This window comes from Gorilla gorilla, chromosome 5 (genome assembly GCF_029281585.2).
Source record: "Gorilla gorilla gorilla isolate KB3781 chromosome 5, NHGRI_mGorGor1-v2.1_pri, whole genome shotgun sequence".
NCBI lineage: Eukaryota > Metazoa > Chordata > Mammalia > Primates > Hominidae > Gorilla > Gorilla gorilla.
Genome location: NC_073229.2, coordinates 33,998,427 through 34,070,128, shown reverse-complemented (window position 1 = coordinate 34,070,128; position 71,702 = coordinate 33,998,427). Strand labels below are relative to the sequence as shown.

General features: G+C 45.3%; 2 protein-coding genes across 2 annotated transcripts; both read left to right on the top strand.

Annotated features, from left to right (window-relative positions):
* The first annotated feature begins 41,885 nt into the window (after nucleotides 1-41,885).
* On the top strand, nucleotides 41,886-71,153 carry ATXN1 (ataxin 1). The gene is made up of 2 exons (XM_019029697.4): nucleotides 41,886-43,938; nucleotides 63,403-71,153. Exons 1-2 carry the CDS (start codon nucleotides 42,046-42,048, stop codon nucleotides 63,931-63,933), a joined length of 2,424 nt encoding a protein of 807 aa, XP_018885242.1. The 5' UTR covers nucleotides 41,886-42,045; the 3' UTR covers nucleotides 63,934-71,153.
* LOC129534244 (uncharacterized) lies at nucleotides 41,925-42,014 on the top strand. Its single transcript, XM_055390674.1, has one exon. It carries the CDS (start codon nucleotides 41,925-41,927, stop codon nucleotides 42,012-42,014), a length of 90 nt encoding a protein of 29 aa, XP_055246649.1.
* Nucleotides 71,154-71,702: the final 549 nt, after the last annotated feature.

Below are 71,702 nucleotides of genomic sequence, written 5' to 3'. Positions count from 1 at the left end.
AAAACAGTTGCATTTTTGAAATATGTCTGGCAGGGGTTGATGTGGAAAGAACAATTCCTCTCAACTCCAGGGTCAAAGCAGCAGCCCTGCAGGCTCTGTCGGGGTCGCCTGGAGAACATCACTTAACTTGCTACATCAGTTCCTGCTTCTGGACATTATAACATTCATGATATCCACCTCATGCAGGATTCCTGGGAGGAGCAGATCAGATCATAATGTGTGTGAAGGGGCTTTGAACGACAGTCACCACATTATTACCACCATAAGCATTATTTCCAGTTCAAAAACGGTAGAGGAGGGAAGATGCAGATGTTCTCTTTATGTTGGCTCGGCACCAGGCACGTCCAGGTTGTGCTGCTTTACCCTCCAGCATGAAGAGTTAGAAGGTAAATATCGATATTGCTTTTCATAACTAATAGCTTCATAGTTCATGTCAGGTGATTTCTTGGCTTCCGTTAGCATTTCAGAGACCATTATACACAGCAGCCATCCTCTGCAGAGCTGGAGAAAACTCATTTTTCAAGGCAAGTAGTCCCAAGTCAGGGTTCAGTCCTGGTGGAATGAAATAAAGAAGGAGAGTTTATCTTTAAGGTAAGCTAGCATTTAAGTAGATGTTGGATATTATCAGAGATGCTTGTGAGGGGCAGAGAGCATTGAAGACTTATACCCTTTGCACATCTTTAAATGCCTGTAAGTGCTTACCAGGAGCCAAGAGCGAACGGGTGGATGCGTGCAAATGCTAGAGGTTAACCCCTGTCCATGGGCATTCACCGCATGAGTAAAAATTTATTGCAGAGTTCAGGACTGTGATTCTGCTTCTCATTTCTGTAGCGTATTTCTTTATCTGAAAGGATGCCCATTGTCCTTTCTAGCTTTTTGGGCCATAACTGTGAGGGAAGGCCCAAAGGAAGAACCTCTGCTGGAGATCAGGTTTATTCATCCATGTGGGTGGAGGTACGAAGGAGGGAAGAACCTCTGTTGGATATCAGGTTTCTTTGTCTGTGTGGGTTGGAGACTAGTAGAATAGGGGAAACCACATACTGCTCATTCCTCCAGGATCATTTTCCATTTGGATATTTAGAAAGCAACAAGAGAGGAGTTTTAGAAGACAAGGTAGATGATTTCAAGTTACTTTAACATAGAGGAAGAAAGTTTCCTTCTATTTTTAATGGCTAGTGCATGATTTGTGGGAGTGAAGATTGGGAGGGGGCACGGACGAACACCAGGAAGAGGCGGTTAATTTATTGGTCCCCATTAATTGAATTTAATAAGTGAGTTTTGTCAGTTTAGCAATATCCATTAGTTTCAGAGAGTGTTTCAGTATTATTCTGTAAAAGCATCCAGGGAGATATTTTACGGCTACAGCATAGATTATCTTGCACACATATTGAAGTAAAGATACCTTTCAGCATTCCAGATACTGACTTTTCACCCAAATTTGAAAATCTCCATTTAGCACTTTCTAAAATACCAGTGCAAATTAATATAGTTTTGTAGATTTATGTACTAAGATGCAGATTAAGACATGTGGAATCTAATGAACATAGCAGGAAAAGAAAATTTTCTGAAGTCTGTTCATTACTATTCCTCTTCACATTTTTTATTATTTAATAGCTTATTCCTTGAATATGTGTGACTTGGGATTAGATGTGCCAGTTGGAAGACCTCAGAGGTTCAGAAATTCACAGACATGTAAAATATAAAACCGTATTCATTTAGCAGATACTGATAGGCATATAAAATAGAACCTTCATCATCTATCTTTAGAAAAAGAAGATTAAACAGAAGTGTAATTAATTTGCCAACTCTGCTTCCCGATTGAGACATTTATCAAAGTTGATCTTTAATCATTAGTTTCCTTATCTGTAAAATGAAGTCTATTATGACCTCTAAGGTCTATTTGTAACAGTTAGGATTAGGTTCAGTTCCATATCACCAAAACAAAAAAAAAAAAAAAAAAAAAAAAGAAGAAGAAGAAGAAGTCAAGCCAAAGAAATAGACATTTATTTTTCTCTAACATAAAAGTGGTTTTGAGAGGTAAGCAGTCCAGGGTGATTATGGTCACACTGCACAGGCTGAGGAACATTGTCACCTTTCTATTCTGCCATGCTGTAGTATATTTCTTTTCTTTTCTTTTTTTTTTTTTTGTGAGACAGATTCTTGCTCTGTCTCCCAGGCTGGAGTGCAGTGGCATGATTTCAGCTCACTGCAACCTCTTCCTCTTGGGTTCGAGCAATTGTCCTGCCTCAGGCTCCCGAGTAACTGGGACTACAGGTGCGCACCAACATGTCTGGCTAATTTTTATGTATTTTTTAGTAGAGACAGGGTTTCACATGTTGGCCAAGCTGGTCTCGAACTCCTGACCTCAGGTGATCCACCCGCCTCAGCCTATGTCTCACATACAAGATGGCTGCATAGCTCTAGCCTTTAACATTACCATTCCAGAAAGCAGAAAGGAGGAAAAGACGAAGGACCTACCCCCTTTCCAAAGACACTTGCCAGAGGAACCATACCACGTTTTTGTTTACTTCATGTCAACAAGAATTTAGTCTAGGCATACCTAGCTGCAAGGCAAGAAGAAGATCAGCTCATTCAGTTGGGCAGCAATGTGTCTACCTCAAAACCAAGGTTTCTACTTCTAAGGAAAAGAAGGAAAGTGGGATATTGGGATAAGCAACAATTATCCACAGGTTTTGAGCTCAAAAAGCCGTGATCGCATGTTTCTGGGAAAATTTGACCTATACAATCAAGTCTGAATGTGTGCTGGGTGTGTACAAATCAGACAACTTCAACTGTGAGCCTTCATTAGCTCTCCCCTTTATCTAGACTTAGGATTGTATTTCCAGGCATAGGTCAGAATCTTTACACTGACTGTGTGTGTGTCTGTATGTGTGTGTGTGTGTGTTTGTGTGAGAGAGAGAGAAAGAGAAACAGAATCTTTGCTGCAAGATGTGCTGAATGTAAACACAATAACTTAGCAATTTATAACTGCCCCTTTCCCATCTCTGCCCCCTCCCCAGTATCAGCATATGCAATGTTACCCCCACACTATCAATATGTGAATGATTAATAGCAACTGGCAAATGTGTGCTTTCCATGAGACTTGTATGCAAGGTTACTTGGGTTCACAGAGGCTGCTAATAACAGCAGCACTATTGAATTATGCTATGTGTCTGTGTCTGTTAAGACAGGTCGGAGGACAGGGGAGGAAAGTTCCCCCAGGGTAATTGAGAGAGAAAGTCACTAAAAGCTACAGATCTCCAGTTTGGGCTCTATGCATGAGATTGTTCTTAAAAGTCAAAGAAAAAAGGAAATTGCACATTTGTAATTTTTTTAAGTCCCCCATTTCATAGCTCATTAAAACCAGGACTTTAATATTCTGGGTCAGAACCCCCATTGGATATTTTTGTGAACATGTAACATGTGGGTTGATTAGAGGTTTTGGCCTGTTTTTTTCTTTTTCTTTTTTCTTTTCTTTTTTTTTTTTTGAGACAGAGTCTCACTCTGTTACCCAGGCTGGAGTGTAGTGGTGCAGTCTCGGCTCACTGCAACCTCCACCTCCCGGGTTCAAGTGATTCTCCTGTCTCAGCCTCCCGAGTAGCTGGGATTACAGGTGCCCGTCATCATGCCTGGCTAATTTTTGTATTTTTAATAGAGAAGGGGTTTCAATATGTTGGCTAGTCTGGTCTCCAACACCTGAACTCAAGTGATCCACCTGCCGCGGCCTCCCAAAGTGCTGGGATTACAGGCATGAGCCACCGTGCCCAGCCTGGTCTATTTTATTTCATGCATATATAGTTTAAGTGTCTCTGAGATTCTTGATCAACTAACAAAATCCAAGAGGCCCTTTTGTTATATTCTAAATTCATTCCTGCTTCTGATTGTTGCAAAGGGGTCAGCGGACAGGGTGCCAGAGCCAGAAGTTAGCTAGGTGGCAGGTTCTGAATTAATGTGGTATTCTGGGTAATATAATGTCATTTCCTAGGGAACTGCCAGCATCTAGCTGACCTCCAAGAGGACAAGTGGTCAGGAGGGTGGAGATAGTATTAGAACTGTTATTATTGTTGTTGTTTTTAACAAGCAGACCTGTCATGAAACTTGCCATAGAGGTCCCCTTTTCCATATATCACCAAGGCCTCACAGGTAATAAAAGGTAGACATCCGAGATTGTTTCTTTAAAGATTGCTGTTGGGCAGACCAAGATTTAGCCACAAAAATAAACATAATCTCTGATGCTGAGAAGAGATCAGAATGAGTTGAAACACAGGGGAAAAAAGAAGTAAGCAGAAAAAAATTTTACAATAGTAGATATGGGGATTAGATAGATAGACAGCTATATGGATATATAGGACTCTGAATAGACCCATTACAGGCAGGCATGTAAGTGGAAATGATTAATATATAGATGTAGACACAGGTAATTCTATATAAGTGTGGAAGAGCAGCAGGAAGTTTCTACAGCTGGGAAGGAAAAGGTAATTTTTTTAAAATGAGGTCATTACAGGTTGTTTGGGTCCAGGCAGATTCCCATTGTCCTCCCTAAACACTGCTTATAAACAGTTTTGGGACTGAATGCACCCTTTGACTGTAGTCTATGCTTTACATTGACTAGAACTGACAAACAGATGAAAAGTAAAATAATGTTTCTAGAGATTTTCTATTTGGTTATGTCATTTTTTTCCATGGACACATCTGGCTAAAGCCAAGGGGTGTTAAGCCCCCAAATGTCATTTGAATGTTCTTACAGTATGAAGAAGAGGAAGAAGAAACACTTTGAAAACCAATAATTCGGCCAGGCGCAGTGGCTCAATGCCTGTAATCCCAGCACTTTGGGAGGCCAACGTGGGTGGATCACCTGAGGTCAGGAGTTCGAGACCAGCCTGGCCAACATGGTGAAACTCCATCTCTACTAAAAATACAAAAAGTTAGGCAGGCGTGGTGATGCGTGCCTGCAGTCCCAGCTACTCAGGAGGCTGAGGCAGAAGAATCACTTGAACTTGGGAGGCAGAGGTTGCAGTAAGCCAAGGTTGCACCACTGCACTCCAGCCTGGGCAACAGAGTGAGACTTTGTCTCAATAAGAAAAAAAAGAAAACCGGTAATTCTGTTTTGGAACTCCTTGCTCTGCTGTGGCACACGTATACATATGTAACAAACCTGCACATTGTGCATATGTACCCTAGAACTTAAAGTATAATAAAATAAATAAATAAATAAATAAATAAATATATATATATATGAAAAAAGAAAAAACAACAGTGCTGATTGAGGTGACACACTTTTGCTGGTTGTCTCTCCTGGGTATACCTCTAGCTTGTCACCGCCATTCTGGGAAGACAGGAGCAACTGCCTTTTAGCTGTAGTCACCACTCATTTCCCCGTTAGCCCCTTGTGGACTGGAAGCTCCTTGAAGGAGACAAGGCACCAAGTCACATTTTACTTCATATCCCACCACCATGATATGCCTGGCACGTAAAATGTTGAATAATCTGAACGAGTGGATCCCTGAACAGTTTAATAAAATGGAGTTTAAGGAGACTGTGACATTCATGAATAGCATCACATCCAGGCTTATTTCTATGGCTTTCTATTGGGCTCAACACCTGGGTCCCTGGCACATGAGAAACAAGTATCCTTGAGCAGTAGGGGAACCATACCTTATTCTTACCACCTCAAAATATCTAGAACTGGCTGGGTGTGGTGGCTCATGCTGTAATCCCAGCACTTTGGGAGGCTGAGGCGGGCAGATCACGAGGTCAGGAGATCGAGACCATCCTGGCTAACACAGTGAAACCCCATCTCTACTAAAAATACAAAAAATTAGCCAGGCGTGGTGGTGAGTGCCTGTAGTCCCAGCTACTTGGGAGGCTGAGGCAGGAGAATGGTGTGAACGTGGAGGCGGAGCTTGCAGTGAGCTGAGATTGCGCCACTGCACTCCAGCCTGGTGACGGAGCAAGCCTCCATCTCAAAAAAAAAAAATCTAGAACCTCAGCATGAAGCCACTTTTAAAATGGTGCCCTGTACTTAGTCAAATTCAGGCAATTCAGTCTGGGGAATTATTTTCTGTAAATGAGGTGCTCTGAATCAGAGTTCTGACTCCAGCTTTACTGGCTGCCTAAGTGCCATGGTTTAGTGTAATGAAAATACAGTGGGGGGTCCTTAAGACATCATTCAGGGTCTACCTTTAATCGACTCCAGCTCTTGAACTTAATGAACTGGACACTTTCAAGTTCTGAACATGGTAAATAAAAGCCAGCACCTCCTGCCAAAATACCTTGTCTCATAATCAAAATCATTTCTAGAGCCAGCGGAACATGGATTCCCTGAGAAATTCCCACTGACTCAGCAATTTTAGGTTGGGATTGTATTTCAGAGTCACTTAACGAAAAGATTTCACCTAGTGGCAGGGCCCCAGTATTTATCAGGTAACTCTGGCCCCATCTCGGCAGACTGACTGATTCAATCATCTTACCCTTTACTGGGGATGAAATGAAATGCTTACTAACTCACTCCTGACCCCACCTGCCACTCCCAAGTCATTCCAGCAAACAAATCCGTAATAGTTTGCTGAGAGGGGGAAGATAGGTGAAATTGGAGAATACACTAAAAATCAACTAGTTTTAAACGGTACGGGTGGGAGCCATGCCCCGTCTGTATTGGTCCACTTTATAAATCCCAGAGGGAACTCATTCTATGCTTGAAGGAAAACTTTGCCTTGTTCTTTGGTTAGATTGTGCTGAACAGATCAATTCATGTCAAAGAGCATCAACTTTTCTTATTTATACCATGGCTTCCATACCACATCACACTTTATTTACTCTTAGTGGAACCTTGAATCAATGATCAATTTTGTTTTGTCCTTCAGTGGAGTATCAGACACCAGGACAACCTGGTCAGCAAATATTCTGAAGTCCTCAGCAGTTATTACTAGACAGGATATTAGCATATGGCACATCATGGAATTAATTTATGTAACACATACTTAGCATGCACCTATCAAATATGTATCAGGCACAGTGCCACGGCCTTAGGGTGGAGAAGAAAAAACATAGTTCTTGCTCTCAGAGAGCTTAGATCTAGAAGTTGATAGATGCTGTTTTCCAAGTTTCTCCACTTGTATTTCTGAAACTGTGAACAGCCAACTGACATGTAGTAAGCAATCATTTTTCCAGAAAAAGTCTGTTGGGGTGAAATAACATGGTAAGGGATCTGAGAAAAGTAGGCAGGGTAGGGATGGCAATGGGGAAGATTCCGTTATAAAGGAACAGCATACATATAGATTATATCGCTGTATATTTGTTTCTGTGAAGCACCTCATTTAATTAGATGGTATCATGGCAACTAGAAGAGTGCTTACTTAAATGAGCGGCTCCGTGCAAAGCCCTAGCAGACTGAAAGTGCTTTGTAGGTATTAGCTGTTATTATTCCTACTACTCATCACTAATATGTAGTAGGCACTCCATAAAGGTTTGTGGCACGAGTGGGTGGGAGATTTAGTGCTGAAATGTAAACCCATACATAAACTGAATATCACATCTATATGAATAGAGAACCTTCTACAGTACAAGCAAGAGCAAGATGTTCACATTATGTTCTGCAAAGAATGATCTGAACACTTAAACTTACAGACTCCGAAAGTGTCTCTCTGCCCAACATCCCTGTCCATTTAAATAGAAATGGCAGTAGCAGCTTCCTGGTGCTGCTGGTGGGAAGAGCCGTGGTAAGGTGTCTCCTTTCTTTCACTCCGGAGCGGGGGTGATGACAGGAGAGGGACCGGGCGGGAGCGAAGTGATGATGGTGATAATGGGGGTACCTGCTGAGAGCGGGAGGGTGGGGGCCAGGAACAGGAGGATTGTGAGCGTGAGAAGACAGTGCTCAGAAGCCGACACCCAGGTGACTTCTCTGGAATCTCCCTGCTCTGAAATGGGTAACGTGGCTCCTTTCTCTGAAGCTCCAACACTTAAAGAAGCTTCTTGTTTTAGTTAAGCTCCAGGTTTTTACAAGCATCTCTTCAGAGCCTGGTCTCCAAAGCCATCCACCCAGTCAGATCAAGAGCTACTTGCCCTGTTTCTCCATAGTCACGAACTGGTTAATGTGGGGGGAAGGCAAGAATGGTCTCCATCGACACGGGTTTCTGCCTTGGTTTGAAGCAAGCTCCAGCAGTTACGTGAACACCAGTTACGGAATGTCTACAGTTATGACAAGACACAGCAGGGCTGACCCGGCTCACCCAGCAAGGGAACAAAGGCCATCCACACGTCAGACCCAGCAATTCAGGTGAAGGAACACACAGAACCTCCTAGTTGGCTGGATGAGGAGTCCCCCAATTTCACCAGATAATCACACAGCGTGTTTTCATATGGCCACATGCCCACAGCCTCAAGAAGGTGAAGCATTTTCAGAGAATGATTCCTGAAACTACAGAAACATTGAGCATTTAGAATCAGAAGACCCTCAGTCAAGGCTGGCCTCACAGGAAAATCAAATGTAATGATTCCCATAATGAGTTCAAGCCAGACAACTGAATTATGGGTCTGACATTAAAACAACTGGGGGATTGTAGGAGGAGGAGAAGTTTGGGAAGAGAGAGGACAGTGTAATCTTCTGGGAGTAAAATTTATTACTGAACATTAAAAAAAGATCTGCAAGTTAAGTTGAGAGTCATTTTGTTTATACTCGAAATGCTACAATGTCCTTTGATTTGTTTATGCAAGTTTTAGGGGACAAGTTACGTTTTTTAGCATATAATCGACATTTATTCCCAAAACACTGCTCCTGAGACAATCCATCAGATATTTCCTCAAGGCTGTGGAAAAGGGGATAAAAGGCATATTTTTAAAGGTGGGCGTGTATGTGCAAAACATGTTTGTTTTAAAGAGATCTGAATGCTGTAGAAATAATTAGCCATGTGCGTGAACGAAAATAATGAATACCAAATGGTACAATGTCCTGCTTGAATCCTGTTTCAGAAACAGAATGTGAAGGAAACATTACGTTCTCTCATCCCTCTCTTTTCTCTTTCACCCTTGTTACCCCTGATTTTGTAATAATCACTATTACCCTTTTGGCTATGAATTTAATGTCTCTATATATAGAGCCACACCCCTAATACAGATTCTTCTTGCCTCTCAGAGACAGTTAAATGTCTTTGGGTATTGCACTACTTATTTTCCATAGGGGCTCAGACATGTTCACTATTGAGCATTTTCGTTAGCTAAAATAAATTAAATGTATGTCGTAAATGTGCAGCAACACTGAAGAAGCTGCGAGCTACATCTTACCTTGTCCTTGGGAGTCATTTACTTAGAATAAGTAAAGACTTTCTCACTTGCTAGTTTCAGGCGTCTTACCTTGTGTTATTCCTTACAAATGGACAGGGCTGTTCTAGAACCCACTTCCTGAATACAGGGAAAGACCCCAGTGGTGTATTGAGATAATGGAGACAGACAGGTCTGAATGTGAGCTGTGGACGTGGGCTTGTGTGTGTGTTTTCTCCACTGGATTTCTTCAAACCTAAAGTTGCTGGATCACATTTCTAACAACAATTTGCCTGACCTTATAGGATCTCCTTTCTCACTGAATATGTTACGATTAGAGGAACTAAGATTGGCTAAAGGACTTTTGGAATGAGCCCTGGACTTAAAAACCCATTGAAGAGGGAGCAAACAAGAGGAACAGTGTTTTCCAAGAGGCTTACTTCTCTTAAATTGAAATATAGTCATGTTCCCTGGCTCTGAGGGCACTTGCTCAGAGCCCATATGTTTATTCAAGCATTTGCTTTGTGATGTGGGAGGCTCAGCCAGTGTAATCCCAGGCATGAGATGTTCAAATGCAGAATATGTTATTCAAGCACATTATTTCCCATTGACATATGTAAATTTAAAAATAAAATAATAATGCAAATTTACATATTGAATCTTGGGAATGGAAAACACATTTCCGATGTCACTGGGTATATCTGTTCCCCTACTTTAAAATAGGACTGTAGAGCTGCTCCCTTTGAAGTCATCTCTGACCATACAGTTTAATCCAGTGGGCATTAATTCAGATTCTGGGTTAGTGTCTTGTAGAAGCTCTCCGGTGCTTCTAATATTCAGCAGATATTGAGAACCCGTGGTCTAATCCAATGGCCATTCTTAGTCTTTCTGTTTCTCTGCTGCATTTAATATAATTGATGTCTTAGTTTTCTTCTTTTTTATTTTTATTTTTTACGTCCATAGGTTTTGGGGGAACAGGTGGTGTTTGGTTACATGAATAAGTTCTTCAGTGGTGATTTCTGAGATTTTCGGTGCAGCCATCACCCGAGCACTATACACTGTACCCGTTTTGTAGTCATTTATCCCTCATCCCCCTCCCACCCTTTCTCCCAAGTCCCCAAAGTCCACTGTATCATTGTTAGGCCTTTGCATCCTCATAGCTTGGCTCCCACTTATGCGTGAGAACATACTGTTATAGGATCTCTGGGGTGTCAATTTTTCTGATGGGAAACTTCTGTGGCCGCAACGCCTTTTAAGCCCAAGTTTTTGTCCTGCGTCCAGAAAGAATGAGGTACACAGACATGTGAAGGGTGAAAAAGAAGAGTTTTATTTAGTGTTAGAACAACTCGGAGGAGTGGGGAGCTCCTCTCTGTAAGCAGATCGTCCCATTGAGTGTTCAGCTCTCAGCAGAGAGGAGGCCCTGGAAAGGGTGGCTCCTCTCTGCAGGCAAGTCATTCTGCAGGTCTCTGAAGCACTCCTCTTAGCAGAGAGGGTAGCTCCTCTCTGCCAGCAGGTCATCTCTGCAGCTGGTCGTCCCATCGTCTCCAACTATCAGCAGAGAGGGTACTCCTCTCTGCAACTGGTCATCCAGTCCCATTCTCTCTCTGCCCCCTTTGTCCTCTGGCCATCCTCCTGCCTGCTGTGGCTAAGCCCAGGGCTTTTATGGACCTCAGAGGGGAGGAAGTATGTGCCAATTGGTCCATGGGCGGCCATGGGTGGACGGAAGAGGCACCACGAGTCCCCACTCTGGTCGGCAGGACTGGCAACCCGGCCCCCAGCCTTCAGGCCCTCCCTCGCCTGAAGGTGGGGCCTAATTGGGGACTCCCCTCTTTTCTGCCCCGGACTCTGTCTTCCTCCTGCTGCCATTCATGGCCCCGGGGCTTGGCCCCAACCCAGCTCTAAGATCTGAGTGGGTGCCTGGAACGGGAGAGGCCAGGCAGTGGGCACAGACACATCTGAGCATGCAGAGATGGGGGGGTCCTTCCTGGGGCGCCCAAGGGTGCAGGCTGCAGAGACGCCCCGGTCCTGTGCCTGGGAGGGTTGGCCACAGCTGCACCCGGGAGCTCCCGTCCTGACAACTCGGAAGGGGCAGGGCTCCCGCTTGTTCCCGGCTCCTGCCTGCTTCCTGGAATGGGAGGCCCAGGTCTGCAGCTGTGGGTGCAGCAGCTGCAGCTGCACCTGGGAAGGCAGTCCTGCCTGTTCCAGGCTGCCCCAAGAGTACAGGGAGACTCGGATCTACAGCTGCAGTTTGGGTGGCTGTAGCTCCAAGAGGGCGGGGCTCCTGCTTGCTCTGTGGAGCAGGAGGCCTGGGTCTGCAGCTGCAGTTCAGGTGGCTGCAGTGGCACGCGGAGCTCCCATCCCAACTCGGAATGAACAGGGCTCCCACCAGCTCCATGGAGTGTGCAGCACCAGCCGCACAGCCAGCTTGATGGCAGCAGCCACTGCCATCATTACGGTGTTCAGTTTTCCATTCCTGAGTTACTTCACTTAGAATAATGGTATCCAGTTCCAAACAGGTTGCTGTGAATGCTATTATTTTGTTCCTTTTTATGGCTGAGTAGTATTCTGTGATATATACATATAATAATTTATCCACTCATTGATTGATGGGCATTTGGGCTGGTTCCATATTTTTGCAATTGCGAATTGTGCTGCTGTAAACATGCATGTGCAAGTATCTTTTTCATATGACGTCTCCTCTGGGTAGATACCCAGTAGTGGGATTGCTGGATCAAATGGTAGTTCTACTTTAAGTTCTTTAAGGAATCTCCACACTGTTTTCCATAGTGGTTGTATTAGTCTACATTCCCACTAGCAATGTAAAAGTGTTCCCGTTTCACCACATCCCCATCAATATCTATCATTTTTTTTTATTATGGCCATTTTTGCATCTTCGCCCTTCTTGACTACTTTTCCTCTCTCTAACCAAAATTATGGTAGGTGTTTGCTCTTCTTGCCTTTTGATTGCCTTTCTTGGATATTTCTCCCAGTGTCAGCTTCCCTCCTGGGTACTGGTGCTGCTTCTGTCACCCCATTCCCTTACCTACTCTTGGTCCTTTCAGGAGAGTTGCTGTATGTTTATCTTAGAGCCACGTAAAGCTAAATGGGTCTTACTATCTTTATTAACGAGCTTTATTATCTGCCCCTCCTCTAGCTTAGCACTCTGTCCATTCTGGGTATCTTATTGCAGTTGTACCTTTCCTATTCCCACCTGAGAGCTCCCACTCCTTTGGTTCAACCCAGCTTCCATCAATCATTCCTCGAGCCTTGCCAATTTTTTGTCTCTCTTCCATGTTTATTGTCGCTACCTGAGTCTAGACCCTCTGGGAACTGAGCTGATTGGATTGCAGTCTTCTGCACGGGGAGCCATGGTGTAGAGTGGAAAGTGTAATGAATGTGGAGTTAGAACGATCAAATTCTGGACTCGGTTAAGCATTTAATTAAAATGTCTTGGCCAGGCATGGTGGCTTACACCTGTAATCCCAGCACTTTGGGAGGCTGATGTGGGTGGATCATTTGAGGTCAGGAGTTTGAGACCAGCCTGACCAACATGGTGAAATCCCGCCTCTACCAAAAATACAAAAATTAGCCGGGCATGGTGGCGAGCACCTGTAGTCCCAGCTACTCAGGAGGCTGAGGCAGAAATACCGCTTGAACCCGGGAGGCAGAGGTTGCAGTGAGCTGGGATCACGCCACTGCACTCCAGCCTGGGTGACAGAGTGAGACTCCGTCTCAAAAAGCAAAGAAAAATAAATAAATAAAATAAAATAAAATAAAATAAAGTAAAATAAAATAAAATAAAAGTCTCAAACCCATAGGACCTTAGTAGTGCATATTTCTCTCTAGGCCTGTTTCACCACCTATAAAATAAGCTGCATTTTATAAATGGAATAACTATAAATGAATATAAATCGATGTGGAATTTGCATAAATTCCATATAGATTTGGGTTTCTTGGCCTTATGCTGAAACCAGCATTTGAGACTGTTGGTGAAAAGAATATAAAGAGGTGGTGTGGTGTACATATTACTGTCCGTATTATGGTCTGATTGTCACCACAGTCCTCCATATTAGCTTTTTATATGACCCCTGCTTTCCCAATCTAGATCTCCAGAATTTTTTTGGTGTTTTTTGAATATAATCAAAAGTTTGTTTTGCTCAAGATTCATCTTCCTAAAAATGTTTGACAAATGCCTAATTTGCAAATTAGTTTGCTGTCTTCAAGCTTCTCTTAGGAAAGAAATGTGGTCCAAAAGAAGTTTGTCTAGTATGCAGGGATTTTTAAAAACTGGATAACCCAGGGTGGTCTGCATAAGTTATATGCTTTTCCCCCAAAGAATTTCAAACGGCTTTCCTGGTATCATTTGTCCTTATGTTTCTTTAGTTCCAGGACAGTTCATACTGTTCTTGGCAGCTTACAAAATGAGAAACTGAGGTATTGTAATTCAGTCTACTTCCCTTCCAAGGAAAATTGAAAAACACTGTGGGGAAAATACTAACAATTATGTGAGCCTCAACTTTAGATTCTGAAAAATTTATTCATGGAAAGCAAAAATTCATTACTATTCCCAGAACATTGCCAACAGCAAAGAGATTATATTCAGAATTAAATACGGCCCTGTTCCATTTCTTCTTTGCTTTGAAACTCAGTGTGAGACAGCAGTGGAACCTTTTCTGACTTAAGGCCAAATTAGGTCAAAAACCTTTGCGTTGAACCTTCTGAGTCATAGAATAAGCAGGGAGGAGGAAGAAAATCCGTGACCTGTGCCATGATTTTTTACTGAGGTTTTGTGCAAAGAGTGCCGTGGGCAGGAAATATAGGAAGAAGAGAGGACATCACTTCTTCAGTGTTTCCCTGTATGTCCAGAGATAGGAAATTCAGACATTTGCTTTATTTGCTAAACTTCACAGATGTGAGCAAGAGGAATATTCGAGGCAATGTGTCTAAATTACTTACTTCGATGTAATGACTTCAGAGCTCTCAGGAGGAGAATGGTCCCGGGGAAGGAACGAGCCCAACCAATGGCATGCCCAGAGTCAGCCCTTCATCTGCAGTTTTAAGAAGTGGTGGTTGGAGCAAGAGGTGTTTGCAGTTACAGGAATAAGCAGGAGAGGGCAGCTCAAGTTGCCCATCAAAAGGGTGGGTGAGGGGCTGGGCGTGGTGCCTCACGCCTGTAATCCCAGCACTTTGGGAGGCCAAGGCGGGTGGATCACCTGAGGTCAGGAATTCAAGACCAGCCTGGCCAATGCGGTGAAACCCCGTCTCTACTAAAAATAGAAAAAAATTAGCCGGGCGTGGTGGCGCATGCCTATAATCCCAGCTACTCAGGAGGCTGAGGCAGGAGAATTGTTTGAACCTGGGAGGCAGAGGTTGCAGTGAGCCGAGATCGTGCCACTTCACACCGGCCTGGGCGACAGAGTGAGACTCCGTCTCAAAAAAAAAAAAAAAAAAAAAAAAAAAAGGGTGGGTGAGTATTCCTGCAGGAAGGGGAAGATTGAGCAGAGAAAAATGTCATCCCTTTCTTATCCATGGGGCTTCTCCTCCCCCACCAAGCTCATCCATCAGGGTCGACACTGCTCTTGTTTGTGTCTTCACTTAGAAGAGCCTGCTAGAAGTGAGCCGAGATAGCGCCACTGCACTCCAGCCTGGGCGACAGAGCGAGACTCCGTCTCAAAAAAAAAAAAAAAAAAAAAAAGAAGAGCCTGCTAGAAGAGTGGCAGATGAGTCACCTGTCACTAAAAGTAGGTGTTCTTAGTGCTGGGGAAAATGGAAGGTGGCAGCAAATTCCTGCTGCAGTTTTCCATAAAATTGGATTACCACTACTGGTTTTAGGTGCCCCTGGTTTTAGGTGCTCTGTATGTAAGTTTGTGCAAAAGTACAGCGGCATCTGTGGGCTTCCAAGCTGGGTTCTGCTCTCAGCAAACTGAAGCAAGCCCAGGCCAGTCCAAGGGAAGATGGCTGTGGACCTTCCTTCTGTTTTATGCAGCCTAGTTTGAGGCAGTTCAACTGCCCCAGAGTTAAACAGTTCACCATACATAATAGAGGACTTCATAATTAAAATAAATACCTCTCCACCAAGAGAGGATAAAAAGAAAGATGTGCACAGTGTGATGCAGAAATGCAGGATGCCCTAAAGTCAAATATGTTACAGGACACAGTGTGCAGCTGTCAGGGCCTCTGGCCAGTCTCCAGCTATGCTGGAGGTGTCTTCTGTGCCCTGACCATAGGCTACAAGACCACATGGCTGCTGCTCCACTCTGTAGAGTTTCTTGCATATCAGAAAATCTGAGACCTGACATTTATGATGAATATTTCTTGTACCTATCACAAATCAGAAGAACAACCCAGAGAGGATGTCAGGCACCTGTTGGTCTTTCCTCTTGATCTACTTGTTGCCTCCAAGCAACTAAGGTTCTTTTTAGAACTCTCACCCCCCAAAGCGTAGATAATTATATTATCCTCTAAATATCTAAAAACTTTGTTTAAAAGGACTCGATTTTGTTTTCTGGGAAAAGCTTGGTTTAATACAAACAAATTCCATGTGTAACCCAGCTTTACAAAATAGAAGGGTCCGAGTGCGGTGGCTGTAATCCCCACACTTTGGGAGGCTGAGGCAGGTAGATCAGGAGGTCAGGAGATTGAGACCATCCTGGCTAACACAGTGAAATCCCGTCTCTACTAAAAATACAAAAAATTAGCCAGGCATGGTGGCGCACGCCTGTAGTCCCAGCTACTTGAGAGGCTGAGGCAGGAGAATCGCTTGAACCCCGGAGGCAGAGGTTGCAGTGAGCCGAGATTGCACCACTGCACTCCAGCCTGGGCGACAGAGCGAGACTCCATCTCAAAAAAAAAAAATAAGTGAAATGAGATAGAAGGAAGGGGTCTGGCTTTATTGTGGAGGGCACTGTTTTAGGGAGGTACATACATGAATATGTTCCTCCGTCAGGGAACTGAGGGTCCACTGCACTGATTCTCAACCATAGTTGCACATTGAAATCACTGATACCCACTCCGACCCTACAGGTTCTGAGTTCAGTGGCCTGGAGTGTGGTGTGACCGGCAAGACTTTTCAAAATCTTTCCAGGTGATTCTCCTGTGCTGCCAAGGTTAAGAAGCACAGGTCTAGTGTAGTAGTTCCCCAACCTAGCTGCCAATCAGAATCACCAAAAGAGATTTTTAAAATACAGATTCCTAGGTCCCAGCCCAGACCTACACAATCTTGGGAAACTACAGAGGATGTGTATTTTTACAGCATCACATGTATTTCTGATTATCGACTCAGGGGACCCTCACTGTAACGTCCTCATGCACGATTGTGATCTTAAAGCATAATGCCTGTAGCAGTTTTTATTTATTTATTCTCGTAGACGAAGCTGTTTTTCACTGCTTCAAGTTTAATGGCCAAGTGTGTTTGTAATTGTGGTTTTTTGTTTTTTGATTTTTTTGAGACAAGGTCTTGCTCTGTCGTCCAGGCTGGAGTGCAGTGGTGCAATCTCAGCTCATTGCAACCTCCGCCTCCCAGGTTCAAGTGATTCTCATGCCTCAGCCTCCTGAGTAGCAGGGATTACAGGCACAAGCCACCATGCCTGGCTAATTTTTGTATTTTTAGTAGAGACGGGGGTTTTGGCATGTTGGCCAGGCTGGTCTCGAACTCCTGACCCCAAGATCCGCCCACCTCAGCCTCCCAAAGTGCTGGGACTACAGGTGTGAGCCACCATGCCGGGCCTCCCGTAATTGCTTGTTAAGAGAATCAGACACCTTTCTGAAGCCACTAACCAACCAGCAGCATTCCCCATTCTATGAGCGCTTTTCCTTTCTGCTTTCTCGGCACATTTCTGTCCTAGACCTCGTTCTCAGCCCTGTTGAGATACCTCCTTTAGTTTAGTGTGGAGTATTTTCCTAGAACACCGCGGCCAGACGTCCCCCGTTATCCACAGGTTGATTTCTGAGGCCAACTGCAGAATGAAAATATGAAATGGAAAATTCCAGAAATAAACAGTTCCTAAGTTTTAAGTTGTGTGCTGTTCTCAGTAGCATGATAAAATCTCACGCCTTACCCCATCCTAACACAGATGTGAATCGTCCCTTTCTCCAGCTTGTCGGCTGCGCAGCGCTCCCCGCCGATGAGTCACCTAGCGGCCATCTTGGTGCTTAGATCCACTGTGGTGGGATGGAAGTGCTTGTGTTCAAGTCACCTTTATTTTACTTAATGATGGTCCCAAAGCATTTAGTGATGCTGGCATACTGTCACAATTGTTCTATTTTATTATTAGCTATTATCGTTAATCTCATACTCTGCCTAATGTATAAATCAAACTTTATCGTAGGTATGTATATATAGGAAAAAAACATAGCATATATAGGGTTTGGTACTATCCAGTGGGTTTCAGGAACCCACCTGGGGGTCTTGGAAACTATTCCTCATGGATAAGGCGGGGACTATTGTACTGAAATCTGACAATAACTCTGCCATGATGCTTCTTTTGAGCCACAAAGGGAGCCCTCGATGTGCCTTGCTGTGGTCATTTCCTTTAAATTCCCTTGCTGTGATCATTTCCTTCCATCCAGCCCAGCCTGAGATGTGGAGACTACCAGACAGAGCCTCGTGTGATGCTGTGTCAGCTTGAGTGTGAGGAAGCTTGTAAATCCATGCGTTTTGTTAAAACATTATCTTCCACAGTGTCATTGAGGGAAGTTTCAAATCAGCTGTGAAAGAAAACAAAACCCACCCATCTAAGGCATTACTCATGCCTGACTGTTCCTGGCTTGCATTAGCCTCCCTGGCTCGTCCCTTCAGGCTCTCCGTTGAGAGCTTTCTGTGAAGTTCTTTGTATATTTTCCCAAATATGTTTATTATGGGTTCATTTTATCTTCTACGTTGGAAACGTTATAGATTGAGACTCAGTCACTGCCTTATTGCTGCTTTTCATCATCCCACCCACCATCCCTTGGGTTAACCAGAGCAAAATGGAAGCAAACTATATTATTTGCGAAACTATAGCAGGGAAAAAGATCCAAGTTTCTGGAACGTGTCCTGATGAAAAAATAAGAGTGCATCAGATGTGGAGATAAAATGTCTCAATGTTGAAGGGATGCATTTATCTACTTAACACTCAGATGTTTTTCTGATGGAAGCCTCTGCTTATTTATATTTTAGCAAAGGCCAAACTAACCTGTTCTAAGAAATAATCTCATAGTGAAAGAGAAACCTCACTTCCCATTTCCCAATCCAAAGTGAATGCTGTGAAAGACCAGGAATGTAGTACCGTCAGCACACATCTGGGACTGTTTGTAGCCTACGTTCTGAAATCAGGGGATGCTGACAGGCTCAAGCTGCGATACTGAAAGGAGGCCTGGTTTCCCTTCTGTTGGAATTACATTACAAGGAGAAATATTGATCCAGCATACTCAAGAATGGGCTGGGTGTGGTAGCTCATGCCTGTTATCCCAACACTTTGGGAGGCTGAGACAGGCAGATCTCTTGAGCCCAAGAGTTCAAGACAAGCCTGGACGACATGGTGAAACCCCGTCTCTACAAAAACTACAAAAATTAGCTGGGCGTGGTGGCATGCGCCTGTAGTCCCAGCAACTCAAGAGGCAGAGGTGGGTGGATGGCTTGAGCCTGGGAGGTCGAAGCTACAGTGAGCCAAGATTGGGCCACTGCACTCCAGCCTGTATGACAGAGTGAGACCCTGTTTCAGAAAAAAAAAAAACACCCTGAAATTAAAAAAACATTCACTGGGGGAAAAATTGGTTTCTTAGTAGAAGAATGCCAGCAAAACTCGAAATGAAAATGGAAATACTCTGCTGCCAATCAGGAAAAGACTGAAAATCTTGGCAGAATTCTCCTGGAATCCTCTGCCCATTTCCTTCATGTTCTCATAATTATAAAAGAAAAAGAAATGAACATTGATAAAGTTCCTGCTGAATAAGAGAAGTTTTTTCTACCTCACATTTGTTGAATGCATCTCATTTAGTCATCACCCTAACCCTGTAGGGTACGTGTTATTATCTCCATTTTCTTTATTTTTTGAGACAGGGTCTTGTTCTGTCTCCCAGGTTGGAGTGCAGTGCCGCGATCTCAGCTCAATGGAGCTTCGATCTCCCAGGCTAGGCTCAAGCAATCCTCCCACCTCAGCCTCCCAAGTTGCTGGGACTACAAGCATGCACCACCACACCTGCCTAAATTTTTTTATTATTTTGTAGAGACAGGCCTCACTTTGTTACCCAGGCTGGTCTCGAATTCCTGGCCTCAGATAGTCCTCCTGCCTCGGCCTCCTGAAGTGCTGGGATTACAGGTGTGAGCCACCACACCCAGCCAATTCCCATTTTAAAATGAGGAAACCAAGGCTTGGGTTCGGTAATTTGCTGTGACTGAAAATCCTTCCCTCCCCACAAATAGGGACACTACTATCAGATATCACATAGATCATTTCCCAGGAGCCAAGGGCAAAGGGCAGACCCGTCTTTGGCCAAAGCCAAATTCTTTCCTACACAGTAAATATGGGAAAAAAAAGAGAGAGACTTCAAGCTTCACCCCAAGAGTTGAGACATTTTGAAGAAAGACTGACACAATTAGGGGAGTAGCTGGATATAGGAGTGAAGTGCGAGAGAGGTATCAAATATCAGGCTCTGGCCTATGCTTGGAGAAATGGTGCAAAACCGTTAGCAGAAATATGGAACCGGAGTGCATGCTGATTTGAGAGGGGTGGTAAGCATCCAAGTGGAAATTCCTCACAGGCTCTTGAGCTGAGACTGAAGTTCAGGAAGAAGAACACACCTGGATTTTTTTTCTTATGCTAGGCATTATAGTTGCTCTTATTTCATCTCAACAATCTTTTGAAAACGTATTATCATCATTCACATATTCCAGATGAGGAAACTGAGGCTTACAGAGGTTAACTGCATCTTCCACGTCCACAGTGCTAGTATAGAAAATGAGCTTTGTTGTAAACAGGAGACTGACTGACTTTTTTTGCATTTCCGTTTGTCCGTTAAATATTTTATTGCCTATTTAGATTACAGTCATTGGTGCCTACAGCAGCATTATTTATCTTTCATTGGGAATTAGGGCCTTAAATTAAATCGTTAGTCATATTTTATGTTTTTATAATGTTGTAGAGATTCTAGTTAGGGCACGGTATTCTAAAAAGGAAAAGGATTGATTTAATTTATAATGAATAATTGTATCTAAACAGTGTACTATGTGTTCTGCGTTCAAATAAGCCAGAAAGCTTCTATTTATACCAAAGGAATAAACAGCAAACAACAGACATACTTAAATTGAAAACATGAGCACATTTGAATTTTATTTTTGAATGTAGATGTAATTGACCATTTGTTCTGCAAACAAGGCTTTGGTCCAGTTTAGGGGGAAAAAAAATCAGTGCACTAGTGTGGAGTATTTTCTAAAAGAAGACAATTTTAGAGACTTAGTAAACTTTCTGAACCAGTAAGACTTGAAATGCCTCATGAAGGGAAGTGAGGCAGGGAAACTTTTAATGAGAGATTATTCCATTCACCATCTTTGCTGGAGCTGACTGGTGTCTATGATGCAGGATGTAACCTGAGAAAGAATTCTAGGGAGGAAAATGTGTTTTTTCTTTCTTTCTTTCTTTTTTTGAGACACAGTCTCGCTCTGTCACCAGGCTGGAGTGCAGTGGCGTGATCTCAGCTCACTGCAACCTCTGCCTCCTGGGTTCAAGTGATTCTTCTGCCTCAGCCTCCCGAGTAGCTGGAACTACAGGCACGTGCCACCATGCCCAGCTAATTTTTGTATTTTTAGTAGAAACAAGATTTCACCATGTTGGCCAGGATGGTCTCGATCTCTTCATCTCGTGATCCACCAGCCTCAGCCTCCCAAAGTGCTGGGATTACAGGCGTGAGCCACCATGCCCAGCCTAAAAATGTGATTTTTTTTATGCAGATGAAAATAGGACCAAAGTGAAGGAGGTAGAGAAGAGGGCCTTTCTTAGAAAATAATCGGAACAACCACAGCCAGTAATTGTAGGTCTTGAGTATGCCAGGCCCTCATCTAAATTCTTCTTATGTGTGAACTCACAGCAAGCCTGTGGGGTAGGAACTAGTATTATTCCCACTTTGGAGATGAGCAAACTGAGGCACAGAGAAATGAATTAGTTAGGCCTGGTTAGTACTTAGATCAGAGAAATTAATTAACTTGCATCAGATATACACAGCTGAGGAGTAAGGCCACCAGGATTCCAAATCAGGTGGCCTAGATCCCAGGCCTGTGCTGTTTGCTGCAGCAGTCATAGGAGGTAGTTTGAACTGGAAAGCAGTTCATCATGAGAGGTAGCATTTTTTGAGGCACTGCTTGCATGCTAGGCACTGAATTGTCCCATGCGATTCTCATAACAACTTCATGAAATAAGGCGTATTACTATCTTCATTTTTTTTTTCTAAGGCAGAGTTTCACTCCTGTCGCCCAGGCTAGAGTGCAATGGCACAATCTTGGTTCACTGCAACCTCCACCTCGCGGGTTCAAGTGATTCTTCTGCCTCAGCCTCCCCGGAATTACAGGCACCCACCACCAAGCCCGGCTAATTTTTTTTGTATTTTTAGTAGAGACGGGGCTTTGCCACGTTGACCAGGCTGGTCTCAAACTCTGGATCTCACATGATCTGCCCCCCCTCAGCCTCTGAAAGTGCTGGGATTGTATGTGTGAGCCACCGTGCCTCGCCATACTATCTTCATTTTCTTAAAGAGGAAATCAAAGCTTAGAAAGTTGAATGGGCCCGGTGCTGTGGCTCATATCTGTAATTCTAACACTATGGAAAGCCAAAATGGGAGGATCGCTTAAGCCCAGGAGTTTGAGACCAGCCTGCACAGCATGATGAAACCCTATCTGAATAAAAAAGTTTAAAATGTAGCTAGATGTGGCGGCACAAGTCTGTAATCCCAGCTACTAAAGCTGAGGATCACTTGAGCACAGGGAGGTTGAGGCTACAGTAAACTACGGTTGTGCTACTGTGTCCGGAATTAGGTGCGTTCTTGGTCTCACTGACTTCAAGAATTAAGCCGTGGACCCTTGCGGTGAGTGTTACAGTTCTTAAAGCAGCATGTCTGGAGTTGTTCGTTTTTCCCTGTGGGTTCATGGTCTCACTGGCTTCAGGAGTGAAGCTGCAGACCTTCCTGGTGAGTGTTATAGCTCATACAGGCAGTATGGATCCAAAGAGTGAACAGCAGCAGCAAGATTTATTGCAGACAAAAGAACAAAGCTTCCACAATATGGAAAGGGATCGGAGAAGGTTACCGCTGCTGGCTCGGGCAGCCTGCTTTTATTCTCTTATCTGGCCCTACCCATGTCCTGCTGATTGGTCCATTTTACAGAGAGCCCAGTGGTCTGTTTTGACAGGGTACTGATTGGTGCATTTACAATCCCTGAGCTAGACACAAAGGTTCTCCAGGGCCCCACTAGATTAGCTAAATAAAGAGTGTCCACACAAAGGTTCTCCAAGTCCCCACCAGAGTAGCTAGATACAGAGTGTGGATTGGTGCATTCACAAACCCTGAGCTAGACACAGGGTGCTGATTGGTGTGTTTACAAACCTTGAGCTAGATACAGAGTGCCGATTGGTGTATTTACAATCCCTTAGCTAGACATAAAGGTTCTCCAAGTCCCCACCAGAGTAGCTAGTTACAGAGTGTCCGTTGGTGCATTCACAAACCCTGAGCTAGACACAGGGTGCTGATTGGTGTGTTTACAAACCTTGAGCTAGATACAGAGTGCTGATTGGTGTATTTAAAATCCCTTAGCTAGATATAAAGGTTCTCCAAGGCTCGATGAGACTGAGAAGCCCTGCTGGCTTCACCTGGTGGATCTTCAGGGAGGCTGTAGGTGGAGCTGCCTGCCAGTCCTGCGCTGTGCGCCCGCACTTCTCAGCCCTTGAGTGGTCGGTGGGACTGGGCGCTGTGGAGCAGGGGGCGGCGCTCGTCCGGGAGGCTCCGGCTGCACAGGAGCCCACGGAGGGGCGGGGAGAGGTTCAGGCATGGCGCTGCAGGTCCCGAGCCCTGCCCGCCAGAAGGCAGCTAAGGCCTGGCGAGAAATTGAGCACAGCAGCTGCTGGCCCAGGTGCTAAGCCCCTCACTGCCCAGGGCCGGCAGGGTCCGCCGCCGCTCGGATTGCGGGGTCCACGGAGCCCACGCCCACCTGGAACGCGCGCTGGCCCACAAGCAACGCGCGCAGCCCCGGTTCCCACCCGCGCCTCTCCTTCCACACCTCCGCGCAAGCTGAGGGAGTCGGCTCTGGCCTTGGCCAGCCCAGAAAGAGGTCCCACAGTGCAGCGGCGGGCTGAAAGGCTCCTCAAGAGCCGTCAAAGTGGGAGCCCAGGCAGAGGAGGCGCCGAGAGCAAGTGAGGGCTGCCAGTATGCTGTCACCTCTCACTACACTCCAGCCTGGGTGACAGAGTGAGATCCGGTGTCAAAAAAGAGGGAGAGAAAATTGAAAGACTTTCCTAAAGTCACGAGTTATCAAATGCCAGTTAGCCCGGTCTAACATGACACTGAATCAACTATGTGCTTCCTGCTCAGGAGTCAGAACGATATCAAGTGTTTATGCCTCTAAATGCAAAGAGGGAGCAAGGTGTTTCTTCTCTTTAGTCTGTGACCAGCAGCTGCTCACTATAACCTCCCTTCCACTGCATGTCCAAGGAGTACTGCATAGAGGAGGATTCCCATCTTCCCAGCCCCTAAATTTAAAAATAAATAGGCTGAGCGTGGTGGCTCACTCCCACTTTGGGAGGCCGAGAGGGGCGGATCACCTGAGGTCAGGAGTTTGAGACCAGCCTGGCCAACATGATGTAACCCTGTCTCTGAAAAAAGTACAAAAACTAGCCAGGCGTGGTGGTAGGCGCCTGTAATCCCAGCTACTCAGGAGGCTGAGGCATGAGAATCGCTTGAACCCAGGAGGCAGAGGTTGCAGTGAGCTGGGATCACGTGACTGCGCTCCAGCTCTGGCTACTGTCTCAAAATAAATAAATTAATAAATAAAAGAATATAGAACCGCCCTCACACTTCCTGCCGGATGCAGTCAATTTGACAGTGTGCCTCATTCAGAGGGTGTTGCCTACATCCAGGGAGTGTCAATTTTTTTTATTGAATGAATACCTGATTAAGTTAATGACGCTGAGCTGGGGGAGGAGGAGCAGTTTGGCAGCCCAATGCTGAAGGGCTTCTGGCAGCTCATTCAGTGTCCTTAATGTTCCATTGGCTTTGTGCTGGGCGGCATGTGAGCCCCAGGAGAGGCTGCTGTAATTACTCAGCTTTTTTATTGAAAACAGCTGCAGGTAGCGAGTCATCCCATTGTCCATCTTGCTGGGGATTGGAAACAACTCGGGGCCATCTTGGGCTCCACTCCACTGCAGCCTCATTCTGAAGTCAGTGGAGGTAGAAAGTAGGCTTCCCACTTGCTGGGCTTTTCAAAATGAGCCATTCGTCTTTTGAGGGTCAGAAGTCAGCCACCCATTCACCGAGTGTGAGTCATACCCCTAATTTTAAAACAAACATTTATTGCAGAGAGAATTCTTATCTTGGCCGATGTGTACAGCTGATCTCCTTGTCCTTCCTACGATTGATTTAGGCTGGTTTCAACAAAATAGTTGTCTTTGTAAATACACACCTCTTCCAGTAAATCCAGAGACTACCGAGGTGTTTCCTTGAGATTGAGCCTAAGACAATCTTTAATTAGTTTTGGATAATTGGATGTAAATGTTTAGAGGCCTTCCCATATAGCAAGTGTCTTTAACATCTCACACAATATATTATACTTGTACTTCCTGACCCGGGAAGTAACAGGAGTTAATAATCTCACGTGAGAAAGTATGTTAGAAATGGAATCTCTAGGGGCAGATTCTTTGCAGATACCACAACATTATTTTATGTCCCTCCGTAATGAGTTCAGTTTTTTATCATCACATCCAAAATCTAGAAAATGATCGAGAAATCCTTTGCCTTTTAATAACCAGCTTGTAAGGAAGACAAACTGCAAGAGATGGACACAAGATAAGAACAGTAACCAACCAAGGACGGACAGCACCCTAGAAACCCAAGGGGTTGTGAACTTCAGTCTCTAAGCAGCATCGGAGTTTACGGTCTAATGACAAAAACACGTGAAAACAAGGATTGCAGCAGCCGGAAGTGGCTTTGCTGAGAGTTTAGCAATGATTGCCTAAGGAAGTAGCAGTTAGGGGACCCACTGTATTAGTCAGGGTTCTCTAGACAGACAGGACTAATAGGATAGATGTATATATGAAGGGGAGTTTATTAAGGAGTATTGACTCACATGATCAAAAGGTCAAGTCCCACAATAGGCCACCTGCAAGCTGAGGAGCAAGGAAGCCAGTGGTTGACCAGTCTGAGTCCCAAAACCTCAAAAGTAGGGAAGCCGACAGTGCAGCCTTCAGCCTGTGGCCAAAGGCCCAAGAGCCCTGGCCAACCACTAATGTAGGTCCAAGAGTCCAAAAGCTGAAGAACTTCAAGTTGGGTGTTCGAGGGCAGAAAGCATCCAGCACGAGAGAAAGATGAAGGCCAGAAGACTCAGCCAGTCTAGTCCTTCTACATTCTTCTGCCTGCTTTCATTCTAGCCTCACTGGCAGCTGATTAGATTGTGCCCACCCAGATTGAGGGTGGGTCTTCCCCTCCCAGTCCATGACCCACATGTTTATCTCCTTTGACAACACCCTTACAGACACAACCAAGAATAATACTTTGCATCCTTCAATCCAATCAAGTTGACACTCAGTATTAACCATCATGCCCACCACAGTGAAGGCATGCGGGGGTGGCTGGTGTTAGCCTAATTGGAGCCTTGGAGGATAGGCGAGGAAATGGTTCCTGAACGGTGTGTGGATGAGAATGATGGAGCAGGGTGCTAAGGAGGCACAGAGGAGAGGCAGAGGGTATGGAGTTGGAGTGGAGAGAGCCTTAAGGAGGTGACATGGAAGGAGAGACCTGAAAGATGGGCGAGGCCAGTGCTTCTGGAAGTGTGGCTCCTGGACCAGCAGCATCAGCAGCATCTGGGAACTCCGGGTGAATGTGATGCGCACACTCAAGTATAAGAACCACTGCATTAGAAAACAGGTGACAGTGCCTTGCGGAGGAGCGGTGGCTGGTGTGGAAAGTACTCTAACAGAGCAGAGGGAACACATACCCAGAGGCCTGCAGCAGGCATATTGGAGACTTGATCAGGACACAGGCACCCACACCCACTGGTTACGAATTATCTGTGGTTGCTTTCAGCCTGCAGAGGTAGAGCTGAGTAATGGCCACAGAGGTGTATGGCCCACAAAGCCACACAATTTACTAGGTGGCCGCACATCGTCAAGGTTTTCCAGTCCCTGATTCAGAGGGTGGAACTGACATAACCTGATGACAGAATCAGGGGAGAAGAGGCATACAGGAATATCGGCCAGCTTTCAGTCTTCAGTGAGCAATGACATGATAGAGCAGTGACACTAAGATACTGCTGCTTCACTTTTTACAGCTCACAGTCCCCTTTGCGGATGTGAGAAAGGCCTTACAGCTTTAAGGGCTGAAGGATGCCCTGACGTCCAGTCCTGGAATACAGGCTAATGCCAGCAGGTATCTCAGAGATCCTTGTAGCTCCAAGCAGATGAGGGAGTGGGGCGCTGTGTGGTTTCAAAACAGAAATGCAGTTTGTTCACAAACTTTTAAGATCATGACATACTTTATTTATTTATTTATTTATTTATTTATTTGAGACAGAGTCTCGCTCTGTCACCCAGGCTGGAGTGCAGTGGTGTGATCTCAGCTCACTGCAAGCCCGCCTCCCAGGTTCACGCCATTCTCCTGCCTCAGCCTCTTGAGTAGCTGGGACTACACGCACCCACCACCACGCCCGGCTAATTTTTTCTATTTTTTGGTAGAGACAGGGTTTCACCGTGTTAGCCAGGATGGTCTTGATCTCCTGACCTCATGATCTGCGCGCCTCAGCCTCCCAAAGTGCTGGGATTACAGGCGTGAGCCAACGCGCCCAGCCATGACATACTTATTTTTAAAAATTTTTGACTGGTGACAAAATATGCATAATATGAAATTTACCATCTTAATCATTTTTACGTGCACAGTTAAGTGGCACATTCTTGTTCAACCATCACCACCATCTCTCTCCAGAATGTTTCCATCATACCAAACTGAAATTCTGGACCCGTTAAACAACTCCCATTGCCCCCTCCTCCCAGCTCCTGCTAACGCCTGTTCTACGCTCTCTCAGAATTTGACTATTCTAGATTCCTCATAGAAGGGGAATCATGTGATATTGTTCTTTTGTGTCTGGCTTCTTTCACTTAGCATAATGTTTGAAGATTTATCAATGTCATAGCATGTAACATAATGTCATTCCTTTGTAAGGAGAGGGGGATGAATAATAGCCCGTCATAAGGATATACCACATTTTTAAAGTTTATTCATCTGTTGATGATCATTGGGTTGTTGACACCTTTTGGCTCATGTGCACAATGCTGCTATGAACACAGGTGTGGAATATCTGAGTCCCTGCTTTCAGTGCTTTGTGGTAGATATCCAGACGTGGAATTGCTGAGTCATATGGTAATTCTATATTTCACATTTTGAGGAACTGCCAAAATGTTTTCCATGCAGCTGCATCATTTTACGTTCCCACCAACGATGCACATAGGTTCTCGTTTCCCCATCCCCACCAACACTTGCTATTTTCCATTTTTTTTTTTTAAAGAATATAATGTCCATCTTAAAGAGTGTGAAGTGGTGTCTTATTGTGGACATAGCATATAATTTTAAGTATGATTAAAGGAGGTTAGAACACAACTTTTGTGTTGGCAAAGTGGGGAAAAGGATTGGCTGCTGTAATTAAAATCATTGAGACAGGCCGGGCTCAGTGGCTCACGCCTGTAATCCCAGCACGTTGGGAGGCCAAGGTAGGTGGATCACCTGAGGTCAGGAGTTCGAGACTAGCCTGGCCAACATGGTAAAACCCAGTCTCTACTAAAAATAAAAATAAAAATAAAATAGCCAGGTGTGGTGGCAGGTACCTGTAATCCCAACTACTTGGGAGGCTGAGGCAGGAGAATCGCTTGAACCTAGGAGGTGCAATGAGCCGAGACTGCACCCATTGCACACCAGCCTGGGTGACAGAGCGAGACTCCGTCTCAAAAAAAAAAAAAAAAAAAAAAATCACTGAGACATGCTGCCAAGGACAGATGGAGTTAGGGGGCTTAAAGATCCTCTATACCAGCCGGGTGTGGTGGCTCACGCCTGTAATCCCAGTACTTTGGGAGGCCGAGGCAGGCAGATCAAGAGGTCAGGAGATCAAGACTATCCTGACTAACACGGTGAAACCCCATCTCTACTAAAAATACAAAAAATTAGTCGGGCGTGGTGTCGGGTGCCTGTAGTCCCAGCTACTCGGGCGGCTGAGGCAGGAGAATGGTGTGAACCCGGGAGGCGGAGCTTGCAGTGAGCCGAGATCACGCCACTGCATTCCAGCCTGGGGGACAGAGTGAGACTCTGTCTCAAAAAAAAAAAAAAAAAAAAAAAAAAATCCTCTATACCAGAGGTTCTCACCTCTGGCTGCAAATTAGAATCCCCTGGTGCATTTCCTAAAATGCCAGTGGTGGTCCCAACATCTAGGGATCCTTATTCAGTTGGTCTGGGGTAGATCTGGACATTGTGTTTTTAAAAGCTCCCTGGGTGAGTCTGATGTGCCGTCAGCATTGATTTCTTATTCTGCAGGTGAGAGAGTATGGCCCTAGTACGAAGGCTGCAAGGGTTCTGGTCTCTCAGCCAGAGCTGCTGCCACTGATACACCATTATTCAGCATGACCACAAACACAGTGAAACCAGTAGTGTCCCAGGTACATGTGCATCCTCCTTTGTATTGTGGAGGAAGTATGTCCCCAAAATCTGGAGAGCCGAGTGCGGGAGCCAACTCCTCCATTTGGTCTGTTGGGATGTTCAGTATTCAATGACCATGGTAGATTTCTAGTAAGTCAATTTCACTCAGTGGGCTGAGGATATTAAGACACCGGAAGTTAGCTGATGTGTTCCCCCATTGCTCCAACACTTTGAACTCTGTACCCCCAAAATTGATCCACTCAGTGCTTCTTACATGTGTGTGCCATTGGGGAGATTTCCACGGGGAGGCTTTCTCTGAGCCTTTGGCCCTGGTGACATTACACTGAGTAATATATATCCCTGTTCCTTTCTGTACCACCCATCTGCCTGTTCCCTGGCCACAGTTTGGGGTATACCAATTTAGATTAACCGAATTATTGTTTCACAAGGCATTCTTATCACTGAACGCTGATAGATGTTACTTCAACGTTGTTATATTTTATTACTTGGCCTATTTAAGTGTATAACCATCACTAGCTATAAGAAGGTGACCAACTACAACGTTATAGAGAGCAGTGCCTGCACCACGAATTGCAAGTTCAGGGGGTTTCCCAGACCACCCTCCGTTTTGATAATTCAGTAAAAGGACTCACAGAACTCACTGAAAGCTGTTCTACTCATGGTTATGGTTATTACAGGGAAAGGATACATGTTAAACTTAGCCAGGGTAAGAGGCATATAGGAGAGGTCTAGAGGGGTCCAGACATGGGGCTTCTGTTGCCCTCTGCCCATGAAGTCATGAACAGCATTACCTCCTCCCAGCCTTGATGTGGAGAATCGCCAACCAGGGAAGCTCATGTGAGCCTCGGCATCTAGAGTTTTTATTGGAGCTCAATTGCTACTGTCCTCATGACTGACCTCTAGTCCCTAGGCCCTCCTGGAGATCAGGCAAATATCTTTCATTATTAGTTCCTCTGAGGTTGGAACGTATACCTCATGGCCCAAAGCCCCCATCATAAATCACATTGTTACTCTATCCAGTGGCCAATAAACATACTCCTATGAGGCAGGACATTCCAGAGGCTGAGAGATCACCTCCCTACAGGTGGGGGCAAAGGCCAGACCTCAGTTTGGGTGAGGTTAAATTCTTCATAGTCAGGTGCGGTGGCTCATACCTGTAATCCCAGCACTTTGGGAGGCCGAGGTGGGAGGACCGCGAAGTCAAGAGATCGAGACCATCCTGGCCAACATGGTGAAACCGTCTCTACTAAAAATAAAAAATTAGCTGGGCATGGTGGCATGCGCCTGTAGTCCCAGCTTCTTGGAAGGCTGAGGCAGGAGAATTGCTTGAACCCAGGAGGCAGAGGTTGCAGTGAGCCAAGATCACGCCACTGCACTACAGCCTGGTGACAGAGTGAGACTCCGTCTCAAAAAAGAAAATAAATTCTTCACTACACACTAGTGACCCACTACACAACCCAAGAACTAGATCCCAAGTTTTCGTATTGGGATTTTTTGTGTGTTGTTTCTGCCCTTTTTTAGCCATGTAATCTTAGGCAAGTGACTTACACTCTGAGCTTCCATGTCCTTGTCTTTGAAATGGGGTGATCATATGCTAGTTGTTATTTATATGTAAAGCATTGCTGTAGCCTGCACAAAGTAAGCATCGTGACTTGTCCTGCCTGCTGTGCCTTAGAGAGCCTGGGTCCCGGGAGGTCTTGGGGTCTTTGCAGTCGAGAGCATTGAATTGTGCAATGTCTCAGTGACTGAAACCACCATAGAAGGTAAGCCAATGTGTGACACCTGGAGGAACATCTGGTTAGTTTATGAATTATCTGGAGGCGTTGGCTTTGCTTTCATTCAGCCACACCAAGGACAGTAAATAGTTTAAGACCCTCCCAGAGTACCTCAGTTCCCACGAGACCTTTTTCCTGACTTGATGGAGAGTTTTATGTTCTCTGTTTTAGACTGGGGCTGTCTAATGTCCTGGAAACCCAGCCCCCTGGTGGCTGGCAGGATCCAGCCTAGGCCTCCTGGAGCGGTTGCTGGCGCTTTGCATCATGTTGTGTGGTGAAGCTCGCGAGTGTGTGTGCGGGTAGACAGCTGGCAGCTTTCCCTGCGGGATGTGGAAGGAGGATTCTGCATTTCCCCACCATGCGTCTTGGGAATTACTCATCCAAAAAGTATTGTGGAAAAGCAGGCAGAGTGAAACACGGAGGCATTGCACTTAACCCTTCCCTGGAAATGTCATCCTTGAGTTTAGGGTCTGAGCTTTCTGTTTATTCTGCTTGTGTGCTGAATTGCCTTCCTTCTTGTTGGTGTGCATAGGGGTCTGCACATTGGGCACTTATAAATATTATCCCATCTATCAAGTGAAGAAAAAAATGAACTCTCAAACACCCATCACTTCCTCTTTTTCTATCACAGATGTGAGGAAAAAACAGATGTTTGAAAGAATTGATGGTTTGAAGGTGTTGTATTGATTACATCATGGCCAGGAGAGATGAGCAACAGATAAGTGTGGGTGATCACTGCGAATTCATGAGGAAATGTTTATTGAATTATAACTACGATGGCGACCATGTACTGAGTGTGTGTTATACTAGGCACTGTGCATGTTAATTCTTCCCCATTTGAAAGGCAGAGATTACAACTTTACACATTGTTGAAATGAAATTTTTGCCTCATTAAACTGGGGCACATGTATAATCGTAAGTAAAATTAAAATTATTATTATTATTTTGAGATGGAGTCTCGCTCTGTCGCCCAGGCTGGAGTGCAGTGGTGTGATCTCGGCTCACTGCAACCTCCACCTCCTGGGTTCAAGCGATTCTCCTGCCTTAGCCTCCCTCGTAGCTGGGACTATAGGCGCCTGCCACCACGCCTGGCTCATTTTTTGTATTTCTAGTAGAGACAGGGTTTCACCGTGTTATCCAGGATGGTCTCAATCTCCTGACCTCGCAATCCGCCCGCCTCAGCCTCCTAAAGTGCTGGGATTGCAGGCATGAGCCACCACGCCCGGCCAAAATTATATTTTTAAAAATGGATAACATAGGTGGTTTGGGGTAAAGCCAAGGTTTGAACCTGTTCTCTACCTTACAGGGTAGCCCACTCTAACTACAATTCTGTGTGTCCTTAGTAGTAATAGCAGTGGAATATTATTGATCTATTATCATCATTGTTAGTAATTATAATATTAATATTTATCTTGATATTCTAAATAGGACAGTGGATGTGAATGCTTTGTGCATCGGGCAGTGAGATCTATCACAGTGGTGGTAAGAAACATTCAAGTGAGAGTCAAAGTGACAGGTTCTCATCCTCCTGACCCCAGTTCTTACTGTGTTACCTTGGCCAATACTTTTCATCTTCTTGCATCAGTCCCTGAAATAAGATAATGAAGAGGGCTCACTTCCTCTCACTTTGAAACAAGTTAGTCTGGACTGGGATGAGAACCACTAACTCCAGGCAGTGTGGAGTTCTGTGTGGCATCTGTGTAACTGTTCCCAGCCTTCAACCAGAGTGGTGGATAAACAGAAACGTGGGTGCCCCCGGGTAGCTAACCTGGAATGCACTACGCTTTAAAGCACAAAAGTATTTGCTTCTGTATTGAATCAGGAAAGGTCTTGACAGAAAGGCATTTCCAGCTTTTCTTAAAAACTCCAACTCAACCTCTGTCAGACAATTCATTTGGGACCAGCTTGGATCCAGATGGTTATTTTTCCATCTTGAGCCTTTCCAGGAATTCCGGCATGGGCAGGCCGCCAGAGACACTGGCTACACAGCCACTGCAGCGCGTTTTCCATGTGAGCCGGCTTCTAGGGATGGCCCAGCCCAGCTGTGGCCCCACGCCTCCTCCTTCCTCATCCAGGCCCATCCTCCAGCTCTCACAGACATGTGCCATGAGCCATGCAGGGGGACCCCAGCCACATGGCCGATGTCCTGATGTTTCCAGGGGTGGCAGAGCTCACTAACTGCACCCCCAGAACTGTCATCTGCTCCTTATGAATAGCAATGGCAGAAGCCAGGAATCTAAGAATTGATGAAGCCTGGCCCTCCATTATGTGGACAGGTAGTAGCAAATCACTCAGCCCCACTTAGGGATAAGGGAGACAGCAACTTAACCACGTGCCAAGCAGACAAGGTCAGCAGAATGGCAGCCAGTGCAGCTGTGCATCTTGAGGAATTCTTTCCAGCCTCCCCTTCAAGGCCCTTAATCAAAGAACAACTCCCCACTGGACGCAGAGCTACCCAAGCCAGCGACCACCCGAATGAGACTATTATTTTGGGTGGATTTAAATTTTTTAATCATTGCTTCAAGTATAGTCGTATCCATTGCCAAAAAAGTCTATAGATGCACGGGGTCAAAAAACACTACTATTCGTGGTGCTGATAATATAAGTAGTGGGGCTGCTTTTCTCCTGCCTTTGCTTGACCCACTGCAATCCCAGCTGGCAGTGGTAGTGGCAGATTCCCCCGACCCAACCACCCCCAGGAAGGTCTTGCCTCAAAGAAAAGGAAAATGTGGTGTGTGCTGCTGGCTGCCACGGACTCAGGGGAGCCTGTGCCAGGTTGCAGGCTTGAACTTGCTTCTTGTGACACTAGAGGGAGAGAGCTTGTTTCAAAAGCATGTTAGTGCTCTCAGTTCCTCACGTCCGACCTGTGCCAGAGGCTCCTTCTGCAGTCTCACCACTCCTGTGGCCTGGATCACAATTGGGTGGGGTGGTCTTGAACTTGGCTGCTGAGCCTGAGGTCCCCTGCTTGCTTGCCTGGGAAATACAAACATCCTGACCTCTCTTCCTTGGTCACTGATCAGTCTCTTCCTTACTGAACGTCTCACCAGCTGCAGTTCTTGATTAGTGTCAACGTGGTGCAGAGGTCCCCTAGACATCTTTTCCCCTACTTATCCCTGTGCATTCTGTCCCTTTTCTACATGAAAAATAAATAGGCATATTTGCTATGAGGCTGCCATCGCCATAGCCAGGAGGTGAGTGTAACCCGCATCATGGTTGGGTAGACTAAGAAAGTGATTTCCAGTGCTAGTTCTACCTCTGACTGTATGGCCTTGAGAAAACCTCAGTGTCCTTATCTGGAAAATGGAGATAATAATACAAACCTCACAAATTTGTTATGAAGAGTAAATGAGATATTTAAGTAAGGTTCTTGGCATGTATAATAAGTAATCAATAAATGGAAGATATTTGGATTGGTTTCTTAGGGCTGCCATAATAAATTTCCAAAACATATCATGGCTTAAAACAACAGAAAAGTATTCTCTAACACTCCTGGAGGCTTGAAGTCTAAAATTAAGGTGCTGATGGGGCCATGTTCCCTTCAAAGGCTCTAGGGGATAATCTTTCCTTGCTTCTTCCTGCTTCTAGTAGCTTCGGGTGATCCTTGGCTTGGGACTGCGTCATTCCAGTCTCTCTGCCTCTGCCTCCACAGGGCCTTTGCCTCTGTACGTCTCACATCTTTCTCTGCCTTTCTCTTATAAGGACATTTGTCTTTGAATTGAGGGCCCACCTGGATCATCCAGCATGATCTCATTTCCAAATCCATAATTACATCTGCAAAGACCCTTTTTCCAAATAAAGCCATTCCCAGGTTCTGAGTGGGCATAACTTTTAGGGATCTACCATTCAACCCACTGTCCTTCGTTATTCATGATAAAAATTAAGATACATAAAATTATCTATTTTTTATGTCCTTAGGCCCTTGTGTGGACTCCTTCTAGCTTGGATTACGAGCTTTCATTTCTTGCCTTTTCTCTTCTCACTCACTACACTTCCGTGAAGAGCAAGATCCCATGTCCCAGGGGTGCAGAGCCGAGAAGGGAAACCCGAGCGCGTTGGGGCAAGGCTCTCAGACAGCATCTTCTACAAAGTTGTGCCAGGTGCCAGCTCGCCTCTCTGGCGGTTTCTGGCCTGGATGTCCCTAGACAGGGCCTTCAGTCCCCTTCAGGAGCCTCCTCATTTTGGACCAAGAGGCCTGCCCCGTGAAGCTCCACGCTAGATAGACATGGAAGAGAAGGTCAATAGTCAGTTTCCACTGAGGACACAGGAAGGAGAAATTGTGACAGTAGACTGGGATGACAAGCCAGCCACCTTGACACAGAGTGGAATCACAGTCTCAGAATGTTCCTAATGGCAAAAAAAATGTAGAGTAAGTAGCTCGAACACCCAACCAGGGCAGGGACCCCTACCCCATATCCCTGAGTTTCTATCCTGACCCTTGGGGTGACCCAGAGATCCCTGACTCATGAGGCAGCCCAGTCCATTTTTAACCATTCTCATTGCTTCCTAATGCTGCAGCTTTTTCTGTCCTTCCCCAGGGCACTCATTCCCAGTTGTCTCAGCTGTTACTCACCTGCTTGCCTCCAGACCTCTTGCGCAACTGATCACTCCCCCTAGACATGCCCCATCCTTCCCACGTGCCTTTGCAGCAGGATTTCAACTGTGGCTTTACCCGTGCCATCTATGGTTGCAGGATTTATTCTCTTATTCTGAACATTGTTTTCTTTCTCTTTTCTTGAGACAGGGTCTTGCTTTATCACCTAGGCTGGAGTGCAGTGGAGCAATCATGGCTCACTGCAGCCTCAGTCTCCTGGGCTCAAGCAATCCTCCTGCTTTAGCCTCCTGGGTAGCTAGGACCACAGATGCAAACCACCATGCCTAGCTAATTTTTTTTATTTTTTGTAGAGACAGGATCTTGATATGTTGTCCAGGCTGGCCTTGAGCTCCTGGGCTCCCAAAGTGCTGGGATTACAGGTGTGAGCCACTGAACCCAGCCTGAACATTATATTTTTTTAGTGAAGGTTATAATTACTACACTTTTTAAGAACCCTACCAAACGGTTGTTCATATTGAGTGTATAGTCAAACAAAAACTTCCTGGGCTCTTTCATTGAAACCATTATTAAACCAGATCTCTTCAACCCTGCTAGTAGGCTAATTGAGCTGTTGAAACCAAGGGCAGGCACTTACATTTATTCTCATTGATCTTAATTTTCCTGGTTTGGTACCATCACTTCCGGCTTCTTAAGATATATTTGAATCTTAATCGCAATATATATCCCTTCCAGCCTTCTGTTACTTCGAAATATGATAACCAAAACACTGTATTAGTATTGAATAGAACAGAACTAAAAATAGAGTTCTGGCATACCATTTGCTTCACACTGACATTGAACAATTGAGGTCCCCATCGTACATACTAGAAACGGAATGAGTGTTTGATGAATGAATGTGTGATCCACTTTGGGGGCATGCCTGTTCAGTCAACCATAAAGGCATCCAATTATAGCTATCATCCAATCCACCTTTCTCCATTCTAGATACTCCAAGCATGTCGGGTTTGGACCTGTTTTTAATGCTTGGCCAAAATGAAGTGCTTTCTGCCAGTGCACCACACAGGCCTTCCAGTTTAGTGATGTAATAAAGCTGGAAGGAGATTGGTGAGTCAGCACTTTGAGAATCCTTGACATGCCCAAGTAACCTCTGTCCTCACACCCAGGTATTCTGCCCTCTTCAGTGTTCGCATACATAGTTTTTCCAGTCCTGGCACAAGCTCATCAGCCTGCTCTTCCTCTTCTTTAAAGCTGAAACCGTGCCCTGTTTGTCCATAGACATACAGGCCAGGCAGCCATGGGTTCATTCAAACTGAGAAACACAAGATTGGGGGTGTAGGAAAAGCAACCCATTTTCTTGCCCTAGGTTTAAGATGTATTTTTAGGAGTTTATATATCAAATTCTAAGAGCATCTTCCATTCTGAGCAGTTGGCTGCTATTTACTGGACTTGTAGTCAGTGGACATATATTCCCCACATCCCTAGCACAGAAGCATCTCATTTTCCTATCACTTCCCAAGCAGTCTGAATCCATGGTAATAGCAAAAAATTTCTCGAAATGAAATTATAGCAAAGAAAGAAGTGTGGAGCTTCCTTTGTTAAATTTCATTTTTCTTCCTGGGAATGATTGAGTTGTGTATAAAATTTATGATAATAGCCTTTTTAAAGTATATTTCTCTGCAGTTGTTTAAAGAACCAGAAGAAAAGCAGCATTTGTTATTTGCAGCCGTATTAGGTTTAGATGACCCCAGAGGAAGCAGTGGAGCATCACCTAAATATTAGATGTTTATCTCCGAGGCTCCATCAACTCTGTGTTTACGTACAACACCTAGTTTGGTTTCCCAGTGCCTGCTCCATTAGGAAGAGGCTAGAGATGTTTAATTTGCTTAAGAGTTTAGCAGTAGAAAATTTAATTGGATAGCTACTAGGGTTTCTCAAACCTTACTGTGCATAGAATCATCTGGATATCTTGTTAAAATGCAGGACTGGGTAGGGCCTGAGAGTCTGCATTTCCAGCAAACTTGCAGAGGATGCTGATGTCACGGGTCGGAGGACCACACTTCGACTAGCAAAGCCTTATACCACTGGGCTAAATTTAGAAATTATGATAAAGAGATAGTTAATGTAGCTCTAAAGTGGCTTAAGATGAATGTATTCAGAACAGTGATTATCAGGTAAACCATAGGTAGCAAACTCTAAATACATTTGTCTTGATTCATCTATTAACTCTCCCTCCAATTTCCCTTTTCCAATAGGAATGTTTAAACAGTGCGATCTGCATATGTGGCTCTCTGGTAATTTGGCATTGATATAATTGTGCATGGCCCCATGTTTGGAAGAAATCTTTTTGTTGTGGCAGGTGCTTCCAGAGATAAACTCCTCGGGGGGCCCCTGGGAGGGCGATTCAGGACACAGAGGCCAGTTGTCTGCAACTAGAGACTCTAAGAGCAGAAATCCCACTCTCCTTTTTTCTTTTTTCTTCTTTCGTTTCTTTTTCTCTCTTCCTTATTTTCCAAATCTACTTTTCCACCTTCATAAGTTACTTCTTTGTTGTTTTGTCCCATGATCACTCGATAGACCAGGAATGTGGTGCCATCCTGGGGCGCCCTCTGGTGGTTCATTGAAAATACAGCAAGACCCAATCTCTACCCGTGGGTTTCCCCTTATCAGTACTGAAAGCTTACGGGGCCCAGAGAAGGGACACATACCTCAGCGTTAGAGAGCCCTGTCTGCTCCGTGCTGCACTGGTAAATAGCCCTAAATGCAGGAGGAGGATGGGTGGAAATTTTTATCGGTTTGGCCCCAGGTCGCTGGAACTGCGGTCTTAATCATTGTGTCCTTGATTTCTCATTGGCAATCTCTGGAAAAGATGCTGTTTATCAATGGATAAGTTTTCAGAAGAATAAATTTGGATTTGTGTGTTAAGGCCAATATGTCTTAGCAATCATTTAGCAGAACAGTCCAGTGAGTCTTCAGGGCTGACTAAGCCGATGTCTCTCAAATAAACAGTATAATTAAACCTGAGCACTACTGAGAACCAAGTCAGCATTCTTTTTCAAATTTACGAAAGCTGGCTTCCTAAAGAAGTACCTTCAGAGGAGTTTTCTAGTTTTGTGTATTGTGCATTCAATTGTACAGGCAGTGTTACATTTGCATTGCTAATAGACCCTTCCTGAATATGTTTGACATTTTACTTGGCTTTGAAAGGACTTTTATGCCGCTGCTTTTTCTTCCCTAGTGCTGCCTTGGGCTAATTAACCTATTCCCTTACTGGCTGGGCCTACTATATGCAAATGTTCTCGTTTTGCATTCTGACACATCACTCTTGCATAAATATCTCTCATGAAACCCTGTGGGGTTTTATTGGATCAGTGCTGCAGGAGGGCCAGCAGGGGGCGCATGGACTGGTTCTCTCTGAGTAGGTCTCACGCATGAGTTTTCCTTGCTCGTTGGTATGGAAATGGGGGAGCGTTTGGCATTCCCTTTCTTAAGAGTGAGTCTTGAAATTTAAAGATAAAAGTTCATTATTAGAACTTCTTTTTACAAGGGAAGGCTGTACAGAACACAGTTATTTGACACTTACAAAAACCCTGGGTTGGCAGGGCGCGGTGGCTCACGCCTGTAATCCCAGCACTTTGGGAGGTCGAGGCTGGTGGATCATTTGGGGTCAGGAGACCAGCCTGGCCAACATGGTGAAACTCCGTCTCTACTAAAAATACAAAAATTAGCCAGGCATGGCAGCAGGCGCCTATAATCCCAGCTACTCAGGAGGCTGAGGCAGAAGAATCGCTTGAACCCGGGAGGCGGAGGTTGCAGTGAGCCGAGATTGGCACATTGCCCACCAGCCTGGGCGACAGAGTGAGACTCCATCTCAAAAAAAAAACACCTAGGTTGCGAGAGTAAATAAGTGACATTACTCCTTCAACACTTCATTTCTTCAGCATAAGTGTTTTAGGGTTTTTTTAACCTTAGTTTTCATTTCCGTCCCAGTCTTTAAGCGCCTCTCTTGTCATATGAGAAATTCTATTCTTACTGAAATGTCCTTTGATATCGAGACACCAAATTTCTAAACCTGCACCTTCCTAGGTATCTGATCAAAATCATCAAGGATTGAGAACTTTCTGTTGTATCATTTGTCATTTCATTATGATGTTCATTGATGATGTTGGAGCAAAACTAACAAGGGCCATTAAATCACTGCCCCTTCCGAGCTGGCTGCAGTGGCTCATGCCTGTAATCCCAGCACCGGTAGGCCAAGGTGGGTGGATCACCGAGGCCTGTTCAAGACCAGCCTGGCCAACATGGCAAAACCCCACCTCTACAAAAAGTACAAAAATCAGCCGGGTGTGGTGGCGTGCACCTGTAGTCCCAGCTACCTGGGAGGCTGAGGTGGGAGGATCACTTGAGCCCAGGAGGCACAGGTTGCAGCAAGCCGAGATCACGCCACTGCACTTCAGTCTGAGCAACGAAGCAAGACCTTTTCAAAAAAAAAAAAAAAAAAAAAAAAAGGAAGGAAGGAAGGAAGGAAAAAATCATTGCCCCCTCTAAAAACTAGTTACAAATTAGGGGGCAGAGTAGAGAAAGGGGGTTGTGTTTCAGTAGGGATTTCAGTGTTGCTCCAGCATGGACAAGGATTGAATGCTGAAGGCCGCTACTTTATTGTGTTTGTTTTAAAATCAGATCATTGGCTAAACACAGTGGCTCATGCCTGGAATCCTAGCACTTTGGGAGGCCAAGGAAGGAGGATTTCTTGAGGCCAGGAGTTCAAGACCAGCCTGGTTAACATAGCAAGACCCCATCTCTCCAAATAAAGAAAGAAATAAAATCAGATCATTGAAAAGAGGGTCTGGATGTGAGATACCAAAACCCCAAGGGTGTGGAATTCCCAAAGCCCAATCCCACAGCTCTCAGAATCACAGCATGTTGCACTGTGCATACCTATAGCTGCTACCTGTGGAAGCAATCACATCCGCTGCTTGCTAGCCTGGGTCATGTCAGTTCCACTGATATTTGGCCTCTTGTCTGTTGGGCATTGGTTTGCCCACATAGCAGCAGTAACTCAGACTTCAGTGGTTAGTAAGAGACTGAGATACTTGTCCATAAGAACTGGCTCCAGGGTCACCATTTGTATGTCCAGGTTTGAACACACTGATCTGATTTGTCTGAAAGAGCTGTCGTCTCTAGTGTTAATGGCGAGTTGTTACTTTCCAATGAGAAAGGGGACGGTGTGAAGGGGAACTTCAACGACAACTTGAAAAGGAAGAGAGAGATGGACAAACCAAGCATGTAACCCACTAAGAAAACATTCAGTGCACTAGCCCTATTTTTGTATGGTATTTGGGTTTTTTAACCATAATCAAATTCGGTTTTTAACAGTCTCACTCTGTCATCATATGAGTGGCTGTACTGGGAATTCTTTTGAAACTTGCAGAGAACAGGATTATTTCTGGCGGCCTCTGCTGAGTTGGTGTGTGTGTGTGTGTGTGTGTTTGTGTGTGTGTGTATTAGGGAGAGGAAATCCCTAATGGGGACCCAGAGCTAAGGGGAATCTTGGAGAGTAGTGGCTCTGGCAGATGAGGATTCAGAAATCGAGTGCAAGGACTGTTCTGGACTTTCGCTGCTAACCTGCTTTTTCTCAGTGCCTGGCTCTGAGGGCAGGGTCCAGCTGGTGTCATGCTCTCCAAGGGCTTCATTTTATGTTCCAGCCAGGCAAAGAAGAGGTGAGAAATGGAACCAACATTTCTGAAAAGGAAATTTAAGAACTGCATCATCTACCCTTTAAGAAGAAAAGGAGAAAAAAAAACAGGAGAGAGGGTATTGAGAACATCTTAGGGGAGTTGTTAACTCCATTAAAAAATATATGTGTTAGAGTGTTCACTTGCCCAGTGTCTTCATAATCTTGCTTTATGATGTGCAGCTGCCACGGCTAGTGTTTGTTGTTGTTGTTGTTGTTGTTGTTGTTGTTTTGTTTCGTTTTTGGAGACAGAGTCTCGCTCTGTCACCCAGGCTGGAGTACAATGGTGCAATCTCGGCTCACTGCAACCTCTGCCTCTCGGGTTCAAGCAATTCTCCTGCCTCAGCCTCTCAAGTAGTTGGGACTACAGCCGTGTGCCAGCTAATGTTACACCAGGCTAATTTTTTTTATTTATTTTTTTATTTTTGGTAGAGACGGGGTTTCACCATGTTAGCCAGGATGGTCTCAATCTCCTGACCTCGTGACCTGCCTGCCTCGGCCTCCCAAAGTGTTGGCTAGTGTTTTATCTGCTTCAGTGCTTGGGGTATGATTGGGTTAGGGGAGTTCACACTGAGTCCAGGGCCTAGTCTTAATCTTGCCAAAGATGTTCTTTCCCTGGTGCTCATGTTCTGATGTCCTTTCCCTCCTTCCCTTTCTCCTCCCTTTCCTTTTCCCTTTGTCACTGCCCTCTTCCCTTTCCCAGCATCCAGAGCTGCTGTTGGCGGATTGTACCCACGGGGAGATGATTCCTCATGAAGAGCCTGGATCCCCTACAGAAATCAAATGTGACTTTCCGTTTATCAGACTAAAATCAGAGCCAGCCAGACAGTGAAACAGTCACCGTGGAGGGGGGACGGCGAAAAATGAAATCCAACCAAGAGCGGAGCAACGAATGCCTGCCTCCCAAGAAGCGCGAGATCCCCGCCACCAGCCGGTCCTCCGAGGAGAAGGCCCCTACCCTGCCCAGCGACAACCACCGGGTGGAGGGCACAGCATGGCTCCCGGGCAACCCTGGTGGCCGGGGCCACGGGGGCGGGAGGCATGGGCCGGCAGGGACCTCGGTGGAGCTTGGTTTACAACAGGGAATAGGTTTACACAAAGCATTGTCCACAGGGCTGGACTACTCCCCACCCAGTGCTCCCAGGTCTGTCCCCGTGGCCACCACGCTGCCTGCCGCGTACGCCACCCCGCAGCCAGGGACCCCGGTGTCCCCCGTGCAGTACGCTCACATGCCGCACACCTTCCAGTTCATTGGGTCCTCCCAATACAGTGGGACCTATGCCAGCTTCATCCCATCACAGCTGATCCCCCCAACCGCCAACCCCGTCACCAGTGCGGTGGCCTCGGCCGCAGGGGCCACCACTCCATCCCAGCGCTCCCAGCTGGAGGCCTATTCCACTCTGCTGGCCAACATGGGCAGTCTGAGCCAGACGCCGGGACACAAGGCTGAGCAGCAGCAGCAGCAGCAGCAGCAGCAGCAGCAGCAGCATCAGCAGCAGCAGCAGCAGCAGCAGCACCTCAGCAGGGCTCCGGGGCTGATCACCCCGGGGTCCCCCCCACCAGCCCAGCAGAACCAGTACGTCCACATTTCCAGTTCTCCGCAGAACACCGGCCGCACCGCCTCTCCTCCCGCCATCCCCGTCCACCTCCACCCCCACCAGACGATGATCCCACACACGCTCACCCTGGGGCCCCCCTCCCAGGTTGTCATGCAATACGCCGACTCCGGCAGCCACTTTGTCCCTCGGGAGGCCACCAAGAAAGCCGAGAGCAGCCGGCTGCAGCAGGCCATCCAGGCCAAGGAGGTCCTGAACGGTGAGATGGAGAAGAGCCGGCGGTACGGGGCCCCGTCCTCAGCCGACCTGGGCCTGGGCAAGGCAGGCGGCAAGTCGGTTCCTCACCCGTACGAGTCCAGGCACGTGGTGGTCCACCCGAGCCCCTCAGACTACAGCAGTCGTGATCCTTCGGGGGTCCGGGCCTCTGTGATGGTCCTGCCCAACAGCAACACGCCCGCAGCTGACCTGGAGGTGCAACAGGCCACTCATCGTGAGGCCTCCCCCTCCACCCTCAATGACAAAAGTGGCCTGCATTTAGGGAAGCCTGGCCACCGGTCCTACGCGCTCTCACCCCACACGGTCATTCAGACCACACACAGTGCTTCAGAGCCACTCCCGGTGGGACTGCCAGCCACGGCCTTCTACGCAGGGACTCAACCCCCTGTCATCGGCTACCTGAGCGGCCAGCAGCAAGCAATCACCTACGCCGGCAGCCTGCCCCAGCACCTGGTGATCCCCGGCACACAGCCCCTGCTCATCCCGGTCGGCAGCACTGACATGGAAGCGTCGGGGGCAGCCCCGGCCATAGTCACGTCATCCCCTCAGTTTGCTGCAGTGCCTCACACGTTCGTCACCACCGCCCTTCCCAAGAGCGAGAACTTCAACCCTGAGGCCCTGGTCACCCAGGCCGCCTACCCAGCCATGGTGCAGGCCCAGATCCATCTGCCTGTGGTGCAGTCCGTGGCCTCCCCGGCGGCGGCTCCCCCTACGCTGCCTCCCTACTTCATGAAAGGCTCCATCATCCAGTTGGCCAACGGGGAGCTAAAGAAGGTGGAAGACTTAAAAACAGAAGATTTCATCCAGAGTGCAGAGATAAGCAACGACCTGAAGATCGACTCCAGCACCGTAGAGAGGATTGAAGACAGCCATAGCCCGGGCGTGGCCGTGATACAGTTCGCCGTCGGGGAGCACCGAGCGCAGGTAACGTTAGCCCGGGTGGCACAGGGATGGGACACCACACCGTGACGCCATCATCATCTCCTGGCAAGACGAATTGCTTCTATGAGGCAGGATTAAGGGTTCTCGGGTACACCTAGACCTTAGACTCGGCCTTTCCCAACTGCGTTCTCTAGAAAAAATAAGCCCCATTTCCCCGTGATCTCTGCTGTGTGTAATGAATTAACCTCCATGCATGGAGAGTGGGGCTAGTCATGGAGTCCTTGAGACAATCCAGAAACTCACCACTCTAGTTATTTTTTTAATTCTGTGGTTAAGATGAGGAACCCTGATTAGGAAAGGCTGCTGGACTTCAGGTCCTTCTAGTGGTCATTCGGCACTTTTTCTTACCAGGAAAAGACAGAGGATGCCGTTGGAGTGAGGGGTTTAGATGCTGAAGCAATCACATCCCATTGCAACATCCATGTTTTAAAATATGTCTTATTAGCTGGGTACAGTGGTATATGCCTTTGGTCCCAGCTACTCCAGAGGCTGAGGCAGGAGGATCACTTGAGCCCAGGAGTTCGAGGCTGTAGTGAGCTATGGCTGAACCTGTGACTATCACTGCACTCAAGCCTGGGCAACATAGCAAGGCCCGGTCTCCAACATATATATAATGTCTTATTATTTAGGTATGATAAGGCCAACAGATAGATCAGCAGACAACTCTCTTTGACGAGATAATTTGTTATACTCTCTGATCCCAAGAGGAAAGGGCACTCTACACCAAGAGGTGTAGAACACCGTAAAGTGGGGGGCACCTGGGGAAGCCCCAGGTGGGTAAGGAGGCGGAGGGAGTGAGGGGAAATGTGGCAAACAACAGCCTTTATTGTGGTTTCATGGGAGGCAGGGTAAGTGGGTTTAGGATTGGTTAGAGTGGATAATTCCAGTGTGCTCTGGGGTGTAGGGGCTGTCCTTAGTTGTCTGGCTGCTGGTGCTGGGGTGATCAATACAGGTGGAAGGGCTGGGCACAGTGGCTCACACCTGTAATCCCAGCACTTTGGGAGGCTGAGGCGGGTGGATCACCAGAGGTCAGGAGTTCGAGACCAGCCTGGCCAACATGGTGAAACCCTGTCTCTACTAAAAATACAAAAATTAGCCGGGCATGGTGGTGTGTGCCTGTAATCCCAGCTACTCCAGAGGCTGAGGTAGGAGAATTGCATGAACCCGGGAGGTGGAGATTGCAGTGAGCCGAGATCAGGCCACTGCACTCCAGCCTTGGACACACAGCAAGACTCTGTCTCAGACAAAAAAAACAAAAAACAAAACAAAACAAAAAAAACAGATGGAAGGCAGCCCTAAGTGTGATGGACCAATATAGGAGGCTGCTGGGGAGTGGGCTCTGGACTGGTTAGTTTGCATATGAAAGTCAGGCTCCTAGGAATTAGCTCTGGACTGGTTGGTTTGCATATAAAAGTCAGGCCTCTAGGAATTAGCTAATCCTAGGAGAGACTATACCTCTGGGATCCACAAGACACTAAAATATCAAAGCATCAGAAAATAAAAGCGTGGTTAATACAATCTGAGAAGTCAGGGCTGTCCCAGGTGATCTGCTGGGCTTGGGGTAAAGTCAGCTGTAGCCAAGATGAGTCACTGGAAGTATGGTTAACGCTCTTAATTTCCACAGGCTCCTTCAATCTACCCTTTTCCAGGTTCTTAGATCGATTACATGCATTTATTCCACAGCCCATTTCTTTCACTGCCCAAGTTGCTGGGAGTCCAGCAGGTTCAGCCTGCAGCTGAGAGCTTTCCTGGCTATCGAGCGTACTTTCTACAAGTGTTTCCATCTAGGATTTGAAAACATTCAAATGGGACAGAGCCTCCTTCCAGCTTGAGTTGAAAATAGTCATGAAATAGCTGCTATTTGGGACATTCAGATAAAATAAAACAAGAAAAAAAAGATAAACTAATTAATGGTTTGAATTGTTTTGGGCATTTTTTTCATTTTTGAGACAGTGTTTCTTGTCTCCTAGGCTGGAATGCAGTGGTGCAATCATAGCTCACTGTGGCCTTGACCTCCTAGGCTCCAGCGATCCTCCCACCCCAACCTCCCTAGTAGCTAGGACCACAGGTGCATACCACCATGCCCAGCTAATTTAAAAATAAAAAACATTTTAGTAGAGATGGGGTCTTGCTGTGTTGCCTAGGCTGGTCTCAAACTCCTGGGCTCCAAGCAATCCTTCCACCTCGGCCTCCCAAAGCCCTGAGATTACAGACAGGAGTCCCTATGTCCGGCTTTTTTGAGCATTTCTTAAAAGCCCAAGTGAGGAAAGGACCAAATCAGTTTTCCAGAACCACTCGTGAATGACTGGATATGGGGGCTTGCACAAAGCCGGGGCCCTGCATTGCCAAGAGCTTTTAGCCCTGAATACTTTTCTTTGTATTATGAGATGTCACTGTAGGTTTACAGTCTTTGGAAGGGCCCAAGAAAGATTTCCCCAAAGATCTGATTAAAAAAAAAAAGAAAATCAGGATTTTTAAAATAAATGGCATAATAATACAGCTCACTACCCCTCTGTAGTGGCTGTTCACTTCCTGCATGAATTAGGGGTGGGTACTAGGAGAAAGAAAATGAACTACCTTGAGCAAAGTTGACTCTTCACAGACCCCAGGTGACACATGGAAAATAAACATGAGTGAAGAGTCATTGCTTTTCATGGTACTTAGAATCCTTAACACATTTTTGTGAACAGAGGCAGGTGTGAAAAGAGGTTTTGTTTAGAAATGCGACTGGTTCCTTGCTGGCCAGCATCAACTTCAGCTTGAGAATGAAGGCAGCCACTTTTCAGCTGTGGGCCACACTTCCCAGGCCTGGCAGCCTCTGCAGAAACCAGACTCTTCTATTTTTTTTTTTTTTTTTTTTGGAGACAGAGTCTTGCTCTGTCACCCGGGCTGGAGTGCAGAGTGCAGTGGGGTGATCTTGGCTCACTGCAACCTCTGCCTCTTGGTTCAAGTGATTCTTCTGCCTCAGCCTCCCAAGTAGCTGAGACTACAAGCACACACCATCACCCCCTGCTAATTTTTGTATTTTTAGTAGAGACAGGGTTTCACCATGTTGGCCAGGCTGGTCTCGAACTCCTGACCTCAGGTGATTCACCCGCCTCAGCCTCCTAAAGTGCTGGGATTGTAGGCGTGAGCCACTGCGCCCAGCCCCTTACAGCCCTCTTCTGTACTTGGGGAGGAAGATCTAGGTGTGTTTTTCCCTACTCCAAACTTTGCAAAAGTAATGATTAAATGAAAGAGAAATTGGCTTCCCTGTGAAGTCAGAGCCCTGTTCTCATGTTTTTTCCCCATAGTGAGATCACTAAATCTCTCTACTGACAGCCAGGGTGCAGACGAGCAGGTAGAAGTGTTGTCAGGGCCTGTTTGCAGGTCTGTGAGGTTGGCCCCTGCGTGGTTGTGCTGCATGCCAGGAAGGGCTTCCTCAAAGAAAGGCAAGTGTGCTGAGACCTGCTGAAAAGGCAGCTAGGGCTTCACGCTGTAGAAACAAAAGTGCAAGGCCTGACGCAACCAATGATTTGTCATTTTACCGAGGAGCCTATCAGAAATCGGCTGACATCATCACAGCTAAAATACTCCACCAGCTGTGTTTGCCACAAGTGACAGGTTCAGAGTCAGTGGAGACTCAGACAGAGAACATGAGAAGGGGAGACGGGAGGGAGAGAGAGAACTCATATCTGGACTTAATTGAGGTTCCAAAGGCTACATCCTTCTCCCCTCTGCAGTGCCTTCCTGAGGGGTTTTCTCCCCTAGCCGGAAGAATCTTCCTGGTCTTCTCAACTGGTTAGGCACTGCTGACACTGCACCCACAGAGAAATTCAGAAATGTGCAAATTGTTGAGCTTAATAAGCAAAATCACAAATTTGATTGGGGAAGTTGTGGAAGAAGAGATGGTTTTCTCCAAAACAGATGGCATTGTGACTCTAGGCAGAAATCCTGCATGAACAGACTCTTGAGGATGCCTGAACTCATAAGACCCCCCCAACATCACACCCCCAGGGAAAGCAGTGTGATATGGTATGGTGGTGACAGACCCAGGGGTGCGGATTTGGGTCTCTGGCAGGACAAGTTACTTCACCTCTCTGAGCTGCAGCTCTCTCCTCTCTAAACCAGGCAAATGAGTTTTGTTTTTCTGTGGGTTTTTGTGTTCGTTTGTCTGCTTGTTTTGAGACAGGGTCTTGCCCTGTCACCCAGGCTGAAGTGCAGTGATGGGATCATTGGCTCACTGCAGCCTCAACCTCCTGGACTCAATTGATCCTCCCACCTCAGCCTCCCCAGTAGCTGGGACTATGGGGAGCTACACCCAGCTAATTTTCTGTATTTTTTTGTAGAGACAGGGTTTTGCTATCTTGCCCCTGCTGGTCTGGAACTCCTGGGCTCAAGCGATCCACCCACCTCGGTCTCCCAAAGTGCTGGGATTATAGGCGTGAGCCACGGTGCCCGGCCACGTATGATTCTTCATAGGAGATAGTCTCTTGAGAGGGTTCCGTTTTTTAATGCTTCAGTTTTATACTTTCCAGAACAGTACAGCCCTTGTAAAAATTTATTAGCATCAGTTAACCAAAAACCAAGAAGAGCACTAAGATGAACATGTACTGACCTCATGCTAAGCGGCACACAGACCTCATGGGTACTAAAGCCATGGCATATAAAACTGAGGGGTGTTTAGTTTGGGGATGATTTTTAAGGGGCTGAATTCCTCATTAAGACTGTGGAAAGATGCCCCCAGCATTGTCCCAGCTGACGCTCCAGACGAGGCAATGTAGGAGAAAAATGCTTTTCCGTGTTTGTCACTATCCCTGTGGCATTGCCCTGCCCAGTACAGCTTTTCTCCACTCGAGCAAAGCGTCTATGCATCCCCCAGGCCCCCACCTAGGTGCTGTGGGAGGAAAGGGGAATGCCAGGTGTTGTCCATTGTTACTGCGTGCACCAAAGGAAGCCTCCTTCCTCTTCAGTGGAGGGTGATAGCACGTTCCCCACCCTGGAAGAGAGTTGCTGCTTTGCCATGCCTTGATTCTGGTTGAGAGTCCCAAAGGATGACAGAATCACTTCCCTTGGGCCTCACTGCCAAATATAATCCACTTAATATCCTCCAAGTTTGAGGCCATAAGTCTGTGGCGCCTCCAGATGGGACCCCCAGGCGATAGCATCAACGTGGGAGCCAATGCGACTCAAAAGAAGGATGGGGCTTCGCACCTCCTCCTTGGGTAGGAAGTAGGTTAGCTGCTTGGAAAATGCAGGAACTGGCACTGAAGAGATCTGAGTCTGAACATATCCCTCACCTGTCAGTAGCACTGGGACCTTGTGCAATGTTAGTTTTCCCTTCCCTGCTTCAACTTAGATGGCTTGGGCCCTGAGAAAGTGATTCACAGCTGAAAAATAAATCAAAGGCCTCGTGTTCTAAAAAGAGTTTATGGAAGGAGAGGCAGCTGATGAAAGTCTAGAAAGAAGGCTGAACTTTTCCAATGAGCACAATAAGCCATTTTTACCCTGCCTGTAATCCTCGGGGTGGAATCCCGCGAGTGGCCGAGGCGAGCACCCTTCCCGCCATTGCTGTTTCTAAGGCTAAATGATGTCATGCCAGCCTGCGTGAGCTGTATTTCTGAGTATGAACTGGATGTGAGGGATGCATTGGTGCTCCAGCCCTCCAGATCAGTAAGACAACCAATGCAGAAACAAGGGCTCCCAGCTCCTCTTCTGCAAGAGGCTGTTAGCGACGTGCCCGCTGGGACAGCCCTGCCCAGGATGGCCCCAGCTGGGGAGCCTTTGGCTTCCATCTGGTGGCGTTCTATATTATCCCATCCTTCTGTCTCACCCTTCCTAGGTTCAGCTTCTCTGAAGAGTACACAGCATTTGCTCAGTGGAGTTGTAAAATGTATTGGTAAAGTGCTCTGGGTTGACGCATTCCTTTGCTTCTTTCCTAAATGCCAGGCTCTGTGTGTTATTAGGGCCGTCTGTCGCTTCCCAGCGCCTCCCGAGGTGACTGCTTCCCTGACTTGGTGGCTGCTTAATATTCAGTGCCATTTCCTTCTCCCGACTGTCCTGCCGTGGGTGTGAGTGTGCCTGTGTGTGTGCTCGTACAGCAGTTGTTATCACGATGTACTTACTGGCTGTCTACCGATGGCTTTCCTTTCATTCTACTATTTTTTGGTTGACTTCTGTGAGTTGTGAGTCATCGGTGGTAACATTATGCACTGAATGGATTAGCTGGTACCTAAAAATAGCCGAGGCCCTCATGCAGGCGGCACATGAGCCTGTAGAGTCAGTCCCTTTGCAGCCAAGGCAGACCCACTTGCCAACATTGAACATGCCGAGCTTGGTGGCGATGAATCCTAATGTATCAAAAAATAGATAGTTGGTGACTGCCCTGTGTGCAGAGCCCAGCCCTGGATTTGTGCCGCAGTTGTTGGTAATACACACTTCCTGTCTGTTCTGGTGCTGGAAAGGCTCCAACAGAGAAACTATGTCAAACCACATTTTTGTTTGTGGGTCTTTGTACCTCTCTAAAAAAAAAAAAAAAAAGGAGAAAAATGCTCTCCTTTAAACTGTATGTGCTATATGTGCCCCAAACTGGGTCATCTTATATGTTTTGATTCTCTCAGACTGTTGTTGTTTATAGCATTTAGAAAAAAAATTAAAGGCTATTGTTTAAAGCAGTTTTAGGTGTACAGCAAGTAGAGAGAGGTCCCACACACCTAACAGTTTTCCCTGTTATTAAAATTTTGCATTGGTGTGATAGATTGGTTACAACTGATGAGCCAGTACCGATACCTTATTTTTAACTAAAGTCCATAGTTTATACTACAGTTCAGGCTGTGTTGTACATGCTGTTTTTGATGAATTTATGATGTCATGTATCCAGCATTACAGTATTATACAGAACAGCTGTACCACCCTAAAAATCCCTTATGCATCAACTATTTGTCCCCCACACCCCACCTTAAACCCCTGGCACCCACCGATCATTTTACTGTCTCCATAGTTTTGCCTGTTCCAGAATGCCATGCAGTTGGAATCATCCAGTATGTCGCCTTTTCACATTGGCGTCTCTCACTTAGCGATATGCATTTCAGGTTCTTCCATGTCTTCTTGTTGCTCTGATAGCTCATTTCTTTTTAGCACTGAATATTATGTTGTTCTTTAAGGCACATTTTTTTTTTTGAGATAGGGTCTTGCTCTGTTGCCCAGGCTGGAGTGCAGTGCCACCATAATAGCTCACTGCAGCTTTGACCTCCTAGGCTCAAGCAATCCTCCCACTTCAGCCTCCCTAGGAACAGGGACCACAAGCACACACCACCACGCCCAGCTAATTTTTCTATTTTTTTGTAGAGACGGGGTCTTGCCATGTTGCCCAGGCTGCTCTTGAACTCCTGAGCTCATGTGATCCTCCCGCCTCAGGCCCCCAGAGTGCTGGGATTACAGGGATGAGCCACCCTTCCCTGCCTAAGGCACACATTTTAAGGCCCCAGAAAAGAAGGCAAGTGAGCTAGAACCCTGTGGGCCTAAGGGCTTCCGTGTCACAGCTGCTGTGGTCACTCGCTGAGCAGTGTCCTTCCTGGCCATCCCTGAGCCTCCCCACAGGGCCTTCCCACAAAGGAGCTCTGTGAGCCACGCTACCATGTGTAAGAAAAACCCAGCTTTTAATGTGGGATTTGTGTTAGGAGGCGTCCCGGTGCTAGGGTGTGGGTTTACTGAACAACCCTGAAACACTTCCACCAAGGACTGAGTCAGGCTTTGCGTGAACATGATTCAGTGTTTTAAATAGAACACTCACAGAGATTCTTACACTCAGCCAAAGAGTTTTGACTGTTTTTATTAATGATTTTTAAACATTGCAGTAAATGGGTCTCTTGCTTACCCCCTTCATCTTTGAGATGGGGTTTTCTGATTTTTTTCATGCTGAGAACGTAACCATGCAGACTTAGCCTTCCAGGAAAGCAGACCGGCCTTTCTCTACAGGTAAAACAAGACTGAGAATTTCACTTGCAGACAAAGTTAAGAATGCCCAATTTAATAATTTCACCAAAAAACAAGACATACTTACTGAAACCTAGCTTATGAGAGATTTCATTGCTCCCAGCAACAGGCGAAATTTGTATGTCTGGGATAGTGTCACGAAAAAATGTTTTGTAAAACAGATGCCCTTCGCAATTTGTGAAAACAGGGACTCTTGTGAAGGAAATGGGAGACATATTTAAACAACAGACGTTTTGTTTTCTTTCTATCTTGTTTTTGGTGATATGTACATATGTGTGTATATAGACATAGCACCAATCTAAGATTGAAATATACAATCAAACAGCATAAATATGCGTGTATGTGCATAGTGTTTAGATATAGTAGTTATTGACTAAGTGGTGAAAGGAATTTTATTGAATTTTCATACAGAGGAGCTAAAATTTTTCTTAAAAGCCAGTCATTTGTCACATTAGGAAGGTGACATTGAAAAAATAATTATGAGCCCAGAAGTGAGTCGGTGTTGTCTCCCTGTCTTGGTTTGTCCATCCAAAATGGGAGTTGGAGTTGACAGTTCTAGAGGAGTCGATTTAGGGGGATGGACGGAGGAAGGGGTAGGCAGATCTCTTATAACCACACTGATGAGCACATGGGCTTGCTGGCAGCAGTGGGAGGAGGGAGGGAAAGAGTGGAGGAGGGTGGGAGGCGGTCCACCCCCAAAAGCAAGAGGTGCTGGCGACAGGGCATCCAGAGATGAAAGACAGAGGGCCCTCAAGCTTACAAAAGTATAAAGGCCATCCCTGGGCGCGGTGGCTCACACCTGTAATCCCAGCACTTTGGGAGGCCGAGGTGGGTGGATCATCTGAGGTCAAGAGTTCAAGACCAGCCTGACTAACATGGTGAAAACCCGTCTCTACTAAATACAAAAAAATTAGCCTGGTGTGGTGGCAGGCGCCTATAATCCCAGCTACTTGGGAGGCTGAGGCAGGAGAATTGCTTGAACCTGGGAGGCAGAGGTTACCGTGAATCAAGATGGCACCATTACACTCTAGCCTTGGCGACAGTGAGACTCTGTCTCAAAAAAAAAAGAAAGAAAGAAAAGTTATAAAGGCTATTCTACTTACTGCTTAGGGTGTTTGAAACAGGATATATTTACTGGATGAAAAAATGGGCTATATTGAGCTGTCTGGCGTTATGTAACATGCTTTGGTTATCTGTGGTACTGCTCCCATGAGTTTATTTTCATTGGGATTTCATCAGAAACCATTCTGGAAAATGTGTGGAACCCCAGCAAGATCATAAAATGACTTAATGATTACTAACACAGCTGCAAGAACGAGAGTGGAGAGAAAATAACTGAAGTGTGATTCAATAAAATCATGACGACCTCAGCATCTGACAAGGTGAGGTGGCTATGGCTCCGCTGAGAAAGCTGCCTGTTAGGCGGTAAGCCACACCCTGGAGAAAGCACTGCTCCTCTCCCTGGGGGAGGTCACAGCCCACTTTAGTTCTGGCTGGTTAAAAAAAAAAAAAAAAGACAGGCAGTCTCTCTATTGCCCCCTGTTGTCCAGTTGTACCATTGCAATGTTTTTCCATACAGAAGGCAAACAGAACTATTCTTTCAGTTTTTTTGTTTTTTGTTTTTTAAGACGGAGTCTTGCACTGTCGCCCGGGCTGGGGTGCAATGGCGTGATCTTGGCTCACTGCAACCTCCGCCTCCCAGGTTCAAGCAATTCTCCTGCTTCAGCCTTCAGAGTAGCTGAGATTACAGGCACCTGCTCCCACGCCTGGCTAATTTTTTTGTATTTTTAGTACAGACAGGGTTTCACCATGTTGGCCAGGCTGGTCTTGAACTCCTGACCTCATGATCAGCCCGCCTCCACCTCCCAAAGTGGTGGGATTACAGGTGTGAGCCACCACGCCCGGCCTCTTCTTTCAGATTTTAACTGAGCACCTATTACTTGCCAGGAAGTCTTTTAGACTCTGGAGATAGAACACTGAGTTTGGGGAAAGAGGCAAAACAGACAAATATACAAGTAAATAAAAAAGAATGGTTAAGAAGATAACCAGTCCCTTTTGGCACCAGGGACTGGTTTCATGGAAGAAGATTTTTTGGCAGGATGGGAAGAGGGAGGGGATGGTTTTAGGATGAAACTGTTCCACCTCAGATCATCAGTCATTAGTTAGATTCTCATAAGGAGTGCACAACCTGGATTCCTTGCATGCGCAGTTTACAATAGGGTTCATGCTCCTATGAGAATCGAATGCTTGCGACTGATCTGACAGGAGGCGGAGCTCAGTCTGGAATGGTTGCTCACCTCCAGCTGTGCAGCCCAGCACCTAACAGGCCATGGACTGCTACTGGTCCGTTGCCTGGGGGTTGGGGATCCCTGGTATAAAGAGGAGAAGGGGCCAGGCTAGGTGGCTCATGCTTGTAATCTCAGCACTTTGGGAGGCCGAGGCAAGAGGGCACTTGAGGCCAGGAGTTTTGAAACCAGCCAGGCCAACATAGCAAGGCTCCATCTCTACATAATAATCATCATTATCATCACCAACAAAACATTAGCTGGACATGATGGTGCATGCATGTGGTCCCAACTACTCAGGCGGCTGAGGCAGGAGGATCTCTTGAGCCCAGGAGGTCAAGGCTGCAGTGAGCCATGATCATGCTACTGCACTCCAGCCTGGGCAACAGAACAAGACCCTATCGCAAAATAAAAAAAGGAAGCTATGGAAACTAGAGGGTTGTTATTTTAAATAGAACTGTCAGGGGAGTTCTCTCTGAAAAGGACAGTGGGTGGCAACAGTACGTGAGGCAAAAAAGATTCCAAATGAATGGAGAGAGTAGCAGGTGCCCAGACGGAAGGCGCAAGAGGGGTTAAAGGACCGGCAAGGAGACCACTGTTGCTACAGTGTAGGGAGTAAGGGGCACATGCACACCACATCAGGCTTGCATGTGGTGACTGAGCGAGTGAGATGCAGCTTGGCCAGGACAAAGGTGGTGGAGGTAGTAAAAAAAATAGTATCATTCTAGGTGTATTTGGAAAAGGAACCCATACCGTTTGCTTATAATTGGGATGTTTGTGATGTAAGAGAAAGAGCGGAAGAAAGTATGATTCCAAGGTCCTTGATTGAACAGCCGGAAGAATGGGATACCATTTATGGAGATGGGGAAGAACATGGGATGGCCACCGGGCAGGGGCACATCGGGAGGTCTGGTGTGTTTTAGGTCACTTTAAGTTTGAGTTGCCCATTCGACATCTGAGTGGACATCATCGGATAGCGTGGTCACTGGTGTCCAAATGTACCCGTTTTGCGTGTATGTTCTGTCTCCTCATGGGAGGCAAGAAACTAGGTCTTAACCAATAGGTGCTCTTCTAAGGTTCCTAACACTTAGCAGGTGCTCAGTGTATACTTGTTGAACTTTTATTAAAACTGCAAAGCCTGAAATGTATCATTAGGAACCCTCAATAATATTTTGAGGCCGGGCACGGTGGCTCACACCTGTAATCCCAGCACTTTAGGAGGCCAAGGCAGGCGGATCACTTGAGGTCAGGAGTTCAAGACCAGCCTGGCCAACATGGTAAAACCCCGTCCCTACTAAACATACAAAAATTAGCCAGGTGTGGTGGCTTATGCCTCCCAGCTACTCGGGAGGCTGAGGCAGGAGAATCGCTTGAACCCAGGAGGTGGAGGTTGCAGTGAGCCGAGATAGTGCCACTACGCTCCAGCCTGGGCAACAGAGCAAGACTCCATCTCAAAAAAAATAATAATAATAACAATATTTTGAAGCTATCAGCATCATAGAGAATACCCATATGGGTTTTAAATTCAAGGAATTCACGGACTTATTGTTCCAGTTGAAGATGACATCATCCTACAAAATCACACCGTCTCTGTTTCACATCCAAACCAGTCCCCGCTGGCATTGACAGCATGCTTTGAGATGGAGAAGGCTCCTCTCCAAGGGAATTTCGAGCAACAGATTTGATGATATATATTCTCACTGAAAAACCCCTCAGTGAGATTTCTTCATTAACAGTTAATGATCAGTTAACCTTTAAGAATGTTTATATCCTTATGACAAACCTAATTATAAAATAAAGATAGATTTGCTATGAATGCTTGAGTGTACCTATTTGAGATGTGTGCAACAAGATTTTAACTTTCACCAAAGAAGGGGAAAAAAACCCTTATTTTACTTCTCATACATTCAGACCCCAAGGGGGAAAAAGTACATTGTCTAGATAGTTCACACTAATTAGTGAGGAGAAAACTAGCATTGGGCTGGCAGGCTATCCGAACTGTGCCTACAATGATCAGATTATCTGAATAATCTTCCGCTCCCACCTCAGCTTTCATGGACCCAGCTGATATCTGGTCGTGGCATCTTTTCGCAGGGTGACACAGCTCCTTTGGTAGGAAGCAAAGGCAGAATTTAGGCAAAAAGAAACAAAGAGAAGCCTTTGAAGTGATTAAAGAAGAATCTCCCAAGCCTATCTAGGTTAACATAAATTTTATTAACAGGCCAGGTGGGCGCAGTGACTCACTTCTGTAATCCTAGCATTTTGGGAGGCTGAGGTGGGCAGATTGCCTGAGGTCAGGAGTTCAAGACTAGCCTGGCCAACATGGTGAATGAAACCCCGTGTCTACTAAAAATATAAAAAATTAGCCAGGGGTGGTGGTGGGCGCCTGTAATCCCTGCTACTTGGGAGGCTGAGGCAGGAGAATCGCTCGAGTCCAGGAGGCAGAGATTGCAGTGAGCTGAGATGGTGCCACTGCACTCCAACCTGGGTGACAGAGCGAGACTCTGTCTCAAAAAAAAAAAAAAAATTCCATTAACGTCATCTTATTTTAGTACGCATCTCAAATATTCTCTCTCTCCGTCACTTTTCTCTCTTGAATTTTTCGGCAGGCTGTTCTAGCTATGGTTCACACCATAGCATTTAATTCTAAGGCCTGTCTTTGGAGATTTGGAGTTTGGTTTGGTTTGGTTTGGTTTTTAGAGACAGAGTCTTGCTCTGGCACACAGGCTGGAGTGGTGCAGTAGCTTGAGTGACCCTCGCACCTCTGTAACTGAACTTAGGTTTGGCTGCTCACCACTCAAAAGCCAAATACGAGAGATGAGGTTGGTGAGAGGAAAAGCAGGTTTATTGGGAAAGCCAGCGAAATTGAGAAGATGATGAGCTAGCCTTCTAAAGTACCATCTCCAGGCCAGGCATGGTGGCTCACATCTGTAATCCCAGCACTTTGGGATGCCAAGGCAGGCAGATCACCTAAGGTCAGGAGTTTGAGACCAGCCTGACCCACAATGGCGAAACACCATCTCTACTAAAAAATACAAAAATTAGCCAGCGTGGTGGTGCATGCCTGTAGTCCCAGCTACTCAGGAGGCTGAGACAGGAGAATAGCTTGAACCCAGGAAGCAGAGATTGCAGTGAGCCGAGATTGTACCACTGCACTCCAGCCTGAGCAACAGAGAATCCATCTCAAGAAATAATAATTTTGTAAAAATTAAGTAAAATCTCCAATTTTTTAGGCTGGTTGGAGGGTTTTTATGGGAGGGGGGTATGGGGGGAGACAAAGGGGTTAGTATCGAGGAGACTGAGGACCACAGACATTTGGGCACCAGTGAGGGTTCAGGAAGGTTGAGAACTTCTTTGTCCTTGGTCAGGTCATAATGCTCCTTCAGTCTTTAGTATTTTTAATAGAGGGTTTCACCATGTTGGCCAGACTGGTCTCTAACTCCTGACCTCAGGTGATCCGCCCGCCTCGGCCTCCCAAAGTGCTGGGATTACAGGCGTGAGCCACCGTGCCCAGCCACTCCTATCAGTCTTTAACAATATATAGTTAGTTGTTTATATACTTCCCCTTTAATCCCAGAGTTAGTTTCTAAAAGTACATGATTGTTGTTTGTGTATATTATCTCGGTGCTATAAAATTATCCTAGTCTACATGCAGGAAAGGGTAAAACCCTTTAAACAAAAACGGAGTTAGTTATGTTCGTTCTTTTGCTATTTCACAGTTGTACCTCAGCCTCCCAAAGTGCTGGGATTACAAGAGTGGTGTCTTTGGAGTTTTGAGATGCGGAAATAATGAAAGGCTTTCAAAATGTCCAATAACATTATGAAGTCTTTAGAGGGAAACACGTGTATCTGTATCCTGGCTTTTGCACTAATCAATTATAGTACCTGTTATAAAGGGCTTGTAGACATTTCTTAATGAGTCTACAGATACTTGGTAACGTGGAAATCCTCAGATAAGTTTGTCTATGAGAACACAGTAGATGTTATTTTCAGAAAATTAAATATTGCCTGCCCTGTGAAGTGTGTATAATGTGGCTCACACACCAAGGGCCTCTCCATGGGTAGGTGTCTGGCTGTCTGCCAGCAAGGAGACAGGGAGTTATCCGGGAACACGCAGAACCAGAAAAGAGGCTGACATGTTTGGAACTAAGGCTTCTGGTCTTCTGAATGTCACATTACCTCTGCCTGGTGTTGGGCAAGAATAAGCAAACCGCAACTCTGGTAGAGAGTCTTACGAGACAGATATTAACACCTGAGAGTTTTATTTTTATGACTTGGATTTGCAGCAAAACAATCTCCACTTGATGTGGGATTGGTTTCCTTCTGTTCAGTTTATGTTGTTAATGACTCTAAGAGGTTTGCAAGAGGATCTATGGAGCCAGTTCCAGATTGGTCCTCCTACTAAGAATACAGTGGGTATCCCCATCTGATACAGTCACTTGTAAGTATATTTGTCTATGTATATATGCACATATATGTTTCTGTGTGTGATGTAAATGTAGTTTTGAAACCAAATAGTGTCACACACTTGTACAGGGTAACTAGAATTGTATGAGTGGCTGTAAGGCAAACACTACATCACAATTATCTGTACCATGGAACAAGCCCATGAGCTCATGCCTTTGGATCCTACTTATTTCAGTCAATATTCACCACTGTTGGGGGGTAGCAGGAATGCTTAGTTCATCTCTTTTGTTGGCATTGTAATGTCTTTGCTCACAAGGGTAGAGGTCAGGAGGCACAGAAAAAAGAAAATGGGTTTGGGGGCCAATGACTGGGATAAAATCCTAAACCCATTAGCTAATAGCTATGACATTAGGCAAGTGACTTAATGTCTCTGTGACTATTCGTAAAATTTATAAAATTGGAAGAGCAATACTATTCCATACTAATACTATTATGAACATTAAACAAAATACTTTTTGTAAAGTTTGTACCTGAGAGCTTGACAGAGAGTAGGCACTCAAAAACTTTTAGCTTGCTTCACATTATAAAAATAGCCCAAAACAATGAAACTTTCCCCCCAGTAATATACACAGGTGTATGGGTTTGTGCTTACAGGCTGCCATATGAATGTACTCAAGTTGTCTCTTCTAAAAATATGCCTTGTATGGATCCAGTAAAGTCTGTCATTCTAGAAATGTATCAGAACTAGATCAATCAGAGTTAACAAAGGAAACAAAGAAGAAGAAGTAGAAAAGCCATAATTTGTGGAAATCTACTACTTTTAAAGTTTTTTTGGTACTTCAGTTATGCATGTGTGTTTTTGTGTGTCTGAATGTGTATAAAATCCAATGGAGGCCTGACACAGTGGCTCATGCCTGTAATCCCAACACTTTGGGAGGCTGAGGCGGGTGGATCATGAGGTCAGGATATCGAGACCATCCTGGCCAACATGGTGAAGCCCCCACTCTACTAAAAATACAAAAAGTAGCTGGGCGTGGTGGTGGTGGTGCATACCTGTAGTCCCAGCTACTTGGGAGTCTGAGGCAGGAGACTCGCTTGAACCCGGGAGGCAGAGATTGCAGTGAGCCGAGATCGCACCACTGCACTCCAGCCTGGGCGACAGAGCAAGACTCCCTCTCACGAAAAGAAAAAAAGAATCCAACAATATTTTAAATATTGTTACATATAGCCAATATTCATTCAGATTCACCACATATGTACCATTTTCATTCCTCTTCATTCCTCCCTGTACAAACTTCAATCTAGATTTGTTTTTTCTCTACCTAAAGAATACCTTTTAGTATTTTCTATAATGCAGATGTGTTGATGGTGAATTCTTTTAATTACTGTTTGTCTGAACATGTCTCTATTTTGCCTTCATTCTGGAAGGATCTTTTTGCTCCATATAGAATTCTTGATTGGCAATTCTTTTTCTTTAGCACTGTAAAGATATTCCATTGTCTCCATTGTCTACTGGCTTCCATTATTTTTGTTGAGATGTAAACTGTGAGTTCAATTGTTGCTTATTTGGAGGTAATATGTATTTTGTTCTAGAGGCTTTTTTTTTTTTTTTTTAATGGAGTTTCTCTGTTGTCGCCCAGGCTGGAGTGTGATGGAATGATCTTGGCTTACTGCAACCTCCGCCTCCTGGATTCAAGTGATTCTCCTGCCTCAGCCCCCCGAGTAGCTGGGATTACAGGCTTCTGCCACCATGCCCAGCTAATTTTTGTATCTTTAGTAGAGACGGGGTTTCACCATGTTGGCCAGGCTGGTCTCAAACTCCTGACCTCAGATGATCCACCCACCTTGGCCTCCCAAAGTGCTGGGATTACAGGCAGGAGCCACTACACCCAGCCTGTTCTAGAGGCTTTTAACGATATTTTTTCCTGTTTAGTTTACAAGATGTCTTTGATTTATAGCAGTTTAATTCTCATCTGCCTCAGTGAGGATTTCTTTTTTTTTATTTTTCCTGTTTGGGGCTAGGCCTTCTTGAAACTGTCTTATTATCCTTCTTCAGTTTGGGAAAATTCTTAGCCATTACCTCCTCAAGTATTAACTTCTGCCCTATTACCTCCCTCTCTTCCTCCTCCTAGGATTCAGATTATGTGTCTGTTAGCCCCTCTCAATGTATCCTATCTGTCTCTTACCCTCTCCTCCATATTAACCATCTTTTTGTCTCTATGTTCACTCTGTGGAGTCTCTTCTAAAGCTCTAATTAGAGAATCCAGTTCCTGAATTCTTTCTTAATCCATGTCTATTCAACTGGAAAGCTCATTGCATTCTTGATTTCAGTGGTGTATATTTTAATTCTACAATTCTCATAGACCTTTTTTAAATTAATTATTTATTATTATTATTATTATTTACTTTTTTATTTTTAGAGACAGAGTCTCACTCTGTTGTCCAGGCTGGAGTGCAGTCTTGTGATCATAGCTCACTGCAGCCTCTAACTCCTGGGCTCAAGATCCTCCTGCCTCAGCCTCCTGAGTAGTTGGGACTATAGGCGCGCATCACCACACTAGGCTATTTTTTTTTTTTTTTTAATTTCTGTAGAAACGGGATCTCACTTTGTTGCCCAGACTGGTCTGAAGCTCCTGGCCTCAAGTGATCCTCCCTGTCTCAGCCTCCCAAAGTACTGAGATTACAGGCATGAGCCACCATGCCTGGCTTCATGGATCTTTTAAAAACAGATTCCAGTTTCCTATCAAAATTCTCAAGCTGTCTTTAATCTTCTTAATTATTGTAAGCATAGTCTTTGTAAAGTCTATATGTATGACTCTATGTGAGAAGCCCTGGTGCATCCGTTTTTAAGATCTGATATTTTGCTAGTGCTTATACAAGCTATCTGGTCTCCTCATGACCACTACCCCCCTTTTTAAATTGAATGCTTTTATTTGTAAAATTGTGAAAGTAATTCAAGACCTTAATCCAGTTTTAGGAACTCAGATGAGTCAAATCTGAGCTTCAGAGCTTGAAAGGCCTGTTGGCTTGTGGTTCACTGTCATCTCTAAGGGACAGTGCTTTGGGGTCACAACTCAAAAGAATGGGGTTCACCAGAGAGCACCCTCCCTTGGTGTATCCTGAACTCCATTACCTGTTCCCTATGCTCTTAACATATCAAAAGCCCACTTGGTTTCCCAACTGCTCCACTTTGGAATGTTCAAGTGTCTTCACGAGAAAACAGGCCCCCAACACCAGCTTCACCTCTCTGGGCCATCATCTTTTCCTGATCCAACCCAGGAAGTGTGTGTGTGTGTGTGTGTGTGTGTGTGTGTGTGTGACGGAGTTTCACTCTGTCGCCCAGGCTGGAGTGAAGTGGCATGATCTTGGCTCACTGCAGCCTCCGCCTCCCGGGTTCAAGCGATTCTCTTGCCTCAGCCTCCTGAGTAGCTGGGATTATAGGTGCCTGCCACCACACCTGGCTAATTTTTGTATTTTTAGTAGAGACAGGGTTTCACCATGCTGGCCAGGCTGGTCTCAGAGTAAAGTGGCACGATCTTGGCTCACTGCAAACTTCGTCCCCCGGATTCAAACGATTCTCCTGCCTCAGCCTCTTGAGTAGCTGGGATTATAGGGGCCCACCACCACACCTGGCTAAGTTTTGTATTTTTAGTAGAGATGGGGTTTCGCCATGGTAGCCAGGCTGGTCTCAAACTCCTGACCTCAGGTGATCCACGCGCCTTGGCCTCCCAAAGTGCTGGGATTACAGGCATGAGCCACCACGCCTGGCCTTTTTACTATCTTATTTGCTGTCCAGTACTATAAGAAAAAAAGTTTAAACATTTTGTCCAGAGTTTTTAAATTTGTTTGCTTATATTTTTGTTCAGAGTTTTTAGTTGTCCTCAGAAAGAGGGTTGGTCCAAATTACCTAGTCTACTACATCTAGAAAGGACATTGGAAATTGACTTTTTTTTTTTTTTTTTTGAGACGGAGTCTCACTCTGTGGCCCAGGCTGGATCGCCCAGTGGCACAATCTCGGCTCGCTGCAACATCTGCCTCCTGGGTTCAAGTGATTCTAGTGTTTCAGCCTCCCTAGTAGCTGGGATTACAGGTGCCCGCCACCACGCATGGCTAATTTTTTTTTTTTAATTTTTAGTGGAGACGGGGTTTCCCCATGTTGGCCAGACTGGTCTTGAACTCCTGACCTCAAATGATCCACCCACCTTGGCCTCCCAAAGTGCTGGGATTACAGGCATGAGCCACTGTGCCCAGCCACCAAGCATCCTTTTAGGGGCTGGGGACTCAGTGATAAACACACTGTGCCTGCTTCTTGGAACTCACAGTCTCACTCTGATCCGTGTTTAGTCCTGTCCTGTATGATAATAGCAGTTGTCCATTGAGCTCATAAAATCTAAGACCGCGCTGGGCTTCTGAGCCACCCGCAGAGCCTAGCTTGGTGCTGAAAGCTAAGTGGGTGCTCTGTCATTGCTGGGGTTCGATTGACTGGTTCTAACAGAGACTAGCTATAGAGCTAACACTTGATGGAATATTTTGAATATTGATGACCTTTTCACTGGCTTCTGCCTATGGTAAGTACAGGTACAACCCAAAGAGAAGAGCCTCATTTATAGTGTGTGGCTGGGAGAGAGGGAGGTTTGCAAACTGAGTCATTTTCCCCCATTCAGCTTGTGTGTGTCTGTGTGAGTTCATACCTGTGTGTGTGCATAAAATCAAACAAGAATAAAATGTTTTCATTTGTTCCCTTCCTTCTTCCTCTCTCTGTCTCTCCCTGTTTCCACAGGTCAGCGTTGAAGTTTTGGTAGAGTATCCTTTTTTTGTGTTTGGACAGGGCTGGTCATCCTGCTGTCCGGAGAGAACCAGCCAGCTCTTTGATTTGCCGTGTTCCAAACTCTCAGTTGGGGATGTCTGCATCTCGCTTACCCTCAAGAACCTGAAGAACGGCTCTGTTAAAAAGGGCCAGCCCGTGGATCCCGCCAGCGTCCTGCTGAAGCACTCAAAGGCCGACGGCCTGGCGGGCAGCAGACACAGGTATGCCGAGCAGGAAAACGGAATCAACCAGGGGAGTGCCCAGATGCTCTCTGAGAATGGCGAACTGAAGTTTCCAGAGAAAATGGGATTGCCTGCAGCGCCCTTCCTCACCAAAATAGAACCCAGCAAGCCCGCGGCAACGAGGAAGAGGAGGTGGTCGGCGCCAGAGAGCCGCAAACTGGAGAAGTCAGAAGACGAACCACCTTTGACTCTTCCTAAGCCTTCTCTAATTCCTCAGGAGGTTAAGATTTGCATTGAAGGCCGGTCTAATGTAGGCAAGTAGAGGCAGCGTGGGGGAAAGGAAACGTGGCTCTCCCTTATCATTTGTATCCAGATTACTGTACTGTAGGCTAAAATAACACAGTATTTACATGTTATCTTCTTAATTTTAGGTTTCTGTTCTAACCTTGTCATTAGAGTTACAGCAGGTGTGTCGCAGGAGACTGGTGCATATGCTTTTTCCACGAGTGTCTGTCAGTGAGCGGGCGGGAGGAAGGGCACAGCAGGAGCGGTCAGGGCTCCAGGCATCCCCAGGGAAGAAAGGAACGGGGCTTCACAGTGCCTGCCTTCTCTAGCGGCACAGAAGCAGCCGGGGGCGCTGACTCCCGCTAGTGTCAGGAGAAAAGTCCTGTGGGAAGGGTCCTGCAGGGGTGCAGGGGTGCACGCATGTGGGGGTGCACAGGCGCTGTGGCGGCGAGTGAGGGTCTCTTTTTCTCTGCCTCCCTCTGCCTCACTCTCTTGCTATCAGCATGGGCCGGGGGGGTTCAGAGCAGTGTCCTCCTGGGGTTCCCACGTGCAAAATCAACATCAGGAACCCAGCTTCAGGGCATCGCGGAGACGCGTCAGATGGCAGATTTGGAAAGTTAACCATTTAAAAGAACATTTTTCTCTCCAACATATTTTACAATAAAAGCAACTTTTAATTGTATAGATATATATTTCCCCCTATGGGGCCTGACTGCACTGATATATATTTTTTTTAAAGAGCAACTGCCACATGCGGGATTTCATTTCTGCTTTTTACTAGTGCAGCGATGTCACCAGGGTGTTGTGGTGGACAGGGAAGCCCCAGCTGTCATGGCCCCACATGGGGTAAGGGGGGTTGGGAGTGGGGGAGAGGGAGAGAGCGAACACCCAGGCTGGTTTCTGTGCAGTGTTAGGAAAACCAATCAGGTTATTGCGTTGACTTCACTCCCAAGAGGTAGATGCAAACTGCCCTTCAGTGAGAGCAACAGAAGCTCTTCACGTTGAGTTTGCGAAATCTTTTTGTCTTTGAACTCTAGTACTGTTTATAGTTCATGACTATGGACAACTCGGGTGCCATTTTTTTTTTCAGATTCCAGTGTGACATGAGGAATTAGATTTTGAAGATGAGCATATATTACTATCTTTAAGCATTTAAAAATACTGTTCACACTTTATTACCAAGCATCTTGGTCTCTCATTCAACAAGTACTGTATCTCACTTTAAACTCTTTGGGGAAAAAAAAAAACAAAAAAAAACTAAGTTGCTTTCTTTTTTTCAACACTGTAACTACATTTCAGCTCTGCAGAATTGCTGAAGAGCAAGATATTGAAAGTTTCAATGTGGTTTAAAGGGATGAATGTGAATTATGAACTAGTATGTGACAATAAATGACCACCAAGTACTACCTGACGGGAGGCACTTTTCACTTTGATGTCTGAGAATCAGTTCAAGGCATATGCAGAGTTGGCAGAGAAACTGAGAGAAAAGGGATGGAGAAGAGAATACTCATTTTTGTCCAGTGTTTTTCTTTTTAAGATGAACTTTTAAAGAACCTTGCGATTTGCACATATTGAGTTTATAATTTGTGTGATATTCCTGCAGTTTTTATCCAATAACATTGTGGGAAAGGTTTGGGGGACTGAACGAGCATAAATAAATGTAGCAAAATTTCTTTCTAACCTGCCTAAACTCTAGGCCATTTTATAAGGTTATGTTCCTTTGAAAATTCATTTTGGTCTTTTTACCACATCTGTCACAAAAAGCCAGGTCTTAGCGGGCTCTTAGAAACTCTGAGAATTTTCTTCAGATTCATTGAGAGAGTTTTCCATAAAGACATTTATATATGTGAGCAAGATTTTTTTTAAACAATTACTTTATTATTGTTGTTATTAATGTTATTTTCAGAATGGCTTTTTTTTTCTATTCAAAATCAAATCGAGATTTAATGTTTGGTACAAACCCAGAAAGGGTATTTCATAGTTTTTAAACCTTTCATTCCCAGAGATCCGAAATATCATTTGTGGGTTTTGAATGCATCTTTAAAGTGCTTTAAAAAAAAGTTTTATAAGTAGGGAGAAATTTTTAAATATTCTTACTTGGATGGCTGCAACTAAACTGAACAAATACCTGATTTTTCTTTTACCCCATTGAAAATAGTACTTTCTTCGTTTCACAAATTAAAAAAAAAAATCTGGTATCAACCCACATTTTGGCTGTCTAGTATTCATTTACATTTAGGGCTCACCAGGACTAATGATTTTTATAAACCGTTTTCTGGGGTGTACCAAAAACATTTGAATAGGTTTAGAATAGCTAGAATAGTTCCTTGACTTTCCTCGAATTTCATTACCCTCTCAGCGTGCTTGCAGAGAGCTGGGTGGGCTCATTCTTGCAGTCATACTGCTTATTTAGTGCTGTATTTTTTAAACGTTTCTGTTCAGAGAACTTGCTTAATCTTCCATATATTCTGCTCAGGGCACTTGCAATTATTAGGTTTTGTTTTTCTTTTTGTTTTTTAACCTTTGATGGTAAGAGGAATACGGGCTGCCACATAGACTTTGTTCTCATTAATATCACTATTTACAACTCATGTGGACTCAGAAAAACACACACCACCTTTTGGCTTACTTCGAGTATTGAACTGACTGGATCCACTAAACCAACACTAAGATGGGAAAACACACATGGTTTGGAGCAATAGGAACATCATCATAATTTTTGTGGTTCTATTTCAGGTATAGGAATTATAAAATAATTGGTTCTTTCTAAACACTTGTCCCATTTCATTCTCTTGCTTTTTTAGCATGTGCAATACTTTCTGTGCCAATAGAGTCTGACCAGTGTGCTATATAGTTAAAGCTCATTCCCTTTTGGCTTTTTCCTTGTTTGGTTGATCTTCCCCATTCTGGCCAGAGCAGGGCTGGAGGGAAGGAGCCAGGAGGGAGAGAGCCTCCCACCTTTCCCCTGCTGCGGATGCTGAGTGCTGGGGCGGGGAGCCTTCAGGAGCCCCGTGCGTCTGCCGCCACGTTGCAGAAAGAGCCAACCAAGGAGACCTGGGGGAGGAACCGCAGTGTCCCCTGTCACCACACGGAATAGTGAATGTGGAGTGTGGAGAGGAAGGAGGCAGATTCATTTCTAAGACGCACTCTGGAGCCATGTAGCCTGGAGTCAACCCATTTTCCACGGTCTTTTCTGCAAGTGGGCAGGCCCCTCCTCGGGGGTCTGTGTCCTTGAGACTTGGAGCCCTGCCTCTGAGCCTGGACGGGAAGTGTGGCCTGTTGTGTGTGTGCGTTCTGAGCGTGTTGGCCAGTGGCTGTGGAGGGGACCACCTGCCACCCACGGTCACCACTCCCTTGTGGCAGCTTTCTCTTCAAATAGGAAGAACGCACAGAGGGCAGGAGCCTCCTGTTTGCAGACGTTGGCGGGCCCCGAGGCTCGCAGAGCAGCCTCTGTCACCGCTTCTGTGTAGCAAACATTAACGATGACAGGGGTAGAAATTCTTCGGTGCCGTTCAGCTTACAAGGATCAGCCATGTGCCTCTGTACTATGTCCACTCTGCAATATTTACCGACAGCCGTCTTTTGTTCTTTCTTTCCTGTTTTCCATTTTTAAACTAATAACAGCAGGCCTTTTGCGTTTACAATGGAACACAATCACCAAGAAATTAGTCAGGGCGAAAAGAAAAAAAAAATAATATTATTAATAAGAAACCAACAAACAAGAACCTCTCTTTCTAGGGATTTCTAAATATATAAAATGACTGTTCCTTAGAATGTTTAACTTAAGAATTATTTCAGTTTGTCTGGGCCACACTGGGGCAGAGGGGGGAGGGAGGGATACAGAGATGGATGCCACTTACCTCAGATCTTTTAAAGTGGAAATCCAAATTGAATTTTCATTTGGACTTTCAGGATAATTTTCTATGTTGGTCAACTTTTCGTTTTCCCTAACTCACCCAGTTTAGTTTGGGATGATTTGATTTCTGTTGTTGTTGATCCCATTTCTAACTTGGAATTGTGAGCCTCTATGTTTTCTGTTAGGTGAGTGTGTTGGGTTTTTTCCCCCCACCAGGAAGTGGCAGCATCCCTCCTTCTCCCCTAAAGGGACTCTGCGGAACCTTTCACACCTCTTTCTCAGGGACGGGGCAGGTGTGTGTGTGGTACACTGACGTGTCCAGAAGCAGCACTTTGACTGCTCTGGAGTAGGGTTGTACAATTTCAAGGAATGTTTGGATTTCCTGCATCTTGTGGATTACTCCTTAGATACCGCATAGATTGCAATATAATGCTGCATGTTCAAGATGAACAGTAGCTCCTAGTAATCATAAAATCCACTCTTTGCACATAGTTTGATCTTTACTGAAATATGTTGCCAAAATTTATTTTTGTTGTTGTAGCTCTGGATTTTGTTTTGTTTTGTTTTTTAAGGAAACGATTGACAATACCCTTTAACATCTGTGACTACTAAGGAAACCTATTTCTTTCATAGAGAGAAAAATCTCCAATGCTTTTGAAGACACTAATACCGTGCTATTTCAGATATGGGTGAGGAAGCAGAGCTCTCGGGACCGAAGGCCGGGCTTCTTGAGCTGTGTTGGTTGTCATGGCTACTGTTTCATGAACCACAGGCAGCTCAACAGACTGGTCTGTTGCCTTCTGAAACCCTTTGCACTTCAATTTGCACCAGGTGAAAACAGGGCCAGCAGACTCCATGGCCCAATTCGGTTTCTTCGGTGGTGATATGAAAGGAGAATTACACTTTTTTTTTTTTTTAAAAAGTGGCGTGGAGGCCTTTGCTTCCACATTTGTTTTTAACCCAGAATTTCTGAAATAGAGAATTTAAGAACACATCAAGTAATAAATATACAGAGAATATACTTTTTTATAAAGCACATGCATCTGCTATTGTGTTGGGTTGGTTTCCTCTCTTTTCCACGGACAGTGTTGTGTTTCTGGCATAGGGAAACTCCAAACAACTTGCACACCTCTACTCCGGAGCTGAGATTTCTTTTACATAGATGACCTCGCTTCAAATATGTTACCTTACTGATAGGATCTTTTCTTGTAGCACTATACCTTGTGGGAATTTTTTTTTAATGTACACCTGATTTGAGAAGCTGAAGAAAACAAAATTTTGAAGCACTCACTTTGAGGAGTACAGGTAATGTTTTAAAAAATTGCACAAAAGAAAAATGAATGTCGAAATGATTCATTCAGTGTTTGAAAGATATGGATCTGTTGAAACAATGAGTTTCATACTTTGTAAAAAAAAAAAAAGCAGAGAAGGGTTGAAAGTTACATGTTTTTTTGTATATAGAAATTTGTCATGTCTAAATGATCAGATTTGTATGGTTATGGCCTGGAAGAATTACTACGTAAAAGGCTCTTAAACTATACCTATGCTTATTGTTCTTTTTGTTACACATAGCCCTCGTCTGAGGGAGGGGAACTCGGTATTCTGCGATTTGAGAATACTGTTCATTCCTATGCTGAAAGTACTTCTCTGAGCTCCCTTCTTAGTCTAAACTCTTAAGCCATTGCAACTTCTTTTTCTTCAGAGATGATGTTTGACATTTTCAGCACTTCCTGTTCCTATAAACCCAAAGAATATAATCTTGAACACGAAGTGTTTGTAACAAGGGATCCAGGCTACCATCAAACAGGACTCATTATGGGGACAAAAAAAAAAAATTATTTCACCTTCTTTCCCCCCACACCTCATTTAAATGGGGGGGTAAAAACATGATTTCAATGTAAATGCCTCATTTTACTTTTATTTTGGTTTTTATTTAATATAAAGAGGCCAGAATAAATGCGGAGCAACTTCTCAGAATAGTATTCCTGTCCAAAAATCAAGCCGGACAGTGGAAACTGGACAGCTGTGGGGATATTAAGCACCCCCACTTACAATTCTTAAATTCAGAATCTCGTCCCCTCCCTTCTCGTTGAAGGCAACTGTTCTGGTAGCTAACTTTCTCCTGTGTAATGGCGGGAGGGAACACCGGCTTCAGTTTTTCATGTCCCCATGACTTGCATACAAATGGTTCAGCTGTATTAAAATTAAGTGCATTTGGCCAATAGGTAGTATCTATACAATAACAACAATCTCTAAGAATTTCCATAACTTTTCTTATCTGAAAGGACTCAAGTCTTCCACTGCAGATACATTGGAGGCTTCACCCACGTTTTCTTTCCCTTTAGTTTGTTTGCTGTCTGGATGGCCAATGAGCCTGTCTCCTTTTCTGTGGCCAATCTGAAGGCCTTCGTTGGAAGTGTTGTTTACAGTAATCCTTACCAAGATAACATACTGTCCTCCAGAATACCAAGTATTAGGTGACACTAGCTCAAGCTGTTGTCTTCAGAGCAGTTACCAAGAAGCTCGGTGCACAGGTTTTCTCTGGTTCTTACAGGAACCACCTACTCTTTCAGTTTTCTGGTCCAGGAGTGGGGTAAATCCTTTAGTTAGTGCATTTGAACTTGATACCTGTGCATTCAGTTCTGTGAATACTGCCCTTTTTGGCGGGGTTTCTTCATCTCCCCAGCCTGAACTGCTCAACTCTAAACCCAAATTAGTGTCAGCCGAAAGGAGGTTTCAAGATAGTCCTGTCAGTATTTGTGGTGACCTTCAGACTAGACAGTCTTCATTTCCAGCCAGTGGAGTCCTGGCTCCAGAGCCATCTCTGAGACTCGTACTACTGGATGTTTTAATATCAGATCATTACCCACCAAACTTCCAATCGTATGCCTCCCACAGGCCAAGGGAAAACAGACACCAGAACTTGGGTTGAGGGCACTACCAGACTGACATGGCCAGTACAGAGGAGAACTAGGGAAGGAATGATGTTTTGCACCTTATTGAAAAGAAAATTTTAAGTGCATACATAATAGTTAAGAGCTTTTATTGTGACAGGAGAACTTTTTTCCATATGCGTGCATACTCTCTGTAATTCCAGTGTAAAATATTGTACTTGCACTAGCTTTTTTAAACAAATATTAAAAAATGGAAGAATTCATATTCTATTTTCTAATCGTGGTGTGTCTATTTGTAGGATACACTCGAGTCTGTTTATTGAATTTTATGGTCCCTTTCTTTGATGGTGCTTGCAGGTTTTCTAGGTAGAAATTATTTCATTATTATAATAAAACAATGTTTGATTCAAAATTTGAACAAAATTGTTTTAAATAAATTGTCTGTATACCAGTACAAGTTTATTGTTTCAGTATACTCGTACTAATAAAATAACAGTGCCAATTGCAGATGTGTGTCTTTCTTTGCCTTCTGCTGGGTCCTCAAAGAAGAGGCCAGGAAAAGAGTGCTAATTCCTCCTCCTTATTGACCCCCGCTCACGAGTTCTCCCTGGGTAGGTCAGAGGTAGGGAGGTGTGACATGAGGCATTGCCTTCGCTGCTAATGTTTTGGGGGGAAAGAGTACGTGTGAGATGAGGTTCTAAGATAAAAGGCACACAGCCACACCTGATGTCTTGGTTTCTTCAGTTCATGTTTATGCCTCCTAACTGAACACTGCTGTTCTCAAGAGGTATATTTGTCTTTAAACATGTGGTAGCTTCATGCGCTCGTGTGGCATAATCTATACACTCTTTACAGATTTGCTCTAAACTGGTTAGTGGTCTGAAAGTGGAAAATTTATTTTTATTTCCTGTAATTCAAGCTCATTAGAAATTCAGCGAGCAGACCGGGCACCGTGGCTCACGCCCATAATCCCAACAGTTGGGGAGGCCGAGGCACAAGGCCTGCTTGAGCCTAGGAGTTCGAGACCAGCCTAGTCAACATAGTAAGACCTCATCT

Coding starts and splice junctions, on each gene's coding strand:
- LOC129534244 (XM_055390674.1), top strand. CDS start 41,925: ATGATTCCTCATGAAGAGCCTGGATCCCCTACAGAAATCAAATGTGAC.
- ATXN1 (XM_019029697.4), top strand. CDS start 42,046: ATGAAATCCAACCAAGAGCGGAGCAACGAATGCCTGCCTCCCAAGAAG. Junction 43,939..63,402: donor TCGGGGAGCACCGAGCGCAG/GTAACGTTAGCC, acceptor CTGTTTCCACAG/GTCAGCGTTGAAGTTTTGGT.